We start from the raw sequence: 72089 nt of genomic DNA on the forward strand, positions 1-72089 counted from the left end.
AAATGGGTATTTGCTGGACTAATATGCTGGTTAAGCTTGACTTCAATCCTTTTTTGCTTTCTTCACTTGCTGCATGCTGAGCTGGCATCAGAAAACAAGGACTACTTTTGATTTAGTGGGATATTTTTGGTCTGGAGCTTCTATCTTAACCCAAACCAAGCTCCAGATTTCCCTTGTAATTAAATCTCGCTGCAATAGCACAATGGGCCTCAGCTAGGCTTTGAAGTCCGTGCCTCAATAAACCAAGTGGTTTGTGTCACTGTTAACACTAGCATGACACACTCTGCTTGGCAGCGGACCCCCAAAAGACAACTGTGCCCTGAGGTTATGCACTGTATAAAAAGCAATCCTGACCATCCGCATGGCCAAGCAGATCTATTTTCAAAACAATAAAGTAGGGCCAGAAGAGTACAAACTGAGAGAAGATGCCCACAAGGAGATCACGGCACTCCTACCTGGAGGGATTCCCTGGAATGGAGAGATTTACCTTGGGCATGACTTAGAATATTTAATCAAGATGGTTTTAAGACCTCCTGACCAACATCTGGCAACCAAAAAAGTACAGGCTGTAAGTGGCCGGAGCTTATATGGAATCTGGCCAACTTTATGCACTTACAAAGGGACTCATTCATTATTCGGATACATTCCTAAATAATTCAATAAGTATTGCTGCATCAGTCACTTTCAGCAACAGCAAGGAGTCTTGTAACACTTTAAACGGCAAACACATGCATTGCAACATGAGTTTAATAGGCAAGGCCTGCACCTGAATAGGCTTTTTCTCTACAAAAAGTTATGCAAGCATACATTGCTGCCCTAACTTATGCTATTTGCAATGGTTTCATCTAATGCCGATTTATATCATACTAAGCATTAGCTTGGCACTTCCAAGTGTTTCACAGGAATTATCTGGTTATAATCTTTACACCCTCATCTCTGTATCTCTTAGACCAGGGGTAGCAACCTATGGCCTGCAGGCTGGATCTGGTCTGTTACTCAAAATTACCTGGCCTGTAGTCCCCAAAAGATATATCCACCTGGTCCACAGTGGTCCTGGAAAAGATACATGGCCTTAGAGTTGTAGATACCAAGAGTCAACACTCTCACAGGTAAAGCCCATCCTTCCCTCCCATGGAGTGAAATCTCTTTGGTCACACTGGGGTTTTGCTGTCTGACTAGGAAAGGTCTTTAGATCTGAACTGGCACCAGGCTTCAAACCTGTGGAAGCTTGTAATGTGAGCCAGGCCTTCCTTTCTGTTCTCCCTCCTTATCTTTTCTCTTTCATCTCTTCCTCTTTTTGTTTTCTCACTCTGCAACTACTGCATTATGAGATAATCTGAACCTTTTCATTGTTCCATTCTCCCATGTGGATTTGGAGGTCCCTGGAAGCATATCCAAATTCTCCTTTAAACGCATCCACTTCCACTTTGCCTTCATCTTTATCTTATATTACGAACACACAGCAAGGCCAAAGAATTTCAGATTCCTTCCTGTTCCTGTCCAGAGGGATTCCCAGCCCCAAGAGGATGGGGTTACCATGTCTGTGCCAGTTTGAGCACATAATAAATGTTCTTTAGCTATCATGAACATGTGGCGCTTATTTTTTTTAAACCATGAATGTGTTTCTCATATAAAAACATGGAATATTTTTCTTCCAATTAACTCATTGGAGATGAAGGAAGGACACTCTATTCCTGCTGAAACTCCTACCAAAAATATACTTTTCGTTGTCAGTTCTTCAGGTCTTATATGTTACTCAGAAATTAAAAAAAACAAAAGCATTTTGCACAAAAGGTGCACAAAAGTTTGTGCCAAAATTCTTTTAAACTCAATAGGAGCTAACCTTAGAAAAGTACAAGCGTTGTGAACCTATGAAAGTGATGTACCCATGGAAATGTGCTCTCTTGCCTAGAAGGGAGTCTTCCATCACCTATTGCCCCAAGGTAAGGGACATGTTTTGGCAGGGGGAAGGGGGAACTGGCATGGAAGGGGATAGCCATAGAAAAGCCCCTCCAAGTTCCCCCTTCCAAGCTGGGTCCAGTTCCAGGAGAGCTGGACTCAATTTAGGGGGTCCAGACACCAAGTAGGGGAGTTCATATTTTGAAGCCTCGTGCCTTCCCACATGTCAAAATCTTTCTGGGCAAGAGGGCAAAATTCTAGTGTGACAAAACAGATTGCACTTTATCTATGACTTTTTAGTTTGGATTCTGTCTGTGAGCTGCAGCCTGTTTTCTCAACACTCTTTTTCACTTTTACAGGCAAATGCTTCAGGTTCAAGTGACCTGGGTCAGGACCACACACACTACATTTGCCCATATTTTGATGGCTGAGCTATTGTCATTCCCAAATTCTACCTAGCTGGGAGCACAAAACTCCAGGTAGAAATTTCCCATTTAGAACTTGCCAGAAGCTTCTGGAGAGCAGGGAATGCGCTCAACAGAAAAGTTGTTTGAGAGGATGGGTTCTTTTGTGTGTGCGTGTGTGTGTGTGTCCAAAAGTTAATGTCGGACCTGGGGGACGGGCTGATGCTGGGCTCTGCTCCAGGAGAAGACCCCCCTGCCTCAGAAATCTCAGATGTCTGAATGCATCTGACCTGGAAATTCTAGTTTCCTGACATGCCCTAGGAATGCCTAGGAACATCCCAGTTATACTGAGGCTGGCACGCCTCAAATCCTGCATACGATTTAAGAAAGAAAACAATCTACAACGAAAGTCACTGGGGCCTGCTTGCTGAAACACATGGGGAGGATTTTATTTGTGTACAGACAAACAGAACATTTCTTCAATCTTTAATTTTCGCTGTTGACACTCTATCTTGTGAACCAAAACTCTTTTGCTAGCTTGTTTTGCACTGTAAGTACATACTATAGGTTGTTGAAACAAAAATTCTGCTTGTGTGATTTTAATCAGACTTCTGGTCTCTGTTAAAGAAAACAGACTTATTTACCATGCAATCCTATAGGACAGACCCCTGTCTGAAATCCTGAAGAATTACTGCCAGTTTGTGTAACCAGTTCTAAGCTAGATGGGCCAATGGTCTGACTCTCAACAGTTAAAGGCCAGTGCACATAGTCACAAATCACAAAAGATGAAGCGCTATTGGAACTGAGTACCAGATGCTGAAATTATTGTTTTTAGTATAGACAAGGCGTGCGGAAGATATGCATGTTAAGAATAGGGAAAGGATTTATTTGGTTTCTCTATTAATAACTGCATGCAATATTATTTAACTGGAAAAACTAAGAACATAAGAACATAAGAAGAGCCCTGCTGGATCAGGCCAAAGGCCCATCTAGTCCAGCTTCCTGTATCTCACAGGGAGCACACAAGACAACAGACACAACCTGCGTCCCGGTGCCCTCCCCTGCATCTGGCAATCAGAGGCAACCTGCCTCTAAAACCAAGAGCTTGCACATACCTACCTGATGATTCATCCACAAGCATCAATTGAAACCATCTGTAAGTATCCATTTTCCCACTTTGAAACCATCCCGCTCAAGTATTATAAAGAATAACAACAACACAATCATATGCATTCTGTTTTTCATAAGGCATACTTTTCCAATCTCGGGCGGATACCCCACATTGTTCATAATGAGACAGGGTTTGCAAGACCTGAGTTCAAATCTTCACCCAGTCCTGAAGCTCCCTAGATATAACTTAGCTTAACTTCCTTTAGAGAGTTCTTCTGAGGATATAAAATGTGAAGGTCCCATATCTATTATCCTGAAACTTTTGGAGAAAGATGAAAATGTAATAAGCAAATGCAGTTGTGTGATCATTTTGTATTTCAGGTGTTTGCACTTCTGAAATTCTTCTACTAATTAATTGGTATAAGGGAGAAATTATTAATTTGAGACTAGAAATGACTTTGCTTTCTCTGTCATCAAAACATAGCCCTGTTTCTTATTCTACATCAGGGGTCTCCAGACCCTGGCCCGGGGGCCAGATGCAGCCTGCAGAGTGCCTCTATCCGGCCTACAGCCAGCCTCTGATCCCGTGAGAGCCTCTGACCCAGTTGACCAAACACAACCAGAGTTGTGCTTGTGGGATGGGGGAATGGGGATCCATTTAAGTGTGTGTGCTTTATTTCTTGGGCTGTGTTGGTGCTTGGAGAAATCCTGGACATTTAGCCCATTCATTCATTCATTCATTCATTTCAGTCATTCATCTAAGTTCCATCTCTAATGTATTTATTTTAATTTTATATTAAATTTTTTTTCCGGCCCTCAACACTATGTCAGATATTTGATGCGGCCCTTTGGCCGAAAAGTTTAGAGACCCCTGATCTACATGATGGCACACAATACAGGAGTTGGTCCAATCAAACATGTCACTCTTCCTGATCTATATCATTTTTCACATCTCAGCAGTTTTTGGCAAGATCATACAATTTTTGGCAAGGTCATATGCCAGTGTGGTGCAATAGAGAGAGTACTGGATGTGAACTGATGACTTGGATCCAAATCCCAGTTCAGCCACAGAGTTCACTGGATGCCCTTTGGTCAGTGATTTTCAATCTTTTTCATCTCATGGCACACTGTCAAGGCACTAATTTTGACAAGGCACACCATTAGTTTTTTGACACCACACTGCCAGCAGGGGGCTCGAATTCCCAGTGGCCTTACTAATAAATGACCCTCCCCCACACTCCCGTAGCACACCTGCGGGCCATTTACCATGGCACAGTGGTTGAAAACTGCTGCCTTAGGGCTCAATCCTATCCAAGTTTTCAGTGCTGATGCAGCCATGCCACTGCACGCTGCATCCTGAGGGTTGGGGGTTCATGGAGGCCTCATTACGGTAAGGGAACCTTTGTTTGCGTAACTTGGGGCTGCATTGCAGCTGCATTGGCCCTGGAAAGTTGGATAGGATTGGACCCTTAGGTTCCTCACAATCTCTCAGCATAGTCTACCATGGAGAGCTGTGAGGATAACATGGGGTATCCCCTAACTATGCAGCCCTGAGCCATGTGAAGGAACAGTGGGGTGCAAATGTAATCTATAAGCGTGCTCCTTCTTGAAAATCAGGAGTTAAAAAATTAAATGGCTTATAAATATGCCTGGTGACCTGAAGGGTTCTTAAGCTGTCCTTGGAAAGAAACCGAACATCACGTTAGCTTGTGAGCCAAAGTCAACTGGCATTTGCATTAATTCCTTTTAGCACTTTTTTCTTCCGGCTGGTACAGAACACGCTAATGAGATCAGACACAAAGATCTTTTATCAGAACAAAGTCCCTCGTAAAAATTGTAAAGGAATGTGCTGTCTGTGGGAAAGGGAGATTTATTTTGTCTTTGGGTAACTCGACAAGCAGCTTCCAAAAGAAATCTCTTGGGGCCCAACCCGATCCAACTTTCCGGTGCTTTTGCAGCCGCAGTGCAGCCCAGAGGTAAGGGAACCAAGGTTCCCTAACCTTGAGGAGGCCTCTGTGTCTCCTTCACCCCCCCACTATAGGATGCAGTGCATGCCCCATTGGCATGGCTGCATTAATGCTGGAAAGCTGAATAGGATTGGGCCCCCAGAAGCGTTTGCATTATAGGGCTGAGCCAAGTTTCTCCAGACAACATTTTCAATATGAAACAGGGGCTTTCACGGAAGGATGTCCTGAAAGACTTCCAAAGACTATCTTGCTCATGCCAGCTTGCTGCAGCTTCAACTCTGTTTCCTATGTGAAAAAAACTGCCTTTCTTCCTTCAAGTAACAGCGAGCTTATTATGCAACCAAACAGCTACGGTGGTTTGACCTCACCGAAGGCTAATTCAGACAGGACAGTGGTTCCTGAATTAGCATTGCCTTCACTCTGAACTAGCTTTGTTTGCCCTAAGTGGCATTGGGCACAATCCTAAACAACTTTCTAGCACTGACATAGCTGTGCCAATGTGGCATGCACTGCATCTTGCAGTGGGAGGCGATCAAGGGGGCCTCCTCAAGGTAAGGGCATGTTTGTTACCTTACCTTGGGGCTGCATTGTGGCTAAGTCAGTGCTCAAAAGTTGGTTAGGTTTGCGCCCATTGTCACATAGCCAAGCTATTAGCAGTTGTGCTCTGGCTATGAGCCTATTCAATTGTCATTAATACTAGGAGAAGAACTATTTTCCCCTACAAAAACATTATTATTATTATTATTATTATTATTATTATTATTATTATTATTATTATTATACTTTATTTTTACCCCGCCTTTCTCCCCGAAGAGACTCGAGGTAGCTTACAAAACAAGGTTAAAACACATTAAAAACATAGTTTAAAACAGATAAAAAATAACATATTGTAACGTATTGTAAAACAGTAGTCAGATAAAAACTAGTCAGATAAGAGCATAGAGCAGCAAATTCAAAAAGGATCAGGCCTGTGAACAGATGTTAAAAAAATATTAAGAGATGTTAAAAAGGCCAGGAACTCAGAAGGCTTGTCTAAACAGAAGGGTCTTCAGGCCTCGCTGAAAAGTTTCAAGAGAGGGAGCAGTTCTTAAGTCAAGGGGAAGGGAATTCCATAGTGTTGGTGCCACTACTGAGAAGGCCTTATTTCTTGCCGCTGCCCCACGTACCTCCCTAGGCTGCGGCACTTGTAAAAAGGCCTTCTCTGATGACCTAAGAGGACGGGCCAGATTGTATGGGAGTAGGCGGTCTCTGAGATACCCTGGCCCAGAGCAGTGTAGGACAGAGCAGAAGGTTTTCAAGAAAAACATTCTTGAAGCTGCAGCTGGTTAGGGCTGGAAGAAAGCTCAGAATGGAACATTGCCACTGCTACCTGAGTCCCAGGTATTGGGGATAAGGTAAACACTTGCTGGAGGTGGTACACATTCTGCCTGCAGATTCAACCTCTCAAGAAAAAGAAGTCACCATACCCTGGCCCTGAAAAATTGTGAAAATAGGGGATAAATGGGGAATACATGGGGGATTCATGGTTCAGTTTCATAGACTATGCCCCTATGGTTTGGGTCAGCCCTTGCAAGTACACATCCTGTCTTATTAAAAAGAGAAAACACAATCTAATCAAACACTTTAAGTGCAATCCTATGCAAGTTTACTCAGAAGTAGATTACACTGTGTTCAGTGGGGCCTACTGCTCAGTCAACTAGCATAAGAATTCAGCCTTTCAGTCCTGTCCAACTTTCCGGCACTGATGCAGCCACAATGCAGCCCCAAGGTAAGGGAACAAGCATTCTCTTACCTTGCGCAATGACTGTCCCCCACAATGCAGGCTCCAGCGCACACACCCCATTTGCATGGTTGCATCTGCACTGGGAAATAGGATGGGATTGGGTCCTAAGTCCCATTGATTCTGCTGGGAGTTAGGCATCTGCTTAGCTCATATTAAGTTAATGGGTCTTAAGTTCTTAACTTTGGCTGGACTGGGCCTAAGAATTGTGGGAAGCACTTAAAACGACACAGCAAGGTTTTGCTCACCTTGCTAGAAAGGGGATTGCTTTTAGAGTTCAGGGAAGTGAACAAAACATCAGCAAGGAGGCAGGCATGTGAGAACAGACCAGCTCTACCCATATCATGGAGGAATAATTATGCTAGAGGAGCCAATTTTTTTGCATTGCACTAAGGTCCGAGTCACCCATTTCAAAGGGTTGCTGTCATCAACTCTGACAGCAAGAGTTTCCTACTACGTGGACATCAATCCCCAAAGTTTTCAGTGCAGATACTACTGGGCATGCTTCATCTTGAGAACATTTGCCATATGTGGGGAAGAGCAGCTGTAACAGTCAGTGGAAATCCACAACCACATCTATTACACCTAGACATAGGCAGAGTTGCCATTAAATGAATGAGCCCAGCTTTACCACTCCTTACCTCCTGTCTCAGCAAAGTGGAACAGGGTGAAAGGGTGGAAATTGCCCTGTCCACAAGTGGATCTAGCAAGAGTTCTGTGGTCCAGAGCTTTCCATATTAAAATGGGGTTTCCATTGAAATCCCCATCCCAGACTCCATTTCAAAATCGAAAAGCTCCAGTTCTAGTGGTGAATTTACTGGATTTTGGCAGTTCTAGAGGGTTCAGAAGCCCAGTAGGCCTCACTGGGCATGAGCTCAGACGTGGCATATAATGACCACACCACAGAGATGCAGACCTCAGCACTTGTGCATCCCAGGATGCCTCTGTGTGGCAGGGCCTGGTGCTTCCTTGGACCGCAACAGAACCCACTAGATTCTGGTAAGTCCAGGTCATGGCTGAAAATTTGCCACCAATTTATGGGGCTTTCTAGAATTTGGCAGCAATTCTAATCCAGCTTCGTTGCCGGTTGAGTTTTTCACAACTCAACCAGCTCTCTTTCTCTCTCTCTGAGCCCAATCCTATGTATCCTATTAGAAGTAAGTCACCAGCCCATCATTATCACGAAAGTGCCATAAAGCACTTTCGTGCTAACATAAGGGGAGAAAGACCAGAGTATGGATATGCACTGGTCTCTCTGCTCCAACGCAGGCCCTGGGGACGGGTTAGTTGCTTCGGCTGAGCTCGGCCAGCACAGGGGTTGGGGGGGGGTCTGGGGAGAGTGGGGAGGGGGAAGGAGGGAGGCGTTTTGTGGTGGGGGGAGGGTGGGCTGTCTTGGAGTTGGTGCAACTCCATCTGCTGTCCAGAGGGGGTGGGATGTTGTCCAGAAGGGGTCAAGTTATGGCCCAGTGACCCTGACCTTTTTACCTGTTCTCACTGTGATCCTTGTGATCCTTGTTGGGTTAGGGATGTGGCCATAACCCTTTATCCTTCCCTTCTCCTCTGAGCACTTGCTCTCGTCCTCTGACCACCGACCTGTTAAGTTGCGCACACCAGGGCTCTGATGCCTAGGCCATCTTGAGCATGCAGGGTGAGGCGGCTCCAGGGCCTTGCTATCTCTAAGTGTTAGCTGAACCTCTGATCCTAATCAGATGCTGTAAATATACACTCAGTGGAACTGTAAGTAAATAACTTCTTTTTTGCAACTTTAACAAGCCATTGCCTCTTTGTCTTTTTATTGATTAGCAGTCAGCCGGGTGAGGGAGGTTCCCTGGGGTGATACCCAAAGGGGGGGGGGGTTCACTGCTTAAGCTACTCTGCTCCCCCCCAAAGAGAAAACTATTTTTATTTCCTCCAACAGGCTGCAAGCGTTCCTGGGGGTAAGTGGGTGGGACCGGGAGGCGGGGCGAGGATCTGGCACTTATGCTGGATCCTAGCTCCATTCCAGGGTGGCCTGGGGAAGTCCTAGGCTGTTTGGATTTGCACCATCAATTTAGGTGGTGCAGATCCGAGTAGATCCATTAGGGCTGCTGTGGTTCTTCCCGGGGTAAGGGGGAGAGGTTCTCCTTCCCTAGGGCCAAGCCCCAAACTTGCACTGGATATTGTGCAGGCCCACCGGCCTACCTATTCCAGCACAAGATAGGATTGGGCTGCCCATTAGTTAGGATTGGACTGTTAGTGAGCTTCATGGCCGAGTGGGGCATGAACCCAGATCTCCCTCATTACTATCATCAAGAAGGGGTCCCTCCAGGCTTGGGACTCCTGTTCCTGACCACCATCAATAAAGATGATCAGCATTACGGACGACGTCATTAGTGGTACATCATTAATCCAAGAAACCCAGAACTGCGGCAACAAGCCCAGTGCCCACAGCTAATGATCCAAGCCAAAGCCACCCAGTCCATTTTTATGCCCAAATGGATTACTAGCCAGGTGTTTATAGACTTTTGCTCTGGAGGAAATCCGTTAGGGCTGAGGAATTTGAAGTGACATAACCTCGGTTTTCCTGTCCTAGGGAGTTTTCCAGTTTGGTTTGGAAACAGAACATTCACTCTCACTCTTTGGGTCTGCACTATTTTTTTGGACCGATAGGTAGTTTTTGTTCTTCCGTTTGCTCTGCTGGTTTAAAAAATATCAATCATTACATTGTCACTGTGGGATTCCTCAGCTGTTGCCATACTCTCTGCCTAGGCATGTAAATGTCTGCTTTCACTGCTGGCCTTAGCAATATCACAAATTGAATTCATTCTTGTTTGCTGTTGTCCTTACCCAACCCTGATTGTTGAAACACTCAACTGGTTCATGCCGAGAGGCCACTTAATCAACTGGACATGTCGACATAGATGCCCTAGAGAAGGTTTAACTTTTTTCCCCCTTTCATTTCATCAGTCAGTCTGGTTCTTTCATGCCCAGGTTTTAATTTATTAGCATCATAAGCTAGCAAAATATTTGGTTCTGCTATGACAACCATTAAATTGCACATTGGTCAGGATCTAACACTTTAGCCACCACCACCACCATCATCATCATCATGCAAGAAAAGGTCAGTCTGGTTCTCAGAGTCCAATCCTACCCTTTCCCCCACCCTGCGCTGATGCAGCCACGCCAAAAACGAGTGTGCTGTAACCAATGGGGCAGGGGGGGGGGCAGGAGGCTTCAGAGGCAAAAGGGGTTTTAAATCCCCTTACACCCCTGCTAGCTTCCCTACTTACAATGGGTTCCCTTGGACCTGCACTAGCGATTTCGCTAGTGCAAGTTCAAGGAGAGAAAGAAGCAGTGGTGTCACTAGAGGGTTGCGGGCCGCACCAGGTGACACACGCAGGGGGTGACACCACTACTGACAAAATTATGAAAATATTGGTATATTCATACAATACAGTCATCAGTCATGTTATATATCATTCGATGTGCAATTTCATGCAGAATGCAATGAAGCCAACAGCATTGATATATCTCTATTCTATCAAAAGTTATAGCCTAAAAACCAGTGTGGATGGGGCAAGAGTGCAACACCATTTCCACTACCCATAGCGTTGCCCTGCCCACTGCATGGGTCTATCATAGGGGTGATGTGCTGGCCTCCCGCACTGGGTGATGCAAGCCCTAGGGACGCTGGAAAGAGGGCAGCAAAAATGAGGGATAGCATCTGGTGCATGCCATTGCCACTGGATTCAGTCCTTCTACCACCCCACCACACCCCCTCCACACGTGGTTCTGCCTGGTTCTGCCCCCTCTCTGCCTCCGTTTCTTCTTCTCCTTGCCCCTCCCACCTCTCCCACTGACTCACATGCTCCGGCGGGTGGTGGGAGAGCCAACGACATGGGTAGTAAGGCGCCATCCTTCCTGCCGGTTTCTAGCACGGTGCTAGAAACCGTTTTCTGGTGCTATTTTAGCAGCGGCCGGCAATGGAACATGAGTTCCTCTGCCGGTGGAAGCCCATAGGATTAGGCTGTCAAAAAGTAGCCTCTTCATGAAACATTGAGAATTGGAGTTTGTTTGTTTGCTAGATTTGTGTCTCGCTCCGTTCCAAGTATCCAGAGTGATTTACGGCACTTTTTCCAAACAGAAACACTCTGTCCTCAAGGATAAAAATGTCCAAAGTAATTAGAAGTAGGCACCACTGAGTACAGTGGGGCTTACTCTCAGGGAAGTGTGTATAGTGTTGCAACCTAAAATGACATTAATGGACCTTAAAGCTTAATTCTTTATAGTTTAAGGACCTGTAGTAAGTTGGATGACGGATGTGGCTTATATCCCTGATAAATGTAGACCTGTTTTCAGTGGCATATGAAGGTCAATTGGCACCTGGGGCCCATAAATTTTTGGAACCCCGCCCCCCCCATGATAGAATATTTTCAGTAATAGTTTTCTGGAATAGTTTTTGGTTTTCTGAAATGCTTGCAACAAGCTATTTATTCCCAGTGGTAATCCCATTGTAATACACTTTTTGTCACAATATACACCTTTTGTTATGGGATTCCCAGTGTAATCCACTTTTTGTTACATAAGGCAGTTGCGTTTTTCTGTTTTTGGTTTTTTTCGCCTATAACGTTTGATAGAACAGAGATATTTCAGTGCGGTTTAGTTCATTGCATTCTGCATGAATTACACACATCAACTGATATATAAATGATGGAAGTATTCAAAAATACCAAGATTTTAAAAATGGGGAGTTGGCCTCTGTCACGCCCTGCAGCTTGGCACCTGAGGCCCTTGGCCCCCCATTTGTACACCACTGCCCATTTTGAGCAACATTTTCCTTCTTTAACATAAATAAAACTGCTAAGTTTGGACATAGTTATCTGATTTATTGTCCCATTTGTTAGTAGCATTTTTCAATTTATCAACATTAATAGAAGATGTTTCTTTCTGTTTCTTATCCGGTCATTCCTTTCTGCTGGGTTATGTAAGAAAGAGAAGGCTCCTCAAGAGACTAATTTCTATTCTGAATTGGCACATAAAATGACAAATCTCAAATGGCTCCTCGATTGAGAAATGAGACCTCATTTAAGGTTAAACTGACTCATTGAATTAGTTTTCAGGAAGGCAAGGAAAGCAAGGATATGGTGGTGAACTTTCTTGACAGCTGATGCATGTATCTGATGAAGTGGATTGTAGTCACAAAAGCTTATGTTCAAATAAATTGGTTTGTCTCTAAAGTATTACAAGATTCTTTGTTGTCCTTGACAGCTGAAATCTCTTTATGGTGTATTGGATATGCCTTAGAATCAGAAAGTTTCATTCAAAGCATTATTATTCTGAACCCTCCCTATAACTGTAAATGTTTATATTGGCCTTCATGCTGGCTCATATACTGTACATTAAACATATACACACTCTCCCTCTCTCAATTCTGACAACTGAATTATTCAGTTGTAGGGGCTATAATTCAGTGTCTTGGCTTACAGAATGTTCCAGATTCAGTATTGTAGCCCCTGGTACGGAGGGGTGCAAAGAACAGGTTAAGATCATGGGCAGTTCCATGATGGAATGAAGTACAGCCCAATCCAATGCTTCCCAGCGTCCAGGGCTGCAGCGGTGCCAAAATGGCGACTGCTGCATCCATCAGGCTGGGAAGCCGCATCAGGTCTCCTGGGGGTAAGGAAGCTTACGCAACCTTACCCCATGTAAGACCCAAGTGGCCCCAATGGGTATTCATGATTGAGTGCAAAATCAAGGAAACCAACGTTGGGTCTCCCGGGCTGGGACAGGCATCAGGATATGGCAGCAGAGCTCAAATCCTAAATGTGCCCTGGGTCTTGCATCGGCCCAGGGCACACTTAGGATTGCGCCCTGGGAGTGTTAAGACACTGGGAATGTCAAGTGAGCTAGGGGAATGTAAGATCGGTCTGTGAGACCCTGGATGTGTTATACTGGGGAAGACACCCATCTAAAAGGCACTCATCATCCAGTGTAGATGATACTGTCCTAGATGGACCAGTATGAAGTAGGTTCAGTAGTTCTGAGAACACTTTTTGATAGGCTCAAGATTTTGGCTACAAATATGACATTAAATGGAAAGAGAGATTCCCAAAAATATTCGCAGGGATATCACTATTATTATTATTATTATTATTATTATTATTATTATTATTATTATTATTATTAACAGTGTTTATATACCGCTTTTCAACTAAAAGTTCACAAAGCGGTTTACAGAGAAAAATCAAATAACTAAATGGCTCCCAAAAAGGCTCACAATCTAAAAATTGAGCAGTGTAGTTAACTTTCTCAGAAGGGCAGATTTTGGATGCCATTAATGGATAAAAAAACTAATTGTTACGCAAGAACAAGGCAGGCACCATTTGGATTTTCAACCAGATGTACTCAAATGTCTTGGCCTGGAGTTTGCACAAACTGCACTTGTGCTCAGGTGAACATTGCAACCCCACAGAAGCAGTGTATCTTGAAGGGCCTAGCAGTACACTTAACAATGGACATACAGTCTCCAATCCCTGTTGTTATGCGATTAGGTCATTAAGTGAACATTCAGTCCAATCTATTGCCTTTGTTGCATAAACACACTCAAAGCATTGTGTTTGTTTGCCTGGCAAAGCCACACACTAGCTGGCTGCACAAGCTACTGAAGATAGATTGCCTCTTCTTTGCATTAAGAGCCTCTCTGTTGTGTAAACAGATACTCTGCTGCAGGCTATGGGAGATGTGATTGCCTTATTATTTATTTATTTATTAGATTTGTATTCCGCCTTTCTCCCCAATGGGCACCCAAGGCTGCTAACAATGAAGTTAAAATACAAGGAAACAAGGAAACAGATAAACATTAAAAATACAAAACACTTAAAAACAATTAAAACAAGATAAAATACATAGCAGTAGATTAAAAGTAGACAGTAAAAGACATACTTTATAAATTTATAAAAACAGCCCTTATAGTACCTCGAAGGCTTTCCTGAATAACAAAGTCTTCAGGCCCCGCCGGAACGTTAATAATGAGGAAGCTGCTCTCAGTTCAAAGGGGAGGGAACTCCATAGTGCAGGTGCCACCACCGAAAAGGCCCTGTTTCTGGCTGCCATTCCCTTCACCACCCTCAATGACGTCACAACCAACAGGGCCCCTTCTGATGACCTTAGAGAACGGACCGGATTATACAGAAGAAGGCGGTCTCTCACATATGCTGGTCCCAAGCTGTTTAGGGATTTAAAGGTCATAACTAGCACCTTGAATTCAGCCCGGAAACAAATGGGCAGCCAGTGCAGCCGCCGGAGTAGCGGTGTGACAGAGTCAAACCTCCGACCCCCAGCAACTACCTGAGCCGCCGCATTCTGCACTAGTTGTAGCTTCCGGACCGTCTTCAGGAGCAGCCCCACATAGAGCGCATTACAATAATCTAATCTTGATGTCACTATGGCATGGACCACCGTGGCCAGATCCGCCTGAGATAGGTACAGCCGCAGCTGGAGCACCAGCCGAAGGTAGGCAAAGGCACTCCTGGCCACGCCTTATTAAGAGCATCTTTATTGTGCTTTGACCACCATCATATATGCAGTCCATTATTAAGCAAATGGTAGTTAAGCAGTTCACGCCTGTACATGAAAATGGAAATATATTTGGAATATGGAAATGTATGTGGGAATGCCTAGTAACTAAGGATATCTATTAGGAAAGGAACGGTTATTCTGAGCTTCACAGTAACATTCACAGGGATTCTTCTCAGGCTATAACCCATCTTGATACTGACTAGCTCTTCACCCATTTAGGGCATAATCCTAACTGCGCCCTTGCGCAGTCCCTTGCGCCAGCCTAGGAGGTAAAAAATGTGCCGTAAAGCATGGTTGCGCCTCCTTGAGAGGAAGCCAGGGCAGTGCTCCAAGAAGCGCCAGCATGTGGAGGCTGACTTAAGCCTGCGTCGGCCCAGGTGGGCTGATGCAAGCGGAAAAGGTAGGCGTGGGGGAGGCGGGAGGTAGGCGTTCCTGGGTGGGGGGAGGGCAGGCAGTGGGCGGCCCCGGGGGTGGGAAGGCAGAGAGCAGGAGGCGGGGCTGGGATCCGGCAGTTATGCCAGATCCAAACCCCCGTTCCTGGGGAAAACAGAGCGACTAGTCGCTCCACTCTCCTCTGACTTGTGCCAACTCCAGAGGTGACACAAGTCCGAGGAGACCCATAGGCGCCAGCAGCCCTTATCTTGGGGTAAGGGGACAAGTTTCCCCTTGCCTCTGGCTAAGCCACTTATTGCCACAATCCTGCGCTGGATACAGCGCAAGCCTCTTGGCTTGCCTGTTCCAGCGCAGTATAGGATTGCGCCCTTTGTGGCAGAGTCAGGGACCTATCGCAATAGCCCTTTCAGAACTTGGTAAGGACTTACTGTGCAATCCTAGGCTTACCTACTCAGAAGGAAGCCCAACCGAGTTTAATGGACTTACTCCTAGGTATGAGCGCAGAGGATTACAAGCTTATATCCTAATCCTAGACATGTGGCACACCTGCAGAACACATTCTCCACCAGTGCATTCGGCCTTCACTCTGTCGCAAAAGCACCATAAAGTGCTTTGTGATGGCACGAAGGCTGCGCACCAGAGCCTTCCGGCCAGTGCCGACACATGGAGCTACACCCACCAGAGCAGGTAAGGGTGGCACAAGGCAGGTGGGAAGGGGCTTTAACATGGTGGGGGAGGGCGGGGACAGGGCGGGGACGGGCAGATCAGGCCCAGGAAGAGGGCGGGATCAGCAGTACTGGAGTGTGCTGTATCCAATCCCCTTTCTGGGTCTGATCCGCCAACAGGGATCAATTCTTGAGTTGCGCCAGCCATATTGTTGGTGCGGGTCCAAGCTGACCCATAGTGGCTGTGGAGGCTTACTCCTGGGCAAGGGGACGAATGTCCCATTAGCTCAAGAAGACCTCCAGCTGGTAAAGTTCCCCTATGGGATCCAGCTTAGCCTACCCTGGTATCACTGCATCAGTGGAGGAGACATATTTAGAATTGGGCTGCCTGCCATAATTTTTGAATGCTGGTTTCCAGCAATATATGAATTTTATAACCTTTGATGAAGATCCTCTCTATTCTAACCAGACATTAGATCCTGGGAGAAAGTGGGAGGCAAAGCTAGTCATAAGCTTAGGTGTGTGTGTTTAAAATGTTTAAAAATTTACATTTAAATTTTAAGTTGGATGAGCTGAATAAGATCAGGACCACAGGGAACCCCTTTCCTCAATGCAAATTGCTCCCCACTGCAGTTCTGTTGGCCCCAGAAGGGAAATGTCCACTAATGCCAAGATCAATTCTCTTCCCAAAGCCAAAGAACAGCATCAGCTGATGATTTTTGTTGGGACCACAGTGCAGGAGGGTTTAAAAAAACAAAACAAAAAAATCCTTTCCCACATAGTGTAGCCCCAATCTGGATCGGGCCTCCCTGTGGCCAATACTAAAATAAAATACACACATGTGGAAGGAGAAGACATGTTCAAAGCTGCATCTAGTTCAGCCCTCAGCCTCCTATTTTCAGCATGGTTTATAATTACTTTCCATCGTAGTGGCTATAAAAATGCACATAGTGCCTACTGGAATTATTTTGGTAGGAAATGACCTTCCCAGCTGGATTTTGCAGAGAGAGTTGCATACTCTAGAATCTGTTTCAGATTTGCAATTCTGTTTTTGCATCAGGATGATTTTTTTTAATGCCATTTCAAACACAGCATTAGCAAAGGCTCCCCCCCCCCCCATGGTTGGCAACCTTCAGTCTCGAAAGACTATGGTATAAGCCTACAGCACACCCGGTATTCCCAGGCGGTCTCCCATCCAAGTACTAACCAGGCCTGATTCTGCTTAGCTTCCGAGATCATGGTAGAAGCCTACAGCACCCGGTATTCCCAGGTGGTCTCCCATCCAAGTACTAACCAGGCCTGACTCTGCTTAGCTTCCGAGATCATGGTAGAAGCCTACAGCACCCGGTATTCCCAGGTGGTCTCCCATCCAAGTACTAACCAGGCCTGACTCTGCTTAGCTTCCGAGATCATGGTAGAAGCCTACAGCACCCGGTATTCCCAGGCGGTCTCCCATCCAAGTACTAACCAGGCCTGACTCTGCTTAGCTTCCGAGATCATGGTAGAAGCCTAAAGCACCCGGTATTCCCAGGCGGTCTCCCATCCAAGTACTAACCAGGCCTGACTCTGCTTAGCTTCCAAGATCAGACGAGATCAGGCATGTGCAGGGTAACAGTTGCTTATGTATGTACATAAATGCAAACAGTCTCAAGGCATTTCACTTGCAAATTTCAGTTGCAAATTTCATTTGCAACTGAAAGCCATATGGCTAGTCTCATACATGCCAACTGCCTCTCACTCGTTGTCCAGCCAAGTGTCAGACCACCAGGGAAAAATGACGCTTGTTGGAAGTTGTCCTGGGCATTCCGTAGGTGGCCACTTTCCCTCTGAGTCAGCATGGACTCCCAGATCTAGAATTGTGTTAGAAGGACACACTGATTTAGAAGGGCTCACCCTTCAAAGCAGCCATAAAACCAATGTCCACATCACTTGTGGTCAAGTGTAGTTCTTCAGGATTACCAGTCTGGTGCCCTGTCCAAAATTTAACTTAAGTATCTAGAATTTGACCATTTAAATCAGCACCACTCCTCCAAATATATGTAAATGCTCTATCCTCACCAGGTTGTTTTGCATTTCTGAGTAGCATTACAGCCATATTTCACAACCCTTGGGTTGCATATTGCGTGGTGGGCTTTTTCAGATAGAATATTGGGAAGCTATCATAATGTTCGCTAATGTTCCCTATTTTTTTCAACTCGCCGTTGATGATAAATACTTGCTTTGTTCTTAGTGGCTAAACTTGCAACCACTGGAGGCAAACTTAGAGGTTTCAATGAAGAAGGAACATCTGAGAAATTTCATGGGAAATTGCAGAGGCAGTGAAACCCAGGTGGTGATGTTGTGACATCATGTGACGTCATGATGTCACTTCAAGGTTCACCCAGAAGAGATGGCGGTGGGTTTGCAGTCTTGCTGCCACCCACCTTCATTGTCCTTTGGAGGCTCAATGTAACATGAGGAGGAGGAGGCTTCCTCACAGTCTTGCTGCTGCCCTCCGTTCCTTCTCCTTTGAAAGTTCTCATTGAGCAGCAAAAATTTTCAGGGGAGATTCCATACATCCATGCCTGGGACATGCAGAAAACATATATGCCGTGTTGTGTGGCTCCCTGGTGTGGTTATCACATGCCTCTCACCAGCCCTGGATGTCCTGTTGGGGTCCAGGACTGCTGAAGAAATGCTCCTTCTAGAGCAGGGGTGCTCAAACCCCGGCCCTGGGGCCACTTGCGGCCCTCGAGGCCTCTCAATGTGGCCCTCAAGGATCCCCCAGTCTCCAATGACCCTATGGCCTTCCAGAGATTTGTTGAAGCCCGCACTGGCCCAACGCAACTTCTCTCAGCGTGAGGGCGACTGTTTGACCTCTCGTGTGAGCTGTGGATGACAACTCCTTCCACTGCTTGCTCTTTCACGTCTGTGATGCAGCAGCAACAGCAAAGGAAAGGCCAGCCTTGCTTTGTGCAAGGCCTTTTAAAGGCATTGAGCTATTGCAAGACCTTCATTTGTTCATATAAGTTCAACTTTAATATATTCATTTATGTAAACTTATGTAAATTTATTCAAATTTTAAATGTAAATTAATTCTTTTTTTTTCCCCGGCCCCCATCAGTGTCAGAGAGCTGATGCGGCCCTCCTGCCAAAAACTTTGGACACCCCTGTTCTAGGGGCCAAAGTTGATAAAGCCTATGACAAGAGTTACCACTAAATGTCAAGGGATCTGAAATTGGGCGCTTGCCCCTAAAGAGAGAAACTTTGATGGAAGTGAAAAAAGAGACTTAATCACCAACATTTTTCAGGCACTTTCTTATCAGAAGAAAGTACTTCCTGTACACAAGACATAATAAATTTATGGGATTCATTTGCACAGGACAAGACATAGTGATGGCTACTGGCTTAGATGGTTTTAAAAGGTATGGAGAAGAAAGCCTGTCAATGGCTACTAGTCAAACCAGGGCAGCTAAATGGAATTTTCCACTGAATGTCAGTTCCTGGGGGGCAAACAGCAGAGGGGAGCCTATTGCCTTCTTGGTCTACTAGTTGGTTGTCTGAAGAGTCTTGCTGGCCACTGTTGGATTGAATGGATGGATGCCACTTGCTGGATTGAATGGATGGATGCTTGATCTGATCCAGCAAGATTCTTCTTATGGATTCCACATTTTGACAAAAACTATTAACCTAAATTGACCTATCAAAGCTAGCAACCTATTAGTGGGGCCATCATTCCCATGTGTTGATGCCTCGGACAATGATTGGCTAGAGTCTATTTTTGTATTTAAAATTTAGTACATGGAACTCTTTTTTGCTTTGAGACAACAGGGCTGTTCACAGGACACATTTTAGGTATGTCCAAATGTCTGCAGCTGTGCAGGCATCCTTGATCAATTTGTACTGTGTTAATTGTGAGGGTCAACATGGGAACTGAACCATTTGAAAAGAGTATAGATTGTGTGTTTGGGGGTATTCAAATTATTACGATTTATAGACCAATCCTATCGTCGGACTGTACTGCCAGAACTCGCGTCCCAACAGCACAACCCAACTCACAGCATTGCAAAATGTGATGCTAAATAGTACACAACCAGGCCACCGCCAGAAATGGCAATTGGTTTTGGCTATATGGCAACGGCCTTCCTGGGTCCCCCAGTGGTGGTAAGCCAATGGTTGGGGGAAGGCCATGGGTGGAGAGGGGGAAGAAATGGACATTCCAGTGGAGGAACCAGGGGGCAAGGGAGGGGTGAATCCAGTGGCACTTGTGTACACCAGATCCTACCCCCTCATTTGAAGACCTCTCCACCTATTTTCCCTCCTTTGACAAAAGCCACCAAAATCTCGCCCCAATATGCCACCCTATAGGTGGTCTGAGGGCTTATGTGGAGGTAAGTAAAAATGTTTTTACCCCCCATTTGATTTCAGGTCCCCCCAATAGCATGCAGTGCACACCTTTTTGACATGGCTGCATGCTATAGCATGACAGAGGATAGGATCAAGTCTCCAACTCTATGTGCATAGATCAACCACCATATGTACACTGCACATGTGTCAAACATAATGTGTGAACAGGGCTCAAATACGTAAAGGGCATTGAACACTCAAAAATTGCTATGTGCGTGCTAAATATGACATAAATTGTTATGGGAGAAAATTGCACAAGTGTCTGTTTTGCAGAAGTTGCATTTGCTTGGAGCATCTCTGTATAGGAAAGTGTCAGGCAAGAAGTAGCTTTTTCAGTGCCAGGCTTCTCTCTAATCCATGGTCAAATGAATTAGACCTCAAACATTTCACTTGTATGAGCTGAACTTTACAGAAGGAAAGTGAGAAGTTCCCTCTCTATCCTTGGTCATTCTACCTTTCCCAACAAAGAAAAACTCCTTTTTTTAAAAAAACAAAACACACCCGACTAATGTTCCCAATATTTAGTTTAATTTAAATCCAGACCATTATTATACATGTCAGCATCCAAACCTATTCATCTTTGGCTCAACCCTTCAATTTAGTGGAGGGATGAGAAACTCTGGGCACTAAAACAGTACTTTATGTTTATAAATGAAATCTGTGACTTGAAAAAATGTTGAAGTTTGGAGATTTTCTGGTGAGAGTCCACTTGGTGACATCACACAGGGAAAGCCGTGATTGGCTGGTGGAAGGCAAAAATAGTGCTTATATCCCAGCCAGGATGACCAAGGACAAACAGAACAACTGTTAAATCTCTGTCCCCCGACTCCTTTCAAATCAGTCTGTATTCTCCAGGACTGCATGCTGGTAAGTGTCTGGGGACTTTATATCTTTTCAATGCAAACAGCAATCTTCTTAACTCTGCATTGATCCAGGAATTTCTGGCTCTGTTTTATAATAACCTGTGCTTTATTTTATAAGTGGGAATTTTAAAGAAATTTGATTTCTATTATTTGGATTAGAGTTTTAGCAACCATCAGCATCTTGCTTGCTTTAAGTTCATCCTCTGTTTATTCCTAAGATTAAACCAGATAAAATTGGAATTTTACACTTGTCAAGATGTATTTGTTTCAGAGGTGCTCAGTTGAACTTTAAGATAACTTTACATCAGTGGGGATTGGGGAGACCCCAGTAATGTACATTTTTTTAAAAAATAAACACTTCCTCTAACTCCATACTAATTGTGTAATTTCAAAAATTAGCATTTATTTAGCACTTTTGCGTGCACTCAGACGCATGGTTTCTGTGATTCTTAAACAACCTTGCAAAGAAGCCAGATCACAGCTATTATCTCCATCCCAGGGACAGAGACTGAGGCTAGCAGAGAATATTTTTAGCTAAAGCTAAGTAGTGAGTTCAAGGCTGAGGTGAACTAGAGACTTCCTAGCTGTTGCAGCTCAAAAATCAAACCACAAATATACATACAAACATGCAATGTCAGACATTACATGAAAATGATGGTTCATCACAGCTGTTGAACTATTTTAAATGATGCATATAAAGCATCAATAATTGTTGCTTCTGCAAGACTATTCCTAAATCAGTTGGACAATATGTCATACTAGGAATTCAAGTCTTAAGGTAGGACAATTTATAAAATCACTGATGTGATTAGGACTGGCAAATCAGAGTTCTATCTTCTGATGATCCAGCATTTTATACCTCTGTATGAGATGATACTGTTATCGTCAGTCAACTTCCCCCGAAGTTGGAAATTTGATTTAACGCATTGAGGTTTGTGGATTGCAACCCAATAGTGTCAACTGCATTCAATCAACTCTTGATTATATCCTGTCCTACTGAAATTATTGGATCTGTTCCCAGACAGCCTCACTGCAGCATTGCTAAGAGTAAAATGTTCAAAAATAAAGGATACTTTGGAGCTGTGGTGAAATGACAGGTGTCTGGTATGTTCATAAACTATTATTGTGTATGATTCCCTCTGTGAGCTTCAGGAATCATCCCAGGCATAGAGCTAGTTTACCAAGATACAGACTAGTAGGGGTGCTAGCCCATAAAAGCAGCAGAACATCATCTGCTACAGCTACAGAAATGAGGGCTCTCTGCTTATCTTCTTACCCCGGAGCCTTCTTCCAAAATATTGCTAAAGTGAGCAACCTGATCTACACTTCTCTTTCTTCCCCTTCTCTCATATGCTTGGCTGAGAGTGAGTCTTTTGTACTCTAAGCCAAACACCAGAGAGTAAGGGAAGAGGTGTGTAGCCTGCAAGGCTACTGTTTGGCCTTCACTCATCCAGTGATTTCCTCCTTTCCTCTCCCACCAGTGCTTGGTTTAGCATGGAGACTGGCTGAGGAATAATAGCCACATGAAGATGGGTATGAAGGGGAAAAAATTACCTGTATCTAATATTTGTGGGTGTGTTCTAGTCTTATAACTCAACAAATACTTTGCACATGCTTGGATATGTAGCATCTGGGATCCAATGGAACCTTCACTCTCCTCACTTGTGGAAGACTACAATTTCTTTACCCATATAGCTATGAGATATCTGATGTCTTAGGATTTTGAATGGGAGAATACAGCAAGCAGTGGTGGTTTGTTTTTTTTCCCCATCCCTGTTGCTGATGGATTAGAAAGTTAAATATATTTTCTACTGAGAATATAGTTTTTCTGGCTGCTCTACTCTTCCAATCTGCTCAGTCCTTGCAACAGGATGTGATGGTAATGTTAAGGTGGACAGCATTAGCTAGAGGGGTGCAGGGGTAGCAATTGCACTGGGTTGCAGGCTGCCTGAGGGCAACAGTCTGGCCATCTGCCTGTGCAATTGCCCTCCCCCCACTGCACACAATTGCCATGCATGCCTCTTACAAAAAATGCCAGAATAATGGCACTCTACAAGAGGGGCAGTGGGGGAGAACTGTGTCTGCTTGCTCCCCTTGCACCAGGGCTTGGGGGCAAGCAGGAGGGAGCTGGGGGAGACGCAAATTTTTTATTTTTCAATTTTTTAAAAATAACCACAGGTGTCATATCATATCCAGAAGTGATGTCACTTATGGATGTGATGTTGGGAGGCATCATTTTTAACTTTGCCGCAGGTTCCAAAGTGTCTAGCTACATCACTGGACAGTGGACGGGTTGCTGGGAATGTACCTGCAGGAATTCTTTTTTATCCAGTTATTTTAAAATGCAACACTGCTTTCTGAACGTTGTCATTTTTTAAAATCAATTCAGCTATATGTTCAACTACATTATGTTCATCCACTCAACATCCAGAAGGCAGTACATTAAGAACTGAGAAATGAGAGGCTGAAATGGAGACAGAAAGTTACCCAAGCTTCCTGGAAATTCCATAGCTGAGTTGAGTTTTAGTCACATCCAACCATCAAAATGACAGTTTGGCCTGCACAAAGAACAGATGTTTATCATTTTGCTGCATTTAAGGCTTTTCAAACCTTTCTCTTCCCAACAGCCACGCAAAGCACTTGTGATTGTGAAATGGTATGCTACTTAGACAGCCTAAGGCAGCCATTTTCAACCACTGTGCCGTGGCAAACTGGTGTGCCACAGGTGTGCCACAGGAATTTGGGGGAAGGTCATTTATTAATAGGGCTAATGGGAGATGTGAGTCCCAACTGGCAGCATGGTGTGCCTTGTCAATTGTCAGAAACCTGGTGGTGTGCCTTGACCATTTTAATGCCTTGTCAGTGTGCCATGAGATGGAAAAAGTTAAAAATCACTGGCCTAAGGGTTGCAGCTAAAGCCCAGTGATAGAGCACATGTTTTGCTTGCAAAAACCTTGGACCTAGGCCAGCTATTTAGCTAGTGTTAAGTTAAGTGAGTCAGGGGCGTGTCAGGCCAGGAAAAGGGGGATCAGATCTTGGCATAGGCTGCTGCCTCCAAGATCCTCCCAATTCTGCCCCCAGCTTGGCCTGCTGCCCACCCCAAACTGCCCACCAGCCTCATCCTTTCCTCCCCCAGCTGACACACTGGCAGCAGCGCAGGATACAGGTTCTCTACTAGTTGCCTCTGGTCACTTGCCTAGATGGTCAAGACCCACAGAATGACTAAGTGACTTTTGTGCTGTCATTCCACAACTTACACTGAGGGATTGCCCTAGATAGGATTGGTTGATCAACTGATTTGCATGATACACTTAACTGGGAGAAAGCCCTGTTGCACTCAGTGAAACTTGCTTCTGAGCAGACATGCATAGGCTTGCACTGTTAGTTAATTGCATTGTTGTAGGCCGCCTTGTGTGCCCATGGGGCAAAAAGGCGGGATATAAATTAATAATAATAATAATAATAATAATAATAATAATAATAATAATAATAATAATAATAGTTAAAGAAGAAGGTGCTCCTTTTTAATCAGGAAACATTTATTTAAAAATACAATTTTTAAAACTAATAGTTACTTATAAAACAGTGAAAATGGCAAGTGAGGAACCCTTCTCAGATGAGGCTTGCAACAGTACATGAACCATCTAAACAATGGCATGCTGTTTTCTTAAGAGCTATTTTTTCTGATCTGGAAATTTATGCAATTTTCTAATTTCATAAAACTAATGCAATTCATTGACTAAGGTTGTTGCTTTAATACAGTGGTTCCCAACCTTTACACAAAGGTTGAGAACACTGTAAGTATTGGGGGGGGCAATGGTGGTGACCACACCTCAGTGATTTTGCCACCACCATGAAAAAGCATTATTTTAAAGTACCTGGGGGCACCACTGGCCATCCAGAGGGTGCGGGGGGCTGTGGCCCCTTCTGCAAGTCTCCCTGCTGCTCAGAACAGCCCCCTGCTGTGATCACAACCATTTCGGGTTTCACGACACAAACTGAAAGTGGGCTGTGATTGCAGTATGGAGCTGTTTTGAGCAGCAGGGAGGCCCGTAGAGGGGTCCATGGGGGGGGGAACGCAACCTCCGGATGGCCCCTTTCTCATGACGGCGGCACAGTCACTGAGGTGCTGTTGCCACCATCACCGGTGTAGCCACTCCCCTTAAGAGGGAATGCAGTGGTTCTGGCTTCCCTGGGGGGTCATGACCCCCGGGTTGGGAACCTATCAGCGCACATATGTCTGTGGATGAGCACATGTTCATACATAGATGTACTGTGCTTCTACATAACAGTAAAAATGTCGTACTTCACATTGCAATTGACGAATACTAGGCTGAGAGATATTTAGGCTGCAATCCTATAATACCTGTGAGCACATCCCATTGCGCTCAACAGGTCTGCCTTCTGAGTAGACAAGTATAAGGACTGGGCAGTTAAACATGGCAATCAGCATTCAAAAATGCATACACATTTCATGGTATACAATTATCTCATTTCTATGAGTGACTTTTGGCATCGACTTGATTGTATGCTGTAGATCTGTGGTTCCCAACCTGGGGTATATGTACCCCCAGGGGTCGTCGACAGAACCTTCAGGGGTACTTGAAAAAGAATTGCAGAAAAAGGCAGGTAGTGCCCCAGAATGCCTTGCAGGGCCAGCAAGGCAGGAAAGAAGAAGCTAGCTAGATGCGGAAACCCAACCAACAGCTAGTTTTTGGTCATCAATTCGTATATGAATCAGTGATTGAAAACCAGCTGAGAAAAAAAGCTGAAACATAACTTGGAAAGTGATGGATCACCAAGAATTTCTCAGGACACTTCAGGTGCAAACAGTGAAAAGGTGTAGTCTTCAGTTCTTCAAACAAGTAAAAAAAGAAAATACTGTGATGATTACATGAGGTATGGGTTTTCATATATAGGAGATGAGCGTTTATATTATTAATTATACACACTTTGCTAATATGAGGGGTACAATTTATGGAAATGGGCTGCCAAGGGGTACGCAAGTGAAAAAAGTTTGGGAACTACTACTGTAGATTATTTTCAAGTGTATATTTTTCTTTTTTCCAGAAATCTGAACAATGAGGCCAGTCTTGCTTATTGTTTGCCTTCTGGGAATCGCTTGTGCCTTCTCTGTGAGTATACATGACATTTGTATCTGTACTCATTTTTTAAAAATCCACTAATAGCCCAGTCCTATGGGCTGTGAGCACTGGTGGAATGAGCATTCTGCCAGCACTTGTTCCTGAAAAATAGTCTTAAGGCATATTCTGGTAGTGCACTAAGTAGCACGCTACTGGCTGTTGCCAGACCTGCAGAGGCCCACTGAAGCACAAAAGATGGCAGGGAAGGTGAGGTCGGTGAGGGTGGAGTGGGGGAGAGGGTGAAACTGGGCAGAGAGAGGGAAGAACAGGGGATGGGGAGGCTGTGAATCCAGCAGTGATGGTACATGCCGGATCCTATCCCCCTTTCCTGCAACCTCCCCACCCCCTTTATCTTCTTGGACTTGCGCTAGCAAAGCAGAGCGGAAGGTTGACACGTGGGTAACTCATGAGCATCTGGAACTCAAATCCTGCCAGTGGCAATTGGCAGTTTCCCACTTGGCTCATTACGCAAGGACTGTGAAAAGCAGATGAATGAGGGCTCAAGCCTATCAAACTTTCCAGCCCCAGTGCAGCCCCAGAGTAAAGGAACAAAATTTCCCATACCTTGAGGAGGCCTCTGTGGCTGCCTCCCCATCAAAGGATGTCAGCGCACGCCCCATTGGCACGGCTGCACCGGTGCAGGATAGGATTGGGCCCTGAGTCCTTGGTAGTTCCTCTATTACTATTTTTTGTGAAATCTGGATTTAATATGGAGACGACTAAAGCTAGAAAAGCAACAAGTTAAAAGATCTGATCATGGGGTTCCAGTGCAGTATACTTATGCAGAAGGAAGAGTCTATATCATAAAATCGATGGGTGATTCATTCTTCATCCCAAGGTACTGCCTGAGGGTACATAACACAGCAAACTGGTTGGTACTGAGCAGGTCAGTGCATGGATGAAAGTTCATGTACCAATCTCATGTATGTTGCTTGGAGCTCCATGATGGAAGTACTAAATAAATAAATACATGATGGAAGTACATATTCATGTAACTAAATAAATGCATAACCAAAACATATATCGAAGCATCAAAGCCTGAATCATCATCATCATCATCATCATCATCATCATCAACAGTATTTATATACCACTTTTCAACAAAGTTCACAAAGCAGTTTACAGAGAAAAATCAAATAACTAATGGCTCCCTGTTGCAAAAGGGCTCACGATCTTAAAAGATGCTAAAGAACACCAGCAGACCGCCACTAGAAAAGACACTGCTGGGGTGAGGAGGGCCTGTTACTCGTCCCCTGCTAAATAAAAGAGAAGCATCCATTTGAAAAAGTGCCTCTTAGGGCACAATCCTAACCAGGTCTACTCAGAAGTAAGTTTTATTTTGTTCAATGGGGCTTACTCTCAGAAAAGTGTGGTTAGGATTACAGCCTCACTCAGTTAATAAGTCAATAACATGCGTATCAAGACATGCAAAGCATTACTAAAATGGGTCTTACTTACCCCGTATGTGTTAGTGATGGTCCATGTGGACACAAGGGGTGGTGACTATTCAAGACAAGAAATGGCATTATTTTATGGGTGATCTTGCAAAGTTAAAAGGCCAAGCAGATGCTTCAGAAGGCTACAGAGCCTTCCCTTCTGAGTTCTGCCTCCAATATGTGGATTTTCTGGCACTACTTGCTTGTGGAAATTCTAAAAGAAAACATTGTGTATTGGCAGCACTTCATCCCTTGCTCAGGCCACAGTCATAAAAGCAGATGCAAGCAAAACTGGTCAGTGGCTAAATGAACGTGGTCAGTGGGTCCCACCTGAGGGATATGATCATGGGCTGAGGGATGCGGTTGTGGTCCATACCGCTGCCTCCAACCATGAAAGGCAGGCAGAGAAAAAGAGACATACCCCGGTCACCCTCTTTATCCTTCAGAAAATAGCAAGAGGCTGTCACATAGCATCTGTGACCGCTTTTTGCTGCACCCAGTCTGGGAAATTGGAAACAGGAAATCCCCTGGGATTTCACAAGAGTTACTCACTGCTCCTCAGAGTTATCTTGAATGCCAAGATCATTGGGCATTGCAAGTGCCTTGCAATGGACCCATTTAGATTGGACCCATTTAGATGGACCCATTTAGATTATAAGCCTGTGGTCAGGGCTTTTGTGTTTCTGCATCCATTGTGCAACATCTAGTTTGGATTAGGTGATACATTATGATTGAAATTATGAAGCTGCCTTGGACTAATTCATTGTCAAGCCCAATGCTGTCTCCACTGAAGCAGCTCTCCAAAGATCACGGACAAGGAGCTTTCCAGTCCTACCACATGTAGTTTGACAGGCTGGGGATTGACCATGCATACAAAGCATATGCTGCTCTGACCCAGCATTGTGCCTCTTGCTTAGACCGTAATCATATGCATCATGCACTTTGAATGAGTTTATACTGTGATCGGCCCACTTTATTGCATTTCTCTTATGTCTCAATCCCATCTGGGGCTTATGATGGCAGATCCTGCAATCTTCTGTCACAAGTCCCAGTCTAGTGGTGCAAAAGCCATGCTGCTGTTGTTGGGCATTCTGGGGTCATCAGAGCAAACAGCTGGAGATCCCATATGTGCAACAGCAGCTCCCGGATACTCTGCCAGAGTGGGTAGGTCAGCACCTTGGAGGTGGTCAGGAGAAGGATTGGGGCAGGGAGTGATCTGGGTACAGGGTAGTTTGAGGACATGAGGGGAAAGATCTCAGCAGCAGTAGTGCACACCAAGATCCTACAAGATCCTCTTTTCCCAGTTTGACATGCTCCCACATCTCTCCTCAGACTTATGCCAACTGAAAAGCTGGCATAGGCCAGGTGGCCAATGGGGCAAGGTAAGTAAAAAAAAATCCTTTTACTTTTACTGGGTCATCTGGTCCCCTCCACCATAGAATGCAGCATACACTCAGACAGAGGCACTGCTTGTTATGGCCCAGTGGGGGATAGGATTGGGCTGCCCTACATATAAAATGCAGAGTAATACATTTGAAGTAAACTCCTATGAAGGAATATAGAACCTACTGTAGTTTGCTAAGTTGTATGTTATTATTACCATCATAGCTTTTGTCAGGATCCCTCCACATATCACCTAATAAATGGGCAGCCCAAGGCTTCCTCAATTCCCCCATGCCAGTGCAAAGTTGCACATAGTAGGTCCTGACCCACAGTTTAAGAAACACCCGTCTGAATCATACACTCCGTTTTTACGGGACTTGAGAAGCCCTTCCCACCCACTGTGGGTAAAGATACGGGAGTTGGTCATTATGCCTAAACTCGGTTGTCAATTGAATGACAGCAGGGGCCATGGGGATTCTGACAAGTTTTATAAGAGATGGTTCACGCTGTTCAAGCTTTCAGAAGCTCCTGAAAACAAAGCATTAAACCAAACATTTCTTTGCTGTAGGAGAGCCAGTGCTGTGTTCTGTCACTATATGGCTAGTGATGTTTGATGTCTTAGGGAGCTGAAGCTAATGCAGAAGCAAGCAGTACTTTAGCGGCACCTACTGACAAAACATAAGCATTACAGCAAATAAATGTCTGCTGAGAAAAGCAAAACCTGAAAAATAGCTGTTCCTTCCTTTAATAAATAAATAAATAAATAAAACCTATCGTGTCTTGCGTTTTTCAAAAGCAAAGGTACACAATGATAAGACAACACGATAAGCACACGTCATGGGGGTAGGGACTCAGCAATCATTTACTATCCAGAAAGGATGGACATCTCAGGTTACAATCCTATCCACACTTTCCTGGGAGTAAGCCCATTTGACTATAATGGGACTTACTTCTGAGCAGACATGCATAGGATTGGGCTCTCACTGTCAACCATTGAGTCTGCACCCAAACCCAGCTAAACAATTGCAGAAGAAAACAGCCCACATTTAATGTAATCAGTAACTTTTTCTTTTCCCTTGTAGGTAAAAAACTTCAGAAGAAGGTTTAAATCAGAGGATTCTGAAGAAAATGCAGTATGTTGTAATTGTCACTGATTGCTATTTCAAAATTAAAGGATACACTGATTTTTTTTTAATTCAGCAATTGAAAATGCTCCCTTTTTCTTTTCTGATAGGTATCCAAGAACAGATTTAAGTATTATCTTTATAGATATCCCTACTTCTACCCACCTATGAAAAGACATCAGGTAAGTACACTCCCTTCTGAAATCTTTCAATGAACACAAACCCAGATCTTTCAAAATGGTGATTTTTATTTTATTATTAAAATAATAATATAAATTATACTTATATTATACTTATATTATACTTAAAATAATAATAAAATTATTTATATTTAATTATTTAAATAATAATAAAATTATTATTTTAAGTATTGTATTTCTCCACCACTTTTCCTCTCCCAATAGGAAAGCACTCAAGGCAGCTTACAACAAACTAAAAAAAAACACAAAATTATAGCAACACAGGCATTGAAATGCAAAATTAAAACAACAAAGTAGCAAACATGGCAACAAAACGTCAAACTAAGAGAGGACAAAAAGCAAAAAAAATCACTGCAACAGGCAATGCTAACCTCCTATGCTTATTGGGTTGTAATACATAAATGTGTACAGAATCTGGACTAGAGGTACTTTTCATTCCAGTGAGTAAGAATACAGGCATGCATCACTTAACAACCATCCGCTTAGTGACTGACCGCATATACCATGGGCCTAGTGATGAAAGAGTAGGGCAGGAGATTGACACTGGAAACCACCATTTTCCTTCTTACAATATCCCCTCTCCACTTCAGGATAAAGAAAGCTAGCATGTAGATTAGTATATACACTTTTTATACACGCAACAATTTCTTATGGGTGAGTCACGCTCTTCTTTTGTCTGAGACTGCGATCCAGGGGCTGCTAATTACATGTTTTCAAAGATGGCTCACAGAAGAAACTAAAAATAGTCCTACTTCTGGGAATGGTGCCTTGGCACAACAGTGGTTTGGCACATTCACCAGGTACAGAGATATTTTTGTGCCGATTCATGAGTTCACGGCATCATCGAGGAATGCAGTTCAGGTCACTTTTGCCTAACTCCAGCTTATGTTGATCTAGCAGTAAGGACAAGAGGAAGATGGTACAAATGCCAATAGATGTTTGGTGACTGGATGGTCATCTGACAGTTAAATATATCCAGTGGCGTAGCTAGAGGGGATAGCCTTACCACAGTATGCAAGTATGCATGCACAGTATGTAAACAAGTATGTAAGTCACAATATGTGACTAAGATGATAACCGGGCAGGGGCACCTTCCTTATGAGGAAAGGCTACTGCGTTTGTGCCTCTTCAGCCTAGAAAAGAGACGCCTGAGGGAGAGACATGATTGAGACATACAAAATTATGCAGGGGATGGACAGAGTGGATAGAGAGATGATCTTTACACTCTCACATAACACCAGAACCAGGGGACATCTACTAAAATTGAGTGTTGGGAGGGTTAGCATAGACAAAAGAAAATATTACTTTACTCAGCGTGTGGTTGGTCTGTGGAACTCCTTGCCACAGGATGTGGTGATGGCGTCTGGCCTGGATGCCTTTAAAAGGGGATTGGACAAGTTTCTGGAGGAAAAATCCATTACTGGGTACAAGCCATGATGTGTATGCGCAACCTCCTGATTTTAGAAATGGGCTATGTCAGAATGCCAATGCAAGGGAGGGCACCAGGATGCAGGTCTCTTGTTATCTGGTGTGCTCCCTGGGGCATTTGGTGGGCTGCTGTGAGATACAGGAAGCTGGACTAGATGGGCCCTTGGCCTGATCCAGTGGGGCTGTACTTATGTTCTTAAGTGGCCCCTCCCCTTCGGAGCCATTCCAGGCGGTGGGAACAAAACAGAGGTGTATGCATATTATAGTCTTGCTGCTGGGTGGCAGGGGTCTTGGCTAGGAGGGGTGCAAAGCACTAAGTTTTGCAGGGAGCCTCACTGCGCCCTGCAAACAGCCCCCTCCCCTTCAGAGCCAGGCATATGCCTCCACTTTGCTCCCTCCACCCAGAATGGCTCCAAAGGGGAGGGAGAGGGGCTACTTGCATGCCGCAGTGAGATTCCCTGCAAAACGTAGTGCTTTGCACCCCCCAATACCTATGCCACTGAATATATGCACGGTTCCATCCAAATCCTTGGAATGGCCTAGCTTGCAGTACAACTACTACAGCATTCTTGTTTTATACTGCGATAACAGAGAGCATTGACTTTGGTGAAGGGGACCTATGGATTGGATTGCCAAGGTGGACATTGCTAGGTGAGCTGAAAGCAATCCATAGTCCATGGTGCTAGATAAAGGTGCTAGATAAAGGTTGAAGTAGTTGCAGTTCTACTGCTGAAGCTAAGCAGGTCTCACCCTACATAAACTATGGATGGAGAGTGGCTGGGGACCACATTACAAGCCAGTGAGAACTTTTAACTGAAGTTGGATCCTGGAAATGGGAGTAGGAGGTTGAAATTGGTCTGTCTCATCTTTTACTCAGCCTCTCAGCCACACTAAGCCTCTCAGCCACACTCAGCCTCTCAGCCACACTCAGCCACACTGCCTCTCTCTATGAATGAATACACAGGACTACAAAAAAAAACACAAAAAAACTTTTTTCCAGTTGCCATGGATGTTTGCACGAACTTAGGTTACTTTGGGGGCGCTGAATCCAAAAATGGCATTGTTTTTGCCCAATCGGCTCTAGTTTTGGAAGCACGGCATAGCCACCTTATATGCTGATTCAAGCAGCTTCTTCATGAGGAGGTCGATGCCATGGCTCACTCAGGAGGAAGCTGCTTGAATCAGCATATAAGGTGGCTATGCTGTACCCTCAAAACTAGAGCCATTTGGGCAATGCCATTTTTGGATTCAGCATTGCCAATATACCCAAGAATATGTCTAACTTTTAGGACACCAGAATGTGTGTAGATCTGTGAGATTTTTCCTTACCTCTCATAGGCCTCCTGATCAACACTCCATAAGAACATAAGCAGAGCCCTGCTGGATCAGGCCAAAGGCCCTTCTAGTCATAAGAACATAAGAACATAAGAACAGCCCCACTGGATCAGGCCGTAGGCCCATCTAGTCCAGCTTCCTGTATCTCACAGCAGCCCACCCCAGGGAGCACACCAGATAACAAGAGACCTCATCCTGGTGCCCTCCCTTGCATCTGGCCTTCTGACATAGCCCATTTCTAAAATCAGGAGGTTGCGCATACACATCATGGCTTGTACCCGGTAATGGATTTTTCCTCCAGAAACTTGTCCAATCCCCTTTTAAAGGCATCCAGGCCAGATGCCGTCACCACATTCTGTGGCAAGGAGTTCCACAGACCAACCACACGCAAACACACACACAGTCCAGCTTCCTGTATCTCACACTGGGCCACCAGCTGCCTCGCCCCACTATAGCATGCAGTGTGCATCTCCGTGGAGTAGCTGCAAGCTACAGCATGGTGGGGGATAGGACCGGGTTCTTGGGGTCCAAAGCATCTTCTGAGTTTTTCTGTTTATTTATATACTTCATTTCTCCAAAGTATATTAAGGGAAGAGCTAATGACAGGGCTTTGTATATATCTTACCTTGATTTCAATGGGAATGCCATACGTGTTTTTCAGACGAGAAGCTGATTGCTTCTACGTGTATAAACATCTAGTGTTATTTTGTGACAGAAATACGGGAAATGCCACAAAATCATCTCTCTTTTTAGTTTAACAGTGACTCATCCGAAGAAGGCTATGGTGGTGATAGTTCAGAGGAAGAGGAGGAAGAAGAAGAAGGGGTAAGGGACTTGTTTGGCTCTGGTCAAAATAAGACAAGGAGCATTAAAAAAAAAGGACCAGGATTGTTTTCAGAGACTGTGCTCTGCGAGTGTCCATGGTGAGCGTTACTAACTACCCACAAGTTTCCATTTTGGTTTGCTGCAGTATTTTTGAAGCAGCAAGTCATCTAAACAAGAAGTAACCGTTGAAGATGCAGCAAAGGCTTTTGGGATCCACAGGTTTAGAAACAGATAGGACTTTTGTCAGTCTGTACAAATATTATAACTGCTGTGGTCCTGAAGCGAAGCACCAATAATATTTCATTGACCAGTTGTTCATTGCCACAAGTCCTCGTGGTGGCCACTAGCTTACATGGCTATAAAAGATGCCCAGACAAATCAACAGAGAAGAAGTCCAGCAAAGGCTATTAAGTGGAAGAGGGACTTGTGCCAGCCCAAGGACGCCTTAGGATTGCGCCCTTATTCTAGCGCTTTTGCACTCATTGGTCAGAATATGGGAAGATATTCTTGAGCAACTGGATAAAACAGTGGTTCTCACAAATTTAGCACTGGGACCCAGTTTTTGGAATGAGAATCTGTCAGGACCCACCAGAAGTGACATCATCAAGCAGGGAAATTTTTAACGGTCCTAGGCTGCAATCCTACCTATACTTACCCAGGAGTAAATCCCATTGACTGTCATTGTTAAAAGAATATACACAGCAGCTTGTTAAAAGTACAGGTCTGTAACATTTCCCCAAATGCGGTCACATCCCATGGGAGCATCAAGTCTAATATATTAAAAATAAAATACTGAAATGTATGGGGACCCACCTAAAATTGGCTCGCGACCCACCTAGTGGGTCCCAACCCACAGTTCAAGAAACACTGTTCTAGAGGGACATGATTCTGGGATAGAATATTGCCTATTATACTCTTTTCTTTATATCTCCACAAATAAAAGCTGTGCACATTGATGAATACTTAGGGCCCAGTCCTATCCAACTTTCCAGTGCCGATGCAGCCACAGTGCAGCCCCAAGATAAGGGAACAAACTTTCCCTTCCCTTGAGAACCCCTCTGTGACTGTTACCCGAACTGCAGGATGCAGCTGACACCTTGTTAGTATGGCTGCATCAGTGTTGGAAAGTTGGAGAGGTTCAGGCCCTCAATTTTCCTTTAGCAGAACTACCTCCATCTCGATAGGGGGGTATTGACATCAGTAGCCTAGTCCTCTGACTCATGATGCATTTAGATTTTCTACCGGTTTTGTTGACTTTTCCTCAACTTAACCAGGAAATCTGCCACATCTCACAGTAGGCATTTTGTCGACGTTCTAGCTCACCTAACGTTAACTATAGGATTCAGCTCCCTAAATGAAACTGGCCTCAGTCCCAAGAAAATTAGACATGCGTAAATGCCAATTTATATAATTAGTTGAATCTAGTGGTACGACTTAGAGGGGAGTTGCTGGAGACATGGCTAAAATCTCCTCCTGCTGTTGCTTTTTTTTTTTTTTTAAGTCTTTACATGAAGGAAACTAGGATGTCAAGGAGAAAGGCCTGGCCCAGCCATCTTCCTGATGTGCTTTTTTCCCCCTAATGTGCAGTCTCTTCCCCTGCAACCTGATAGAATCCAGGGAAAACTGACTGTAAACTAGTCCTCAGCTCCACAGTAATCAGTAGGACTTATGCACTTGATAGCCCTGTCCAATGTAGGGCTGCACTGCCATTTACAACAGCAGAACACAGTTCCACTGTTGTAAATGACCTTGCAGTGGTGCACTGCATGTGTGACCGGCAGCCATTTTGGGGTCACCACTGCAAATGGTGGCAGTGCTGGAGGCCCACTGCTAGCTATCTCTGGTAGCAAAGGTCAACCAGCAATGGGGATGGAGGGTGGATGGAGCAGTGCAGGGAGGGGTGAGGAATGGGTGAGTTTCTGGGTGGGGAGGGAACCAGGCGGGAGGCAGAATAGGGTTGGATCCCAGTGGCACCGGCATGTAGGGATCCTAACCCTATTCCCATTCTCTTTCCCTCTCTCTTATCCAGACTTGCACCAGCAGCTGGTACAGATCTGAGGAGACCCATGTGGGCAGCAGAGGCTTGCCCCAGGGTAAAGGAATGAAAGTTCCCTTACCTCAAGGAGGTCACTGGACTGCCCCCCACCCCACAAGATATAGTGCATGCTCCTTTGGCTACATTGGCGGGGGGAAGGGTAGTTAGGACTGGGCTGTGAGTCTCCTAAATGTCAAGGGGCTTTGGAGATGCCTCCGTTTTTTTGGATCATGCCCACAGACCCTTCCACGACAAGACCCACTTCAGTCAGAAAGGGAGCCCATCATCACAAGAAGGGGCGTTGTGTCCACAGACAGCGAGGCCCTGGCAGAGGTCTGTGCCCTGAGGTGTGTTTGCAGTGTTGGATGTTGTGCATCTTCTCTCTATTTGTATTTAACTCAGGATTGTGTTGGCTCCCCGAGTGCCGATATAATCTCCTGAGTAAATATGTATCTTGGTATACATGCTATTTGGGGAACACATATTTTGTCTGAACAGTCTGCAAGAGCTTCTTAAGTACCATTATGGTCTGTTGGGTCAATATGTGCTTAGACGCTAGAGAGTATTTATAAAAATGAATTTTTGGCCTGATTTGAGTGTTATAAGTTACAAGGGTGCCACTATGTTCTATTGTACTTTCTGGGCAGTTATATTATTCCGTGGAACCTAAGTAGATGCATTAGAACTGGCTGCTGTAGTCACATTTATCTCTTTCGCTAAGTCCTATGGGTTCAACTTTGGGAAATGTTTATTGGGGGGGGGATTTGGGGTGATTGGTCATGTATTTTGGAGCCCTGAATGGCTCCGACAGCGGTGATAGGGATAGTTACATGGCACCCTCAATAGTTACCGTGCCAGCCCTCTGTAGTTATGCTACTGGCCCAATATACTATTAGAGGGCTGGTATACTGGCCCAATATACTATTAGAGGGCTGGTAAGGAGGAGGGCACTTTCGGGGCCCAGTGCAAGGCCCCCAGCAATCTGGCACTGGTGCTGAGTACAGTGAATAGCCAAGACCTTTTGATTCTGTCCTCACCCTGAGATTTTATTCTTTCTCCTGGAGAAGATCCAGAGACATTGAATCCAAAGTCTTGAATGTGCAGTTCAAACTTAGTTCTTGGCAACCTTAAAACGACAGCAGAGTAAGGCTTTTGAGAGAATGATCTACACCCAGCATGGCCAGCAGTCTAGCCTTGTGAAGTTCTTCATTTCTCATAGGAGAAACTGTTTTCCTGTCTCTGATCTTTTCATTCTTTCTTTCTCGGTTTAGTGCCTACATAGTACTTGTGCCTGCATGGTGATGTAGTGAACAGATGACCATTCTTTTATGCCCCACCTGTGGTATATAGAAAACCATGCTAAAGCATGATTCCTTTGCTAAATCGAACCAGGGTGAACAAGACTTGTCCAACTGGCTTAACCGCACATGATGTGAATGAGCAAACCTTGCTCCCCCTCCCAGCATGCCTTGCAGCTCTAGGAATTGGGGGGGGGAGCCACTCATCAGAATTGGCCTCCCCTCCTGCAATTAATAAAATTGAACTGGGCAGGGGAGTGGAATGTACTCATTCAGATCCCATATCACTTGTGGGTGGAGCTCATCAGACAAGGGTCTTCCCAACATGGCCCCCCATGTATTTTTCAATGCTAAAAAAAGGACAACTCCATTCATGGGCAACAGAAAAGAAAAGAGGAACAGAAAGGTGAAACTTGATGGTGCAATGTGAGGCTGACCTTTGCCTAGTTGCCACTGTTGAATATAAATGGAGTATATATTATCTACTATATATATTTTATATATTATTGAATATATATTAAGACTGGTTCCTTCAGGCTCCTGTATGAAGTGAAATGTCACAAGTATTGTGTGTTCAAAATCGAGATGTCACTTTGAACATTCAAAGAGCACTACTAAGAACATAAGAAGAGCCTCACTGGATTAGGCCAAAGGCCCATCTGGTCTAGCTTCCTGCATCTCATAGTGACCCACCAGTTGCCTCAAGGAGTACACAAGACAGCAGAAGACTTGCATTCTGTTTTACTCCCTTGTATCTGGCCTTCTGAGGTAGCCTTCATAAATCTGTCTAATCCCCCTTTGAAGGCATTTAGACCAGGTGCCATCACCACATCCTGTGGCAAGGAGTTCCACAGGTTAATTACATGACGGGTAAAGAAATATTTTCTTTGCCTTTCTCAGATTGAAAGACACAGCTGGCGATGCCCAGGCTTGACAAAGGCAGGACCTCAACAACGTTTAAAATGAATCACTATAATTGCTGTTTTACAGAGAACACGATGCCCTCTCATTGCTATCCAAAGAGCCAACCGCACCATGCAATTTTGCAGGCCCTCTCAACAGAGAGGAAAATAACTTGGTTTTTACTGGTATTATATTACATCTTATTTTAAGTGTTTTGACAACCTGAGCCTAAGAACTGTTGCACCAGCACATAATTGCTCTGCAAAGTCTGACCAACAGCAATGTCAGGACAGGGTTGCCAAAGGTGACATTATGCCAAGGCTGTAGTAACGTTATAATGCCAGTGTCCTGGCCAGCTGTGCCAGTGCAAATATTTGAGATCAAGAGCGATCTAAGACTTCAGATACTTTTTCCCCATTCAACAATCAGGTAGTGAATTGAAATTACAGCTGCTGCAGAAAATGGCCTATTCTCACATCTCTTACTGCAGATAATTTGAATATAGTAACTTGGGAACAACAACCCAGGATGCAACTTAAGAAACCAAATATGCTTGCATCCATAATCTGATGTATAAAGTTCTTGCCAGTTAAAACAGGCCCTACACATTCAGCAGAAGTCCTGGTCTAGAAACCCAGGTCAGTGGCATAGCTAGAGGGGGTGCAAAGCACTTAGTTTGCAGGGACCCTCCCCGCAGCGTACAAGTGGCCCTTCACCCTCCCCTTCGGAGCCATTCCGGATGGTGGGAGCAAGACGGAGGTGTATGCTCTGAAGGGGAGGGGCCCCTTGCACACTGCGGTGAGGCTATCTGCAAATCCTAGTGCTTTGCACCCCCTCTAGCTACTCCACTGACCCAGGTCCTTGCCAAAAAATCAGATGCTTTATCACTGAATTACAGTCCCTCCTCCATTCAGTGAAGCCTCAGTTTAATTTTAAACACTCTTTGCAAGTTTTCCGAAGCACTTATGAAATTACTTTCTAGTTGGGGATTCATAATCTATTCTAGAGCAAACACAAGGCTTACATTCCGTTCTTATAATGTCTAACGGGTGGATTAATCGCTCCACTTTACAAACGTGGTTTGGATCTGGAAAAGTTTTGTAGTCTTCATCACCTTATTAAAACTGATGGTTAAAATGTGTTAACTAGTCCATTTTGTGCGATATTGAGAACATACCCTGTTGACAGCCCAATCCTATCCACACTTTCCTAGGGGTAAGCCCCATTGACTCTAATGGGACTTACTTCTGAGCAGACATGCATAGGATTGGGCTGTAATGCACCTATCCATCAACCTGTGTGTCTTACACACACACTCCCTTCCTAAGAAAAAAGCAACCCTGACCAGTACATAAGAACACAAGAAGAGCCCTGCTAGGTCAAGCAGTGGCGTAGCTGGAGGGGGGGCAGAGCACTCAGGCTGGCAGCGAGGCGGGCAAGCGGCCCCTCCCTTAGGAGCCATTCCCGACGGGGGGAGCAAAACGGAGCCTTATACCCCTCGAAGGGAGGGGCCGCTTGCCCGCCTCACTGCCAGCCCAAGTGCTCTGTCCCCCTCCAGCTACACCCCCGGGGTCAAGCCAAAGGCCCAACTAGTCCAGCTTCCTGCATCTCACAGTGGCGCACCAGATGCCTCAGGGAGCACGCAAGACAACAAGAGACTTGCATCCTGCTACCCTCCCTTGCATCTGGCAGTAAAGAGACTGACAGCACCATCCTATGCATGTCTTCTCAGAAGTAGGTCTCGTTGTGTTCAGTGGGGCTTACTCTCAGGAAAGTGTGGATTGGAGGCCTTGCAGCCTCAAGGTAGCAAGGTAACCTTTTGATGAGAATGCAAGTTTGATTCTTGAAATGACTGGTGCTTAATATATCTACAGGGACAGTCAAATGAAGAAAACAATGGAGAAAATGAAGGTGGGAAAGAGAATGAAACAGCTACAGAGGCCCCCACCGGCAAAGGCAACGGAGATAAGAATGGTGTCGGCAACGGTAAACCTCCTAAACAAGTAAGATTTTTGGACTTTTATTTCAACTGTTACCCTGCACATGCCTGATCTTGTCTGATCTTGGAAGCTAAGCAAGGTCAGGCCTGGTTAGTACTTGGATGGGAGACCGCTTGGGAATACCGGGTACTGTAGGCTAATACCATAGTCTTTCGAGACTAAAGATTGCCAACCATTTCATTTGCAGTAAAATGAGAGCTGTACAGGCCACCACTGTCCATGCACAGGCTATTGTTCCAACCACCCCATATAGAGGGAGGACTTGTTGAACGATCTAGTTCAAAATTAAAAAGGAGAGGGGAGTAGTAGGACTAGTTCTCACTGATATGGTAAACTGATGTCTGGGCTGTACGATTTCCGATGGCAAAGGAGAACTCACCTAATCAGATAGTCCACCATGCAAAACCCTTCTACATGAGACATTATATGCCAGGGAGAAGGCTTAGCTTTCACCTTAACATACCAGTTATCTTTTGTGTAAGAATGTGAGTCGTCCCCCCCTTGTTGTCTGAAGTTATATATCCCCCTCAGAAAGAAGCTGCTAGCCTAGCACCTATTGACCAAAGAAAACAAATAGTCCAATCCACCAGGGCTACATCGCCGGTCCCTGGCACGCTGCCCTGGCAAGTGCTGTCACGAAAGTGCTGGCAAGCACTTTGTGGCAGCTGAGCAGAGAGGCAGATGCCAGCATGGAGGCCAGCGCAGAGAGGTGCTGGGCCTTTGTGTTGGTCAGAGGGCACCGGGAGCCAATGGCGGTGAGTTGGCTGCTGAGCGGCGCAGAGGCGTTTTGGGGATGGCGAGAGAGTGGGGGAAGAGTGGGAAGGGCCAAAATGGGGAGGAGGAGGGTGGTACGGGGATGGGGGTCAGTGGACTGTACTAGGAGGGAAGGAGGATGGTAGCACAGGCTGCCACCAGATCCTATCCCCCAGGGCCAGTGGCGTCACTAGAGTTTGTCACTCAGTGCAGGAGGCCAGCATGTCACCCCCATGATAGATCTTCTTCCATGCAGTGGGCAGGGTAATGCCCCAGGCAGGTGGTGTGATGTTTAACCATCGCCATGCCCCCAACGGTCTTTTGGCTGTAACTTTAGATAGAATAGAGATATTTCAACGAGGCTCATTTCATTGTATTCTGCATGAAATCACACATTGAATGATATTATATAACACGATGGTATTATTCAAAAATACCAAGATTTAAAATTTTTTGGCCAGCAGTAGTGGTGTTTACCCCCTGTGTGTGTCATCCGGTGCAGCCCACACACCCCTAGTGATAGCACTACCCAGGGACCAATCCACCAAGACGGGGCTGCACATGCCTGTGCCATCGATTTTGTTGATGCAGGACTGAGAAACCCCATAGCAGCTGCTGGGGCTTTCCCTGGTGCACGGGGACAAACGTCCCCTTACCTTGCAGAAACCTCCAGGAGCGGCGGCTGTTTCGGCATCACTGCATCACGGCCCAGGCAGTTCGGATATAATTGGGCTGTAAGACTTCAATCTTAGACATGCTCACTTGGAAGTAAGTCTCCCTGAATCAACAGGGGCTTCCTTCTGAATAGACACCCATTGGATTGAACTGTAAATCCATCCGGGTTAACATTTTCAACATCACATGCTGTTTGACCTTTAGTGGAGATAAGGCTTTCTAAGTGGAAGCCATTTAAAATAGCCAAGTTAAAATATTCTGGTTTTGCATCTGTACATTTTTATAATGATTATATGGAGATTTTGGACTGTCCCATTTAGAGCTGAAAACTTTAGCCTTTGACTGATTGTATATATATTCATATACTTTATCCATCTAAGGGCACAATCCTATCCTGCACTGGAACAGGCAAACCAAGAGGCTTGCTCTGTATCCAGTGCGGGATAGGGGGCCCAAAGTGGCTCAGTCAGAGGCAAAGGGAAACATTTCCCCTTACCTCCTGGTAAGGGCCGCTGGCGCCTATGGGTCTCCTCAGACTTGTGCCACTTCTTGAGGTGACACAAGTCAGAGGAGAGTGCAGTGGCTTGAAGCTGCTCCGTTCTCCCTGGGAATGGGGGTTGGGATCCCAGCCCCGCCTCCCGCTCCCCCAGGGCCGTCCACTGCCCGCCTTCCCCCTGCCCAGGAAGGCCTCCCTCTCGCCTCCTCCCCGCCCAGCTGGGGGGGCGCAACTCACAAGGAGGAAGCTGGTGTGGAAGCTTGCATTGGCCTCCGCAGGCCAACACTTCTTTGAGCGCCGACCCAGCTTCCTCCTGAGGAAGGGACTTGCATCGGCTCATGAGCGCCTTTGGAATGCTTCCTAAGATTATGTTATTTTTATTATCTTTAACAGTGCAATATTTGATTCCAGGAACTTGTGTCCTGTTTCTCAAAGTTATTGCTCTGTAAACATTCAGAAAATATAATTTTTAAAAAATGTAACTGAAATCTATACATCTAGCATGCTAACATTGAATAATTATATGTTGGGAGAGTGATGGTATTCCAGATCCTAGCCTTGGAACAAGAAAGGTGGAATTGCATAAGAAAATTCCATTAAAAGGTGGGATTACATTAGGAAATGTCTTTAAAGTGCTTTTTGAGCATGCGCTACTCATATTCACAGTTGTTTGGGATCATATTTATTTCACATTGTTATACCACCTTTCCTCCAAGGAGCTCAGGGCAGTGTACACAGCTGCTCCCCTCCTTTAGTACTCACAACAACCCTGTGAGGTAGGTGGGGCTGAGAGAAAGTGACTGGCCCAAGGTCACCCAGGAAGCTTCATGGCTGAGGGGGGATCTTCCAGGTCTAAATCCACCTCCCAAACCACTACACCACCCTGGCTCTCATATGTAGCTACAGTATGTCAATTTGTAGATAAAGTTCTCAGAATTTGTCTCTAGATTCAAAATGTTGAACTGATTGCTTTTGTCCACCTTTCTCCTTTCTGGATTTTTTTTCTCCACCATAATGTTTAATGTATCAATGCAGGTGCCAGTGAAAAAAGATCCTCTTGCAAAACCTGAGAAAGGAGGAGATGCTAAAAAGGGTGAAAAGGACAAAGCTCCAGAAAAAGGTGGGAAGAAAGAAGAAGAAGAAGACAGTGATGAAAATGAGGAAGAAGAAAATGAAGAAGAGGAAGCAGAGGAGCAAGAGAAAGTGGACGAGAATGGAAGTGGCATCAATGGTACAAGCACCAACAGTACTGTAGAAGAGAATGGAAATGGTGACAATGGAGAGGAGGAAGAGGAGGAAGGTAATGAGGAAGAGGCAGAAAATGCAACAAGCACAGCTGTTCCAACCACCATGGTCACCACTGTTCTCCCCACAACAGAGTATCAGGACCAATATGATACCACCACACAAGAACCGTGGCACTATGAGACCACCCCTCAAGATCAAAGGCAATATGACACCAACACCGAAGATCCATGGGCGTACGATACCACCACCACCACCACCGGCTACGAAAATGGCAACGAGTACCAAACAGGTTACTACGAGAGCGAGAATGGGTATCCCCGAGGGGACACTTTCAGAACGTATGAGGACGAGTATAGCTACTACAAAGGCCATGGGTATGACGTTTATGGCCAAGATTACTACTACAATCAGTGAGGAATACCAGCCATCTCTTGGCCTGGCTGACGGTAATATTTTGCATGGCAGTTGTTCAAAAATGTCTACTCAGGAAGAAGCATCACAATATAATATGATGCCCGCTAAGCAAGATAGAAGATTAATAATATCTGACATTATTGCCGACTATGAAAATGTGCTCTTATGGGCTTTTTTTTTAAAAAATGTGTGCTTTTGACCAGTACATGTCTGTTGTGGACTTGTGTGGGGTTTGTAGATTTTTTTTTTAATTTGAAAAATCATGGTACACAAGACTCTTATTTGTCAAAGGGAATTATTATTATTATCAAACTGAAATTTGTTGTATACTGTATATGCTCCATCCAGTGTTTGTATTAAAGCCGAGATGAATTTTGAAACTGTGTGCAGGGGATTTGATCTAAGTAAGGAGGTTGAAACGGTCAGACTGACCTCATTTCCTGCTACTTTTTTCTTTTTCTTTTTTTTATACCAACTCAGAGCCCCTTACACTGGGTACCTGGGGTCTCCTATTCAAGCACTGACCCAGGCTGAAAGCTGCTTTAATCTTAATAGTATAATACCCAGAGCAGAAACTGTGGACGGAAAGGTAGGGGGTCATGAATGAATTCCATAAGTCCCACCCAGTGGCGTTGCTAGGGGGGTGCAGGGCGTGTATGCTGCACCGGGTAACGGGCACAAGGGGGTGACACTATGACTAGCCAAAATCTTTAAAATCTTGGTATTTTTGAACAATACTATCATGTTATATGTAATTTGATGCATAATTTCATGCGAATGCAGTGAAACAAACCACATTGAAATATCTCTATTCCGGGGGTGCCCAAACCCTAGCCCTGGGGCCACTTGCGGCCCTCGAGGAGTCCCAATCCAGCCCGCGGGGAGCCCCCAGTCTCCAATGAGCCTCTGGCCCTCTGGAAACTTGCTGCAGCCTGCGCTGGCCTGATGCAACTGTTCTCTGCTTAGCGGCCAACTGCTTGACCTCTTGTGTGAGCTGTGGGACGAGGGCTCCCTCCTCTGCTTGCTGTTTCACATCTGTGATGCAGTACCAGCAGCAAAGGAAAGGCTGGCCTTGCTTTGTGCAAGGCCTTTTATAGGCCTTGAGCTATTGCAAGACCTTCATTCATTCATATAAGTTCCATCTCTAATATATTTGTTTACGTAAATTTATTTAAATTTGAAATGTAAATTGATTCTTTTTTCCCCCGGCCCCCGACACAGTGTCAAAAGATGATGTGGTTCTCCTGTGAAAAAGTTTGGACACCCCATTCTAACAAAAGATATAGCCAAAAAACCAGTGGGAGTGGGGCAATGGTGCATCACCACGCCCACCGCCCAGGGTGTTTCCCTGCCCACTGCATGGGAGGAGGTCCATCATGGGGGTGACATGCTGACCTCCCATACTGGGTGATCTAAACCCTAGTGAAGCCACTGATCCCACCCCCTAGTTTTTAGCAACATCACGGTCCTCATAGCCTTAAAAACAGCATGTACGTAAAATGTCACAAAGATAAGAGAATTGAACCCGTTCATGTAATTCAAGCATTGATCATATCATTTTTTTCATATTTTTATACCACCCTTCCTTTAAGGCAGTGTTTCTTAAACCATGGGTCGGGACCCACTAGGTGGGTCACGAGCCAATTTCAGGTGGGTCCCCATTCATTTCAATATATTCTTTTTAATATATTACACTTGATGCTACCATGGTTTGTGACTGCATTTGGGGAAATGCTACAGGTCTGTTCTTCTAACAGGCTATTGTGTATATGATAGTAAATAGGACTTACTCCTGGGTGGGATTGCAGCCTAGGATTGTTAAAACTCTTCCTGCCTGATGATGTCACTTTTGGTATGATATCACTTCTCATTCTAAAAAGTGGGTCCCGGTGCTAAAAGTGTGAGAACCACTGCTCTAAGGAGTTCAGGGTGGTATAACTGGTTCCTTCCCTCCTTTTGTCCTCAAAACAACCCTGTGAGGTAGGTTGAAGCTTCATGGCTGAGCGGGAATTTGAACCTGGATCTTCGGGGCCTAAATCTAATGCCAGAATCACTACACCATCCTGGAACTCATTATGTTCCCCAAAACCACTCACACATTTTTCCAAACACATTTATACCCTGTTTGAGCCCAGTGTGATCACGTAAAAGAGCAGTGTCATCAGCTTTATTCCTTACAACACACACTACTGTAAAATATCACATAACAGATTTACACTAACAAGGTATCCATGTTTCTCACTGACATTCAATCTCAAGGTCAATTATTAAACAAGCTGTGCCGCTTCTGGTATGAGTAGGGAAGAGGTCTGATGGATATTTACAACAAGGTTCAAAGGTCAGATTAAATTGCAAACACGCAAAATATTCTAAGGACATTTGTGGTGTGAACATTTTATGTCTCCTAATAACTTAAGGATCAATCTCATGTGATTTGAAACACCAGGACACTGTTCTTTGCCCTCCCTAAAGAGTATCTCTATGGATAAGGTCTTGCAGGACCAACATAGCGCCTTTCATGACTAAGGCTGCAATTATCCTACCCACGCTTACGTGGGAGTAAGCCCCATTGGCTACAATGGGGCTAACTTCTGACTAGACACACAGAGGATTGGGCTCTAAATATAACCAATTGTTTCTTAGCATATCTCAGATATGAGATGTAGAGCTGCAGCCAGGGCATGTCCACCACATATCCTTGGGTATTTATATTCATGTGGGAGAGGACATGCCATAGGTCAGTGGCAGAGTTTATGGTTCAGGGCCAGCCTACCCATGAGGGAAAGATGAGACGGGCTACCTTAAGCAGCACTTCTGGAGCCACCTCAACCTTGCCTCTTCTTCCATTCTCCATGGTCTTTGCTCTACCTCCCTGTTTTTAAATAGAAAATCCTGCAGGCTGGAAGAAAGAAGTCAAAAGAAGCACAGCCCCACTTCCAAAACAGGGAAAAAGTGTTTCAGATAACAGGAGCTTGGAAGAACTTCAGAGAAGAATTTTCGGGGCTTAGAAACATGCCCACTCAAGGAACAGAGATCTTCCTGCACAGCAAGAGTTCTTATTTGAACTCATTGCCTCCCTGCCAACCTCTCCATCAGCTCCCATCACAGAAACACCACCAGGCTGTTTTTAGGGGATGCCTGGGCTCAAAGTCAAAGCTCCCTGAAGTTTTTCAAAGACTGGATTCAGTAGTAGGGTAGAAAGGCAACACGCCACTGAGCGGAGAAAAACACCTCTGCCTCAGCAGTGTTGAGGAGTGAGATGGAGAATGGGTGACAATGATTGTCCATTCAAAGTGGGGCAATGTGATTTAGGATTTATTGCTCTGATCTGGATTTGGCCTCATTGGCTCGCAGGGCTGTTATTGAGTGGCCAACGCTGATTGCATCATGATACCATCTCAAGTGGAATGTGCTCCAATTGGCTGAAATCATTTTTCCCAGGAAGAATAAGAAAATGGCACAGGAGCCAATCAAAAAATTGAGCAGGCAGGACATACCATGAGAAAAGGAATATATTTTTTACTGTCCCCAAACACCCTACTTTCACCCTACAATCACACCTGGCAAGCATTTGGTGTTTAGCGTTGGCCTCAATCTCCGGACACACAGGCAGATCCCAGGTGGTATGACTCTGGGGTAAAGTTTTGGAACAATTATAAGAGATCAGGAATGGAAACTGGCTCATTACCAAGTGGGGGAATCTATTTTTCATTTAAAAGCACACACACTGTACAAAAAACAGGAAGGACTTCTAATAGGAGATATAGTTTGCAATGGTATTTGGAGTTGTAAGTTTGTTTTAGTTCAGTATGCTGACATGGAGAACAACACGCCAGGCCGAGATCTTTGCCAGCACAGTTACCTGAGCTCCTTTAATTGGAGACTGAGCCAAGCAGTGGCATAGCTAGAGGGGGTGCAAAGCACTAGTTTTGCAGGGAGCCTCACTGCGGCATGCAAGTGGCCTCTCTCCCTCCCCTTTAGAGCCATTCTGGATGGTGGGAGCAAAATGGAGCTGAATGCTGGATGGAGTGCACGGCCAGTTGAGATGAATGCTTCCATGTTGCTCACACCACTGGGAATGGCTCTGAAGTGGAGGGGATGCTTGCACACTGCGGTGAGGCTCCTTGCAAAACTTAGTGCTTTGTGCCCCCCTATAGCTATGCCACTGGAGCCAAGGATCAAATTGGGGACTTTATATATGCAAGTCAATGCTGTTCCATTGAATTATGCTTTCATTACGACATCAGCCCCATATTTAGCATTTATACCAGCAGTAGTAAAAATTGAAAAATAGTCATTTTCCCATGACCACCATCTCTTACTTCTTAACTGTTGCCAAAGCAATGATTTATGCCAGGGCACATCTAGCATTAGGCTTGTTATTTTCATGAGAACAGCAGGCTGCAAAGCTAGTATCCCTAACAAATCCAGCAGCATTTCTCAGTCTGAAGAGGGATTATGGGTTGTTCTCTCTCAGTGAAGAGTATCTGTCTCCCAATTTGCTTATGTTCAGTATGGCAAATGTTTAAATTGTAGGGTATTGTCACGGTGCTCTGGCAATCATGTCTTGCATGCTATCTTTTCACCTAGTGCAGTGTTTCTCAACCACTGGTACTTGAGGTGGTGACTTGTGGTACTTGCAGGACCCCTGGCCACCTTCCACCTGGCAGCAAAACCAGCAACACCATACAACAAATAGCAGAAGGAGGCTCCAAGCATGCTTTTCAGTGCTTGAAAAAGACCTCCCATCCACCCTGAGCCTCTTACTAGTGTTTGTTGCATTGCATCTGGCCTTCCAACCCAGAAGTAACTAGCAATGATGTCATTGCCAGTTACTTCTAGTCTACCTTTGAACAGGTAGACCATGTGAAGTGGTATAGTGGTGGACAAACGTTGAGAAATACTGACCTAGCGGGTTAACTCACCGCAGAAACCTGCCTATAAGTCGATCCCACAGATACACCAAGGGCAGGTTTTGAGCCAAAAATCATGGCATTTTCTACGACTCTCAGATAAGTGTGTGTGTGTGTGTGTGTGTGTGTGTGTGTTAAACTTAGGGGGGTGTCTGATTATAGTTTTGTCTCATTCTACCCAAGGCCAGATCCTGAAAAATAACCTACCATTAATTGTTACCTAATAACTGTACAGTCTCTAATTTATTAAAAACATAGTAAAAGATCGTAAGATATATTTTTATTCTTTTTAAATTCTGGTCTTCACCACCTTTTTGTAAACACTGTCAGAGTAAGTACACTGTAAACAACATACCAGTAAAAGAGTGGCTCCCAACCTGGTATTCATGTACTCCCAGGGACACTCAACGGGACCTTTAGGGGTACTTGAAAAAGAATGGAATAATGGCAAAAAAAAAAAAAAAGGCAGGTTGTGCTCCAGAATGCCAAGGACCAACAAGGCAGGAAGGGAAGTAGGTAGTTGGCTGTGAAAGCCTCACCAGTAGCTAGTTTTTGGTCATCAATTCATGTATGAACCAGTGATTGAAAACCAGCACCGTAAAAAAGCTGAAACATAATATGGAAAGTGATCAATCACCCAGAATTTCTCAGCACACTTCTGGTGCAAAACAGCGCAAAGGCAGAGTCTTCTGTTCTTCAAACAGATGAAAAGAGAAAATATGTGATGAATACATGCAGCCTGGGGTTTCATAGAGAGGAGATGAGGGCTTGTATTATTACAAATATTTTGCTAATATGAAGGATACAATTTATGGAAATAGGCTGCCAAGGATATGCAAGTGAAAAAGGTTGGGAGCCACTGCAGGAGAACCATGAATCAAATCCACCTTTTAAGGTGTCTGCCGTGTTAAGCCAGAAGCTCTACATATAACATACAACCCATAACACATAACTGAGAGTGTGCAATTCAATTCACAACAGAGAGATGCAGCTGTATATATTTGCAACCCTTTTTACTCAGAAGTAGACCCACTGCTTTCCATAGATGTTATTCTTAAGTAATGGTGCATTGAATTGTAGCCTGGGACTTTGCTTCAAATGGAAAGGAGGATCCCATCCTGGTGTTGAAAAAAACAGGTCTCTGCTCAATACAATACAGAACCAGGCTGCAACAGCCTTTGCAAAATGGAACAGAGGAGAATAAAAGGTTAACTTTGACTGGAAAGTTACTATAGAAACAAATGATCTCTGCATTGCTTCTAATGACCTGCTTGAGCAAGAAAGGAAACTTTTCAGAGTTGAAAAGCTCTGCCCTCTGATTGACTGGAGATAAGGCAAAGTGATAATTTGAGCTTGATTACTTGGCAAAAATTTTAAGTACTATAGTAATCTATTTTAACTCTGCTCAATCCACATGTAAATTTACTTAGCATATTTCAAGTCCATCTGATACCCCTGACAAAGGTAACCATTGCATACCAACATTGGTAAAATAATGTGTCTCTAGGGATTTCATATTCTTTAAAAGAAAAACAAACCAGTAATTATAATGAATTAGGCAGCAATGCATTCCCCAGTCAAAATGATCATAAGGCAGAACACAAACTCTCTCCATCAGATGGACATTTCCCCTGTTTTACATGTAATAAAGATATGTAGTAAAGAACTCAAGGCTTCTGCAGAAAATGGGACCCCCATGTTGTGTTTACTCCCTAATGTTCAAGATCAGTTACCCCATGCCTTATTAATGTCACAACAATGTGCATTTCTCTTACCCTAACCAGAAGTAACCAATGAAGTGTAGTACGGGAGTAAGGGTGGGAAGAGAAATAATAATAATAATATCATAATAACTTCAGGATATAGTGTCAATTCAACCAATCATTACGGAGGGATAGGGGGTAACACATTGATACCATTTTCAGTAGCAGCCACCTGTTCTTTTAACATGTAGCTCTGCTCAGACGAATACCTGAAAAAGTGGAAGCACCCACGGTAAAATGCCACTCTCATTATCAAGGATCTTAAGCTGCACAATAGGTATTTATAACCTGCATTTTGTTTATTCTGCTAGCTGGAACATTAGATGGCTGACTTCTACCACAAAAACTTTTTTAGATTAGAACGGACCCTCCTCCAGTTATCTGTGGGCAAGTACTAAAAGCAGCCAGTGCTGTTGATTGGCCATTGCTATTGCAATAAAGTTTAAACTTCAGCAAGGTGTGCAAAAGACTGTGAGCATCGGCTGGGAGATATATCTTGTCTTCAGGAAATACAAGGTAATTTCCTAACTCCTTCTATCCTATAACAATCTACTTTTCACCTTGATTCAACTGAATGTAATACTCTTCCTTCCCATTTTCTATGCACATCTCTTGATAGCTTCAATGCGGACAAATGGAAATTAAACCAAGGACCAAATCCTGACCCCCCCCCTCTCCCCGCTTGTTTTAGCAGCACCAGCCTAGTGAGTTTGTTAAAATTATGACAATGCAAGTTCAAGGTTGCAACCTCCTCCTAAAATCATGCACAGCTTGCTCCATAACACCTGCCAGGTAGAACCAACACCATCTAGCCTAAGAAGAGATGTGGGGATTTGGTGTTGGATCTGTGGTTTACGGCCCAGTCCTATCCCACTTTCCAACACCGATGCAACTGTGCCAATGGGGCATGCGTTGCATCCTGTGATTGGGGGGCAGTGTGGAGGCTTCTCAAGGTAAGGGAACATTTGTTCCCTTGCCTCGGGGTTGCATTACAGCTGCATCAGCTCTGGAAAGTTGGACAGGATTGGGTCCTTAATCTGTAGAGGCTGTGCAGACTGGATTGAATTGCAACACAGTTTTATTGAATAGAATAATATGGAGAAATATTTCTATATTATTGACCTCAGTTATTTTGTATAGAGTCACTGACAGAATAGAAACTAACTCAAAGATTAGAGGTACCATGTGCTCCATTTATGTCACATGTTTCTGTGCAAGTAGGGCAGAAGAAAGCTATATGTCATAAGCTTAGCCATTGCTGCCTAGGGCAAATCATCACTAGTTTTCTCCAATATAAACAGTTTCCTTGATCAAGACATCCAGCTACATTGCATATAACTGTGATCTGTAAGCAGGGGCTTTGAACTGCACATGGTGCTCTGCAGAACCACTGAGAGGAATCTTATCAGGGGGTACAAAATTTCTTTTGGGCCCCTTTGCAAAGGGGGAGGGGTGAAACAGGGTAGGGGGAGGGTGGTGATGGGTGAGCAGAATAGGGGCAAGGAGGGGCAAAACAGGGTGGGGGGGAGGGTAGAGATAGCTGGAAAAGTCTTTGGAGCCCAGGTCTACCCACCCATGTGACATCAGTAGTGTCCCCAGCATCCAGTGCGGGCAACAAGTCTGAGTAGGCAGGAAAATGTCAGATTCCAGGAAGTTTCTGGGTCCCCTCCTTTGGCTCCTGGGCCCCCCTTTTGACCCTGGGCCCGGATACAAGTTACCCCCTTTACCCCCCTCTCCTAGGCTTCTGACCAAGTAGTGGCTTCTTTATGATGTGGTGGGATGTTCCACAGGCACGGTTCTATTGCCAGACATCAAAACAGAATGCTGTGGGTGCACCAGAGTCTCCCGAAGCTTTGGCTTGCTGCCAAATCCCAAAACGCTTGAGTACCAAATAGTATAGGTTTACTATATTTGTGTGCAGGGAATGCACACAGAATTTCTCCCATAAGTGGTTATGGAAAACCTATAAAATTGCTGTTTGGGGCAATGAGGGCTAGAAGTATTACCTAACAGACTAGTCACAGATTTTAAAAATGTAGCTTTTAATCAGAGCCGTTTCCGAAGAAATAGTGCTCAGCTGGGATAGTAGTGACATCATTTTAAAGAGTGGTTTTGATCCAGCAAAGCCACAAGGCTGATGTAACTGGATCCTTTCCATTCTCATGTATGAAAAGCTAAAGCTACTTATATGAACACCAACAGCTGCAGAGGGCCCAATAAGAATCAGGACCATGGAATGCAGGGAGAGTATTTCAAATCAATTCCTTCTTGCTGTGTTACAATGCTACCATGAAGTTTGCTCTGGTTGCATCTGGAGGGTGTTCAAGGGCAAGAGAGGTTGAATACATTAGCCAATTCATTCATTTATTCACTCATCTAAGTTCCATCTCTAATTTATTTAAATTTTATATTTAAATTTTTTCCCCGGCCCTCAACACTGTGCCAGATATTTGATGCGGCCCTCTGGCCAAAAAGTTTGGAGACCCCTGCACTAGACCATGGTCTTTGCTCCTCCAATTCCAGCACCATCAGTCACCCAAAGATCTCCTATTCCTTCAAACAGCTCTGACCTTCAGCTAATGCCAGGAACTTTCTTCCGGATCACCTGCATGACACTATCCTTTTTACTCGTTTAAATCCCTTCTCAGAACCCACCTTTCCTGTGAAACCTTTGGCACCATCTCCCAGCTGCTTCACCCTTCTTGCAATGAAGCTTAAATACATGTGCATTCAAATGCTTCATATTATTCCCCTATACACCCTGACCCATTCCCCTTCCCTGCCTTTGGTGTCTATTCCTAGTAGGTTGTAAGCCCCTCAGGGACAGAGTCCTGGCTTCTCTTCTGTTGTCAAGTGCCATGTGCATTGATGGCATTCCATGATTTTTATTCTCATCTTTAAAAAACCGTTAGGGTTTTAACTAGGGTTAAACCAGTGATGCAGGCCAAACTGTATTTAATCCAATGCATAGTTTGTCCTTCCCTTGATCTCAGCAGAATCTATTTCTGAATGAGTACAGTCCAGGGTAGGGTTGCACGTTTTGGAGACGGATGTTATGCATATCGATTCAAAGCTAAAATTGCAGCCTTGAATCATTGAGGTTGAAAGGGATAAGGGATTGCCTTGTGAGAGTGCATCAAGAGAATAAAAAGGGTTCTGGACCATAACCATCAATAATAACATTTCTCATTGATGATATTACTCTGCTCTTAGGTTTCTCTGAAGATGAGAGCTGCTGTGCTGTACGTGTCTCTCTTTAGCCTAGTCTGGGCTCAGTCTGTGAGTATTCCTGCCTTTAATCTACTAGCCATGGAAGCTATGCAAGAAAAGTTAACTTGGGTTGTTCTGAAATGAAGACGCTTGATGCGTCAAGCCTCAGGGTGGCTCACACAAAATAATATCAAACAATTCATTTAAAACTTCAAAGGAAAATGATCAATAGCAACAGTACAGGAACAGAAGTTATACATGCACTATAGTTAACATGCATCTGGCCCCCTTCCCCCCCCCCCCCACATAACCCCACACTTCAAGTTTAACTTCTGGAGTCCCATTGAAGATGCTGAATCCAGAACTCTTCACTCTGATGGAATGTTTAAAAGTCAACCCAACTTCTTCTCAAAAGGCAACAACGGATAGTGATTCACAAAGGAAAAGATTAAGGCTGCAATCCTATACTACACACTTATCTGGGAGTAGGTTCTATTGAACTCAATGGGCCTTACTTCTGAGTATACATGCATAGCGTTGGGCTGTAGGACTATAGAGTCTGTCCCTGTTAAATAGGAACAGCTCGAATACACAGGTGTGCAGCACTTAATGACAGGGGTACATTCTCCTATCCCTGTTGTTATGCGATTAGGTCACTAAATGAACATTCAGCACAATCTAGTGCCTTTGTTGTATAAACAAATACTCCCTGCCAGACACTAATTGGCTGCACAGGTTATTGGAGACAGATTGCCCCTTCTTTGCATTAAGGGCCCATTTGTTGTGTAAACAGACATTCTGCGGCAGGCTATGGGAGACCTGACTGCCTCATTAAGAGCCTCTTTGTTGGCTGTAACCAGCGTTGTATATGCGGTCCATTGTTAAGTGAACTGTATGTGTTGTATATGCGGTCCATTGTTAGGCAGCACTGTATAAAAAGAGAGGCCTAAGAGAGAGTTTGCTGCTATAGAGCTGTACCTGTCACTGACATGTCACATCAAGAATGTCACTGACAGCTCCCCTCCCAGTGCATATGTAGCTGCAGGGTCCCCAATCAAGATGGACAGTGATGGGGCACAGGGTTAAAAACCCCTTGACCTCACACCATGGTTTGGATTTAGCCTCCCCTCTCACAGATGCTACTTGGACCCAAGCACTTAGAGCTAGGGTTGGCTGATCAATGCGGTCACCTCAAGCAGCAGAATGGTGGGGGACACCCGTCTTTGTCTGCTTATTGCTTCCACTGCTCCCCCTTCTTCTTCCACTCCCTGGACTGAACAAGGAAGATGGAGACAAAGAGGAAGAAGGAATGTGGAGCGGTGGAGAGTGCTGAGCTAGAACACTGAAGAGTGGGTAATGCAGAGGCAGGAACCCCATCAGGTAAGGGGGTAGCATTGGGTATCAGGAGGTCTTGGCTTGGCTCAGCTTAGAGCCAGCGACTGAGTTGATACAATGTGTAGTTTTGTTCTAAAATGTAATGGCCATTTCTCTCCCCCCGCCCCTTGCAACAAAAATGGTAGCTAACCTTTTGGCGAACACAAGAAGTAAACAACTCTGGAGACTGATGATGTGAGTTCACATTGTGTGGAAGTCTTTTATTTTCTTTCCTCTAGGACACTGAATCCCATTACAAGAAAGCTAAGCAGAAGTGTATGGGAGAACATCAGGTAAATTACGTGTGTTCTGGTGAAAACATGGCTTCCTTAAATTCCTGCTAGCTGAGCACTAGATAACTTATTAGTTAGAGCTATCGGAATGCACGGTGCTTTGCAACACAAGAGACCCCTGCCCAGAGTAGCTCACAATTAAAACAGACTCAAAGAGACAACAGAGGAATGGTGCTAGGCTAAATGTGGAAGAAAATGTCATTATTTCATGTACCCATATTTGAGCTTAGTAGCAGCAGGGTAAAGAAACTGCAGGGGGAAAGCGTGAGGGGGGTGGGAGGGAGTGGGACCTCTGGAACAGAGTTCTGCAGGATCCAAAACCCCACATCAGGCCTCCCAGCTCAATTTGAGCCTATCAACACTGCACTGGCTATTTTGCCAGCGCAGACTTGAGTAACCCCATTGTGGGGCTTGTGCTTTTCCCCAGGGAAGAGGATGAATGTTTCCCCAAGGAGACACTGGTGGCTGCCAAGCATGCATAGCATACTCAGCTCAGGATTGGAGATGGGCAGCTCAGAATTGGGCTTTATGGCAGCAGGAGAGCTTGGGCACCTGAGCATAGTGGAAAAATGTTTCCTGCTCAGACATAAGAACATAAGAACAGCCCCACTGGATCAGGCCATAGGCCCATCTAGTCCAGCTTCCAGTATCTCACAGTGGCCCACCAAATGTCCCATGGAGCACACCAGATAACAAGAGACCTCATCCTGGTGCCCTCCCTTGCATCTGGCATTCTGACATAACCCATTTCTAAAATCAGGAGGTTGCACATACACATTATGGCTTGTAACCTGTAATGGATTCCTTCAGAAACTTGTCCAATCCCCTTTTAAAGGCACCCAGGCCAGACGCCATCACCACATCCTGTGGCAAGGAGTTCCACAGACCAACCATACACTGAGTAAAGAAATATTTTCTTTTGTCTGTCCTAACTCTCCCAACACTCAATTTTAGTGGATGTCTCCTGGTTGTGGTGTTATGTGAGAGTGTAAAGAGCATCTCTCTATCCACTCTGTCCATCCCCTACATAATTTTGTATGTCTCAAATGTGACAAAATGTGCACACCTGCCCTCTTTGGACATTCACCCTACACTCAGATTGAGGAGAAACAGAAGTGCACTGGATAGCCATGCTCTAGAGCTGGCACACCGCGTAGCCACATCCCCTCTTCTCCCTTTAGTAGCAGAGGCAAGTGTTGAAACCAAAGGGAATTTTCTTCCCATAATCTTGAATCCAGGCTAGTTAGAGTTCTAGAACATGGGGGGAAAACTCTTTGTGAATTTGGCACTTGCTGGACTGCGTGGGTTCAATTCAGCTGCTATTTTTTTATTTTTAATGCAGACACACACACACAGAAAAATGCAAAGATGGACTTATCCTGTGTCGTTTGGCCCCCAGGAAGTAATAGTAAATCTTCCTGTTTAGCTGAACTTTATCAGGGGGAATGCAGGAATGTTAAAAACTTGTTTTTTTAATGCTTATTATTGTGAGAATAATTTGGGATGCTGCTTGAGATGCTGCATTTCTTTGCAGCTTATACTTTGCTTTGTAAGTTGCAAGAGGCTTTGCTTTTTAGTTACCTCCTTTAAAAGAACCGTGTATTTCCACATTTGGAAGGAGGAACAAAATGAGTCTTCTAGCATCTTAAAGACTGCAAGCCTTATTGGGAAGAACCTAAGCCCTATTAAAGAGAGGGAAAAACATGCATAGGATCACATTGCAATATATGTGATTTCCCAATATATCACATTGCAATATATTTCCCAATATATCACATTGCAATATATGTGGCCTTTCCCAGTCTGAAGAGACACTTTGCCAACAGTCTGAGGCAAAGAGGCAAAGAAGGAAGGGCCATAACCAGGGAGACAGACCAGGGACAGACTGCACTTGCTCCCAGTGTGGAAGGGATTGTCACTCCCGAATTGGCCTTTTCTGCCACACTAGACGCTGTGCCAGAACCACCTTTCAGAGCGTGATACCATAGTCTTTCGAGACTGAAGGTTGCCAATACAATATGTGATTTGGGCTATGTAAGGAACAAGCTGTAGCTCAAGGGTGGGGTTCCAGCTTAGCATGCAGAAGATCTCAGGTTATGCCCCTGGCACTTCCAGGTGGAACTCCAGGTGGGCATCTCTTGCCTGTTTCCATGGAGAAGAGTTGCTAGTAAGTGTAGGTTATATGGAGCTAGATGGACCAAAAACCTGATCAGTATAAAAAAGCTTCACACATTCCATTAATTTCTAGAATTAGGAAGTTTATGCCTGTTACTTGCTAGTTTCTAAGTCTTCTTTTCAGTTTTGCTGTAAAGGGACTAACATTCCCTGCCACTCTGAAATCTAAAAGGAAGGCAAAGTGTGCCCCCTCGTGGTTGTATGGCTCACTTGCTCTGGATTTTGTTTTGTTGGTTTTTTTAGTGGAAGAAGCAAGTCTAGCTGCAGAAATAAGCGGAGAGTGTTTTTAATGTCATGTTTTCTGTCCCTAGATAACGGTGAAAGGCCGCCATACCAAGCATGGCTTTTATATATTTAACTATGTGTACTCCTCTTTGATGCCAAACAATCAGACACATATAAAGGTAAAGGAAGTCTGAGTTCATGCATCTTACTGCTACCCTAAGTGTTTTGTTTGTTTGTTGTTGTTGTTCTTTTTGGAATATCCCCATTTGGTATACCAGACTGTATTGTTTCATGTTGCACCAGTCATATCCAGCACCTGTCCAATTAAGGCTCTGCAATCCTATCCACACTTACTTGGGAGTAAGCCCCACTGACTATAAGGGGACTTACTTCTTAATAGACATGCCTAGGATTGAGCCCTCATTCTCATTATCCCTCTTCACACATTACAATGTACACCCATCAGGGTGTCTGAAAGCAACTGGCTCTGAAGGTGAGGAGGAGGGGGCCAGTTTACACCAGCAGCCAGGCACCTGAAAACAATGTTCCCCCCCCCCCTTTCCGGGAAAGTCAGTGTCTGAGAGAAATTTTACCAAGGGGTACAAAGTTTCTTTTGGGCCCCTTCCTTCTGTACAACAAGATCATAATGTTGTACGAGCATTGAATCATATGTGCAACAAATTACAAGATATAAGACTATGGCTGCAATTCTATCCACACTTTCCTGAGAATTAGTCCCATTGAATAAAATAGGACTTACTTCTGAGCAGACATGCATAGGATTGTGCCCTAATTAGGCTTACACAAAATGTGAATACTAGTCTGTACAGTATATTGCAAGTCATTTCTGAGATCCTAAGAAATTTATGCTTCTCTCCTTTGACTCGTGGGCCCCCTTTTTGACCCTGTGCCCATGTACAATGTAGTCCCTGCACACACACACACCCATGGTGAGACTGGAAAATATAAGATCCCAGGAAATTTTTTTTTTGGGGGGGGGCCCTCCTTTGGCTCCTGGTACCACTTTTTAACTGCAGGACCAATTACAATTTACCCCCTCATGAGACCTGATATGAAGATGGTAGCAGAATCATGACTTTCTGTCTATGTTCCCATCCTACCTCATATGTGCTTTAAGCATCACTTTTGAAAGTGCTTGCATGTGCATCTCTAAAACGCCTTCACTATGAGAAGCTCTGCCTTTTCGATTGCGCCCAATGCGCTAGCCCACAAACCCTTTCAGAAGTTATGCTGAATGTGTGTTGGGAACACAAGAGAGCACAGCAGAGCAGAAGAAGCACATACCAGCAGCTGCTTCTGAATAAAGGACTGGGGCTAAAGTTACATGTAACACTAATTATGTAATGTGGCTTAGTCGTTGTTAGGTCCTTAACAGAAGTAGGGGGGCATGAAACAGAGTGGAACCCTGATGGGAAGGTTGAGGTTTCTTTAGGGCTTTGGCCCAGCTGCAGTTTTGCTCCTGATTGCACCCCACTCCCTCCATGCCATTTCAAATAGGTAAAAATCTTCTGAATTTTTTTTTTCCCCACTTTAAAGTAGGACATGATGGGGACATGATCAGGAGTGAGACTGTGATGAAGGCAAAGCCCTAAAGCCCCCTGCCCCAGCTCATTCAAAGAAAAATTAAAGAGTAAAATAACTTCCTAGTGATTTTTCCATGTAAAATATGGTTGCACAAACTAGGCCAAAATGTATCTTATTTAGCAGGGGTGCCCAAACCCCGGCCCTGGGGCCACTTGCGGCCCTCGAGGCCTCTCAGTGCGGCCCTCAGGGAGCCCCCAGTCTCCAATGAGCCTCTGGCCCTCCAGAGATTTGTTGGACCCCATACTGGCCCAACGCAACTGCTCTCAGCCTGAGGGCAACTGTTTGACCTGTGGGATGAGCTGTGGGATGAGGGCTCCCTCCACTGCTTGTCATTTCATGTCTGTGATGCAGTAGCGGCAGCAAAGGAAAGGCTGGCCTTGCTTTGTGCAAGGCCTTTTTTTAGGCCTTGAGCTATTGCAAGACCTTCATTCATTCATTCATTCATTCATTCATTCATATGTTCATCTTTAATATATTTATTTATGTAAATATATGTAAATTTATTCAAATTTTAAATGTAAATTAATTCTTTTTTTCCCTGGCCCCTGTGTCAGTGTCAGAAAGATGATGTGGCCCTCCTGCCAAAAACTTTGGACACCCCTGTTCTTTAGTAATGGATAGGTTTGTAGGATGAGGGGGTAGCATATGCACAGACAGACATGAGGCAGATGGTTTTGAGAGAAATCCAGTGGCCACAATCAAACATAGACTTAAGCCATTTCTGCCCAATGTTGAATATAGGCAATAGGGACCAAATGTGTATACCTGTGGGCCGGGCAAAAATGGGTTTTAAGAACAACCTTACACAATCTGAAACAGACTTAACCATTTTAAGATTCTACTGAACACTAAAGCTCAAACTTTTTCAAATGTTCCCCCACGCTGTGCACAACTTCTTTCCCCCACCCAATGCGCAACAGATATAATCTGAGTACTATAATACTACGTTATGGATGAGCTTTTGTATTAGTTGTTAAATTAAATGCTGCAACTAAATAATAGCACGCTCCTTCCTTTGTGATGAACCACTTCTTTTTGAAAATGCAATTTAGAAAGAAGATAACGACAAGAATATTTCCAATGCAACTCCTCAGTTTCGCAAAGAGAACATATCCGAGAAGCCTTTCGACAATCTCACAGTGCAACAGGAGAGTGACCAGCAGAAGCACTTGGCTGAAATGGGAAAAAGAAAGTTTGAGGACAGAAGACATAATGAAAGTGGCCAGAATTGGACTGGGCATCATGGAAAGCCTAGAAAAGGGAGTCTTTATCAGCATCACTTTGAGTTCATTGTAGGCAAAGGAGAAAATGAAACAACAACAGGAGATACTGGCATAGATGGGAGTGGGGACATGGGGTTTTTAAACCAAGTTGACAACCATCATGGCATCACTATTGATGGTGAAGGTCATGACCCAAGCAAAGAATCCAAAGACACAAGAGGCATTGGCTATGGTAGACCTCTGGGGAAAGATAAAGATGGTAAATCTGGGCTATCTGGTGATGGCAAGCCATCAAAAGGTGGCTACATCAAAACCGGGAAGAAAAAGACTGGTGTCCGTGTATTCCAGGATGTCAGTTCTAACAGTTCTATCTCACAGAAAAATAAAGATCCACAGAGCACAGTTTATTCAAACATTTTTTTGAAAGGTTCAACTGACGCCACCCATAAGGAACCAAGCAGAGAAGATGGTGTTGATGCTGATTTGTTAGACAAAACCAAAGAAGGTCATGCTGCCTCCAGCATACATACTCATCTCCGGGGGCATGGCAACATTTCTGTATCTCTTCCAAGGAAAACAGAAAATATAAGCAGTGGTAAGAACAACACCCATTCCTCAGGCATGGATGAAATTAAAATTGCTAATGGAAAAGTTGTTAAAATTCAAGTGGAGAAGAAAGGGGCAGATGAACATACTATGATTAGCAGAAAATTGAATGGAGAGGACAGGTCTGGCATTACCAAACCAGCCCCAAAAGGTGATGTGAGAGATTACAGCTTTAGTGGCAGCCATGTGGATGTAGCTGGTGCCATCAAGCCGCATAAAAAAGATGATGGGAGAGAGGGTGCCATTAAAGAGAGGACCAGCAGCCATAGGAAAGCAGCTGGTATCTCCAAAACACATCAAAATAGTACAGGTGAAGTTGGCAACACAGGGAAGCTGAGCAGTCAAGAGGAGAATCCTGTTTACACCACAACTGGGAAAACAGGTCAGCAGGAAGTGATGTTGAGTGGGAAGCTTACTGATCAAGTGAGTGGCTCTGGAGTTACTAAGTCACACCCAAAAATCAAGGACGAAGTTACAGTTCTTAAGATAATTTCTGGCAGCCGGGTATCAGGTCCTGGTTCAATTCAGGAAGGCAGAAAAGGTGACAGTGGCATTAGTATAATTCATAGAAAGTCTAATACTGGCGAAGAGGGGTTTGGTTTCATCAGCACTCATCCAAAGGATGTGGGCGATCCCAAAAAAATAAACAGAAAAACCCATGAAGGCCCAAAGATGCAAGGAAAGGGCAGCAACAGACTTGAGATTACATTTCAAGAAGCCAACCAGGACATTGTTAAAGGAAATATTGAAAACAGGAAAGTCGCTGGAGATCACAAGAGGAATAATATGGATTCTTCCAAGGGAAAGGCAGAACACAGTGGACAGAAATCCACTGGGATTAAAAGTGCTCTGTCTCTACATCATGGATCTCATGACACTATTAAACGTGGCCCTGACGTCCCAAAGAAAGATGATCAGAAGAGTCCAGAACATTCTTCATTCAGCTATAAGAAAGTTACAAAGACAAGCAAGCAGAGGTCTAAGGATACTATTGGGACAGACAGTGGCATCATAGCTAAGAAACATCACGGACATTCGGGCACCTGGAGGAGAAAGAGCAGTCGGCCGGATAAGAAGAAACAATCAGTTAAGCATGTCCGTGGAAGCGATAGCAGCCAGTCCTCTGAGAGCGATGAAGACAGCAGGAATGACAGTCGCCAGTCATATAAAGACTACCAGAATGATACTCCTGACAGCCACCAATCAGCTGAGAGCGTGGAGCAAAACCACTCTGTGGAGAGTCACCAAAGTGATGATGACCATAGCCAAATGGAAGACCAAGGGACCTATTCTCAGGAAAGGTCCCACGAACACAAACACAATTAGGAATGGCTTAAATTTGTAAAGAGGCATAGTGGCACCTGATATGTATGCTTAGGTCATATGTAGACCTTAATACAGTGGTATTGTTTGTGGTGTGTAGCAGAATAACGGCACAATCATAATTAAAGGCAGTCCGCAGGGCGCTAAGGCATCAGCACAGGGTCCACTGCATCCTTCGGGTAGACAGAGACCATGCAGGGGTGGAGAGGTAAGTAAAAGTTTCTTACCCCTCTCCCACATGGGCCCCATGTATCTACTTGGACCTGTGCCAAGTAGCTGGCACAAGTCTGAGTAGAGGCAAGGGAGTATGTTGGGGCCAAAATGGAGCCACCAATAACCACTCATTCCTGCCATGCTCCCTGAGGCCCTTATCCCTGCCCTGGTCTGCCCAACCCACTGACTTACCATCAGTGGCAGAGGTAGCTGGGTCCAGCAGTGAACCTTTGGGGCTGCTGCCTTTTGCGGCGGCGCTTCTAAAATAGCCACTAGCGGCGCATTGCATGTGACACCAGAAGCGGTTTTTTTGACAGTGGAACCATATTCCATTGTTGTTAAAGCCAGCCCAGCCCTACTTAGGGCTGTAAGGCTGCAATCCTAACCACACTTTCCTGAGAGTAAGCCCCATTGAACAAAATAGGACTTACTTCTGCGTAGACCTGGTTAGGATTGTGCCCCAAGAGTCCTTATTAGAACTGACTTGGTTTATCACAAATAGTGTCAGCCGTCAAATAAATAAATAAATCCCTTTTTTCACTTACTTGTATTTTCTAGCTCTGCTGACTAAAACTGTTGGTTCATTCGCTTTCTGTCTCAGTTTCCCTCAGTGATATCATCATGCTGTCAAATCTGACCATGTAGCAAGACATCCATCTTGTTAATTATGGGATCTCTGAGTAGGATCACCCATTTGGCTGTTCCAAAAAGGATGAATGAGAGGCAGGGATGGCCGTGGACGAGCAGGGGCACTGAACAGGGCTGAAACAAGGTGGAATAATTGTGTAGTAGAACTTTTTCAGGATAAATTTCCAGTCCACAAACACAGCAGGAAAATCAAAAGTAGGGGCTATTTAGTGCAGCTCTAGTACTTATGATATCAACTAAAAATATTAATGTAACCATGGCATTTAAGTTCTTTAACGGTAATGCTCTAAATCTATATTTGATTGTGTAATCCCAAATTATTAGCCAAAGGACTGATTGTGTTTATTATTGATTTCCTTTGGTTCAATGTTACGAAGCAGTCAGGGGACTTCTGTAAAATATAGCACACACTGTAATAGCTGATGCTATGACAATGCTGTATACCAATAAAGTATTGGAAACATCCAGTTTTTAGTTCACATGATTGGGGGGGGGGGTGTAAAGTGCTGCCATGTAGCCTCGCAGAAGTGTGACCCAAAGAGCTCCAGCCAGCTAATTCACCCCATTTCTCCCATTCATTTCAATGGGAGAGTTATGTATGTGCTCTCCCACTGAAATGAATGGGACAGATGGTGTGAACTGTGGCCATAAATGTATTGACAATGGATAGGGTAAAAATGAACGGGATAAATACGGAGCACTTTTTAAAGGCTGTGTTTAACTCTCCCCTATTGAAATCAATGGGGACTAAAAGTGCTGGATTTTAAATGGGTAATCTTAGATTGCTCAGATTCCCCTGGGGGCTGGGGATAAGAATAGGCATCGGTCTGGCTGTACTTGTCGTAAGAGGCGACTAAACAGCCACCAGGTAGATGGGACTCGTTAGCCTGGGAAGGCAGCTCATCTGAGAGGAGGAAAACTCTGATCCCAAACCTCCACTGCCTTGTGGCTACATCCAGTTATGGAAAAGGCTTCAGGAGTCAACCTCGAGGCAAAATCCGGAGCCGGAGTCCCTGAGGCAGTTCATGGCTGAACACAGTCACGTTCTGGCAACTCCTGCGACGCTGCTGGAACCAACCGTATTGGCTTCTGCCTTTCCATTGGACCATTTCAGTGACATGGAGAGGGGGGATTTGCTGCATGGGTAACAGTCTGTCCTCCATATCTACTTTACCCAGGCTTCGCACACTGGAGAGGACACTCTGTTCCAGAACACTATTCAGAGCACGATATCATAGTCTTCCGAGACTGAAGGATGCCAACATTGGAATCTTAGATTCCTGTTGTATCCTGTTCCTGGGATCATCATTGGATGAGTTGACACAGGGTCCTTCCAGTTTCCCCCAGGCACACGACTTGCAATGTTCAATGTCATGCACTTATGCATCCTGTCCATCTGCATGCATTCATGCAAACAGAGAGAGAGAGAGAGAGAGAGAGAGAGAGAGAGAGAGAGAGAGAGAGAGAGAGAGAGAGCTATTCATGGTAAGACACTTTCCTCCAGCAATCAGTGAAAATGGGTGGTGCCCATTGACAGCACAGTCAAGTTCACCTTCTCACACTATCCCTAATTGTCACATACAGTACTACAGCTTTTCCACTGTCCTGCCCCTCCCTGCCTAGTGTCTGTGCACTGGAACTGTCCAGCACTCAAAGACTAGCTTTGCACACTAAAAAGAAAAGAAAAAAAAAAACCCATAGAAATGCCTTATGATGGCTGTAACCAAAAAGTCCACAAGAGGGCAGACATGTCCAGCAGTCAAAAATCTATTTAAGCTTACTGTAGGCTGGTACAATGTTAAAATGATGCCCAGTAAGTGGAGAGGAAGGACAGAGAAGAAAGGAAAGATGCTGGCTGTAGTTCATGGCTCTGGAACCAGTTTTCCCATAGATGGTAGCTGTAGTGCAGGGCTTTTTGGCCTTTTTTGCACTCTTCCAAGTGCTACTGCTACTACCAAAGATGGCAGTCCTGCACAAGAGTCAGCCGCTTCACCCAGAATTGGGGCTTTGTGGCGCTCCCCTCCTTCCCCAAACCATGCCTCTTTTGAAGGGCCAGGCAGCTGCACAGCCATAGGTTGGTCGCTGGTGCACCTCCCCCAGCCATCTTCATGCTAGCCAGAGCGGTGCCACGTGGCATTGGGGCAAGGACCACCTGCCATGCTGTGAGGGACCACGAGTGGAAGCTAGTGCCACAGGCTGAACATGACCGAGCAATTGCACTTCTGCACATGCTCACACGCCCCAAGGACAAATTGCAGGCCCTCTGCTTCAAAAGAAGTGGATTCCAGCCAAGCTTGCTGACCTTCCTTAATGAAGGGACATCTTGTATTACAGTTGCCAGGGAGAGGTGCAGAGACTGCAATGCTGGCTTGTCACTGCATATCTAGGAACAGGCAGAGGAAGAGGACAGGAAATAAACAGCAGTAGTGACAGTGCTGATGTTCACAATTACTTGATTTGTAATGTGCATTTGGCCAGCTTGTTACACTTGGCTGACATAGGCAAAAAACACCATTTCTCCTTAAAGGTCTCCACCAATATGGAACCATTACAAACCTCAGTGGGTGCAGTTTCCATTCAGAAGATCAGGAACCTCCCCACCCCACAGTCAGCTGCTTTGTAAACACATGTCACAAGGCAATCACTGTTAACCCCTGACTCTTGCTAGAACTCTGGATGAAACACACCTGGGGTGTTTGACATGTAATTTGCAGAACCCTGGTTTGCTGGCATCCTCTGTCACCATGTTCAGCGAAACACAAAAAGACCGCATCCATGTGCGCTACGAGTTCTGTGCATGTGCTACAGCAATAGGACTGTAATTCCCAGGGGACAGTGTGATGTGCAAACCATCACCAGCCAATATGTGCAAACATTAAAAACGAGGGGAGAACCAAAGGCAAAAAAAATGAAGGGCAAAAAATAAATAAATGAAGCTATCTCTAAGCCAGCCATTTTCAACCACTGTGCCATGGTACATTGGTGTGCCGTGAGTGGTCCACAGCTGTGCCACAGGAATCTGGGGGAAGGTCATTTATTAGTTGGGCCAGTGGCGGATGTGGGCTCCCCCACTGGCAGCATGGTGTGCCTTGTCAGTTGTCAAAAACCTGATGGTGTGCCTTGACATTTTGAGTGCCTTGTCAGTGTGCTGTGAGATGAAGAAGGTTGAAAATCACTGCTCTAAGCACTCAACCTAAAAGGTCAGAGTTATCCCGAGAAAACTCAACAGTTACTAGACATGACCCCATGCAGTAGAATAAAGCAAGGTTTTCCTACGTGTACCACTTCAGGCTGGGGGCGGGCCTGTTTGAATGTTCCCCCAGTGTGTATATATATATATATATATATATATATATATATATATATATATATATATATATAATCCTTCCAGGCATATAAGGAAAATGACCTGTCAAGGAGAAAGCTTAGTACCATCCCTCTTCTTGAGAGGTAATTTTATTGTGCAGGAAACACATTAGATCAACTGCATCTGCATTCAAACATGATTTGCCACTTGTAGCTTGAAGAGACAGAGGCCAAGCATGACCACTTCTGCTAAATGTATAAATTGCCCTGACAGGTAGCCAATTGGCAGGGAGAGCCCCATAAGCTCCTGGCTTCTCTTTTGGGTGCTGTCCAAATAGGGGTGGCTCTATCACAAATGAAGTGGATACAATCTTGCAAGTGGATACAATCATTGCTTTGAACAAAGGCCTGCCATGATCTCATCCTCGCAACCTGCTAAAAATGTTTCAAGCATCTGACGGAGCGACAGAATGAGCTGATGCAGCACAAGGACTTGTGGTCCAATCCTATCCCCCGCTGGCATGCAGGATTTAGGGCCACAAGTACAGCCTCAGCTATATCCAGCATGCTAGATGGGGAGCATGTGGTCAGGAAAGGTCAGCAAAGTTTTACTTACCTCTCTGACCGCTGCCTGGTTTCCTATGGGTCTACTCAGCTCTTTTGCTTGTGTGGATCTGCTCTGCCGCTGGGGGTGTGTGTCATGTCAGTGATGGGGGTTCTGAATCTGGTGGATGTTGCTGCCGCCAAGATCTGCCCCATCCCACCCTGGACTTAGACCAGGAAGACCAAAATTCAGTAGCCACCCCCGGCCATTAAACTGAGTGGGTGACTTGGACCAGTCACTTTTTCTCAACCTGGCCTACCTCACAGGGTTGTTCAGAGGATAAATTGGGAAGGGTATAGCTATGAATGCCACCTTTCATTGGAGGGTATATGTAAATTAATAATTCCCCTTACTTTGACTTGGGGAGGGGGTAGTGGTGGATGAATTTTACAGCAGTCTCCTTACTTGTGTACAGAAAAAAACCCCAAGGAATGTGTGTGTGTGTGTGTGTGTGTGTGTGTGTGTGTGTGTGTGTGTGTGTGTGTTCATTTCAGTTCTATCCCATTTTGCATCCAACGAGCTCTGGGCAGCACAAATGGTCTTCCGCTTCCATTTTATTCTCACAGTAATCCTGTGAGGTAGGTTACGTTGAGAGCAATTGGCTTGAAATCAAGCAGTAATTTTCATGACTGAGTAAGACCATGAATCTGGGTCATTTTGGTCCTACTCTGACCACCATGCCAAACTGACTCCACCTCCTTGTATAGGCTGTACCTATCTGCACTCCAATCCAGCAAAGGAGTTCTGCTTTTGCATGTGCTACCACTGTAGAAGCAGAATCATGTCACAATACTCATCTATTCTCATTAGACTGCATAGATCTATCTTTTAGTGCCGTTGAAGACCCAACCAGCTACTGCATGCTGGATGGATTCAAAGAAGAACCTGACATTTCACCTAGAGCAGGAATTTTCAATGTTTTTTTTACCTGGTGGCACACTGACCTCTATGATCTTCTCTATGGTCTTCACCTGTGGTGATGTCACTTCCAGCTTCCAGGATACTTGTCCAGTTTCTGCAGCTAGGCAACTGTCTTTCTAGGGCTCTGCCTGCGGAGGAAGAGGAGCGGACAATTCATTACAACAGACAGTTGCCCTAAAAACAGAGCCTCAGAATCTGGAAGATTTTTCAACCACTGTGCTCCGAATTCCCAAGGCACACCTGTGGACCTTTCACGACACACCAGTGTGCAGTGGCACACTGGTTGAAAATTGCATCATGACCTATAGTTTGGTCCTGAATTGTGTTTGAGCATAGAGAAGAATTTACTTAAAACCTCAGTTTCTCTTACTTTGTGTTTGTTCTACAAGTCTGAGCAGGATCTTTGTTTTGGTCTTGGAATCACCCCAGAAAAGAGTGTGGCAGAGACCAAACTGGTCGTGACGGGTTTTATCACTTCTATGTTTCCTAGAGCTGAACAGCAAATAGCCTCTCAGAGTTTGCCCATTACTAATGCAAGAACTGACCGGTTCTTTGTGTCACAGAGTTGATGGATATTTTTGCAGACCAGTAAAACTAAATATATTCGAACTATGATGTCCAGGTCAGTGTGGGTTCTTCTGGTTTATTCTTCTGGTTTATTAGCACGAGGACTGGCTGGTGTTCAGACAGGAAGAATTTCTGTCTGCCTGGACACAGAACTTCCAGGGTGGAGGGAGGGGAGTGCATTTGTCAATGCATTGACAGGAGGTTACAGAGTACAAGATAGACCCCAATCAAAACAACCCCAGCTACACTGCTGTGACAATATGTCTAAACAAACATTGTCATGCTAGCCTGTACTTGGCCAGAGTCCCAACAAAACAAGCCAGTAGTTCAGTCACACCTACAGTTCCCCTCTCATTTCTGCTAATACTAGAAGAAATACAGCATCCTAACATAGGGGTGACTGCAAGCCCCTCTAATTTTGTGCTATTCCAGGACTCTACTCCCTATATTATCAAAGGGCATATCACGGTTTTCCAGTTCATGTGTACCAGTGACAACTATATCCTTCAACCTGAATGCACTCAGGCATCAAAAACTTGCTTGATTTTGAAGTACAGTGTCTCTGCTCCTTCCCAAACATCCAAAACAAGAGTGTGAGAAGCTAGATCAGGGATTCACTGAGCATATATAGATTCATATCCAATCTATACACATTCATTCATTCATTCAAACATCCATAAGGGGTGTCCACATGTACAGTGAAGGCAGGGTTCTTGATCATATAGATATAGACATCTGTATGCAGGCTGTACTTGTTGGAGCATTAGGTAGGCACATAGGTTGAGGGTGGACCTGCAGCTTCCAATCTATTCATGTTTGGTATCCACATGTAGGAAGGGCTTAGATGAGCTTTATTCCTGGGCAAGACTGAAGTGGGGACTTCAGTCACCAAAGAAGTGTTGTCAGTCAGGAAGAGCACCAGGAGCAAGACAACCTAAAGCAAATCCCTCCACACAAGTTCCCTTTCAAATATTACAAGTTGTACCAGGTGAATGCAGAATTACTTCAGGTTCTGCCAGGGGGCTTTCTTCAGCAATGTGTGAAGGGATCATCAGGGTTGTGATTCAGGAGCCATGGAAGAGGCCTGTTCAAAGGGAATCAGTGCCAGAACCCAGTGGAGGTCAAACAATTTTGTAAGTTGCCAGAAGCCAGTTCAAGATAATACTCCAGTGTGCAAGGCAGTCCATACCGAGACCCAAGTCCTTGGCCTGGTTTTACTTCTGCCTACTGACCTAGAGGGAAAGATGTAGACAGGAGTGTAGTCCTGAGTCTGTCCTAACCAGACTCACTGGCTCTCCAGCATAGGCATTCACAAACTCCTACTGACTGCACCAAATGTGACACCAGCGCAAGGATGATGTCTGACCAGGTCAGACCTTGGCCAAGGGTCCAATCCACCAGAGGGCCCAAACCTGCAAGAACAGATGCCACAACCAATCAAAGCTCCTGGATGCTGATTTCAGGTGTGTTTCAACACACATCTCCTCTTCAAGCACTAAAGAAACATGGAACTCACAGTGGAAATGCTAAAGCCTTAACCTTGCCTGTCCTTTTCGGAATCACGTGATGCAGTCCTCAGTTTAAGCAGCCATGTCATTTACCAGCAGTTTTAAGTCTGGGTTCCTTCTAATCTAGATATTAAGCAATGACTTGGGATGTGCAAGTTAAACCCCCTGATTATTTCCTCAAGCGCTTTCACTTTGCTGAAAAGCAACACCAAAAGTTTGCTTTACCTACAAAAACAGGTGTGTAATTTTCAGGAGGGCTGCCTGTTTGAAATAGTTTGCATGCTACTTGTTGGCATCCTTCAGTCTCGGAAGACTATGGTGTCGCACTCTGAATAGTGGCTCTGGAACAGAGCTCTCCAGTCCGCGAAGCCTGGGTAAAGTAGGTATGGAGGATAGGCTGTTACCCATGCAGCAAATCCCCCCTCTCCACGTCGCTGAAATGGTCCAATGGAAAGGCAGAAGCCAATACGGTTGGTTCCAGCGGCGTCGCAGGAGTTGCCAGAACGTGACTGTGATCAGCCATGAACTGCCTCAGGGACTCCGGCTCTGGATTTTGCCTCGAGGTTGACTTCTGAAGCCTTTTCCATAACTGGATGTAGGCACAAGGCAGTGGAGGTTTGGGATCAGAGTTTTCCTTCTCTCAGATGAGCTGCCTTCCCAGGCTAACAAGTCCCATCTACCCGGTGGCTGTTTAGTCGCCTCTTACGACAAGTACAGCCAAACTGAGGGCCTATTCTTATCCCCAGCCCCCAGCATGCTACTATATGCATGTTATTGTATCTTCACTAATGCACTCTCAGTGGCGCCACTAGGGTTTGTGTCACCCAGTGTGGGAGGCCAGTGCACCATTATGGACCACCTTCCATGCAGTGGACATGGCAACATCCCGGGCACTGGGAGTGGCAAGACATCATCACCCTGCCCCCACTGGCTTTTTGGCTATAACTTTTGATAGAACAGAGCAGTGTTTCTCAAACTGTATCGGGACCCACTAGGTGGGTCACGAGCCAATGCCAGGTGGGTCCCCATTCATTTCAATATTTTATTTTTCGTATATTAGACTTGATGCTCCCATGGTATGTGACTGCATTTGGGGAAATGTTACAGGCCTGTACTTTTAACAAGCTACTGTTTATATTCTTTTAACAATGATAGTAAATGGGACTTACTCCTTGGTAAGTGTGGGTAGAATTGCAGCTTAGGATTGTTAAAAATGTTCCTGCTTGATGATGTCTTTTCTGGTCATGACATAACTTCTGGTGGGTCCTGACAGATTCTCATTTCTAAAAAGTGGGTCCCGGTGCTAAATGTGTGAGAACCACTGGAATAGAGCTTTTCCAATGCGGTTTGTTTCATTGCATTCTGCATGAAATTATGCTTCGAATGATGTATAACATGATGGTATTATTCCTAAGGACTGCAATTTTAACAATTTTGGCCAGTAGAGGTGTCACCCCCCCCTTGAGCGTCACCCAGAGTGGCGCACACGCCCCTAGCAATGTCACTGCACTATCTGCTGACTGCTTTGCCTTTGTGTTTTTACAGTATTGTGCTACTATAGCACATTTTCCTCATTCAAATGGCTGGCTGACTTGCCAGCAGCATAGTACTGGCTGCTCACCTTTGTCCCCCCCTGAAATGATTTATGATCACAGTTTCATGTTCATATAGCTGGGCTAGCTTGCTATTGTGCATGATCCTGGACTGCTGGAAATCCTAATCCATTCAGCGCAATTGTCCTTGTGTACAATATCGTGGACAAGAAGTTTCCATTCTTTTTTTTTAACAGGGATCAGTGATAAGTGTTCAAAAACCTGTGACTATATGTGGGTCAAGGATTCACCATTATAAATATGAGCAATGTTTCCATCCCAAAGCCAGAAAACCCCAA

General features: G+C 44.7%; 2 protein-coding genes across 2 annotated transcripts; both read left to right on the forward strand.

The window, feature by feature from the left end:
• The first annotated feature begins 26105 nt into the window (after positions 1–26105).
• On the forward strand, positions 26106–43721 carry IBSP (integrin binding sialoprotein). The gene is made up of 6 exons (XM_066632854.1): positions 26106–26159; positions 30070–30120; positions 30222–30293; positions 33828–33899; positions 40010–40138; positions 43095–43721. The coding sequence occupies exons 1-6, from the start codon at positions 26106–26108 to the stop codon at positions 43719–43721; spliced, it is 1005 nt and encodes a 334-aa protein (XP_066488951.1).
• Positions 43722–61123: 17402 nt separating this feature from the next.
• Positions 61124–62434, forward strand: LOC136655700 (protein starmaker-like). Its single transcript, XM_066632301.1, has one exon. It carries the CDS (start codon positions 61124–61126, stop codon positions 62432–62434), a length of 1311 nt encoding a protein of 436 aa, XP_066488398.1.
• The last annotated feature ends 9655 nt before the right edge of the window (positions 62435–72089 follow it).

The sequence above is a fragment of the Tiliqua scincoides genome, chromosome 6 (assembly GCF_035046505.1).
Source record: "Tiliqua scincoides isolate rTilSci1 chromosome 6, rTilSci1.hap2, whole genome shotgun sequence".
In the NCBI taxonomy this organism is placed as follows: Eukaryota; Metazoa; Chordata; class Lepidosauria; order Squamata; family Scincidae; genus Tiliqua; species Tiliqua scincoides.

Bases quoted from the DNA above. Each gene is read 5' to 3' on its own strand.
- IBSP (XM_066632854.1), top strand. From the start codon at position 26,106: ATGAGGCCAGTCTTGCTTATTGTTTGCCTTCTGGGAATCGCTTGTGCC. The intron at 33,900-40,009 runs GTAAGGGACTTG...ATATATCTACAG, and splicing joins AGGAGGAAGAAGAAGAAGGG to GGACAGTCAAATGAAGAAAA. The intron at 40,139-43,094 runs GTAAGATTTTTG...GTATCAATGCAG, and splicing joins ACGGTAAACCTCCTAAACAA to GTGCCAGTGAAAAAAGATCC.
- LOC136655700 (XM_066632301.1), top strand. From the start codon at position 61,124: ATGGATGAAATTAAAATTGCTAATGGAAAAGTTGTTAAAATTCAAGTG.